Source organism: Emys orbicularis, chromosome 13, assembly GCF_028017835.1.
Source record: "Emys orbicularis isolate rEmyOrb1 chromosome 13, rEmyOrb1.hap1, whole genome shotgun sequence".
Taxonomy (NCBI): domain Eukaryota; kingdom Metazoa; phylum Chordata; order Testudines; family Emydidae; genus Emys; species Emys orbicularis.
The window spans coordinates 37,398,570-37,464,487 of record NC_088695.1 but is presented as its reverse complement, the minus strand read 5'-3'; the positions used below and the strand labels follow the sequence as shown (position 1 = coordinate 37,464,487).

The following is a 65,918-nucleotide window of genomic DNA, read 5'->3' as shown; positions in this document are numbered from 1 at the left end:
GCCACCCCTTCATCCCCAACTCAGCCCTAACCAGCCCCCCTTGATCCCCCTGTTCCTACCCCACCAGTCCCCCCTGTTCCTACCCCACAGCTCCCCCACCAGCCCCATCTTCGTCCCCCTCCAACCCAAACCAGCCATCCCTTTGTCCCCCCTGCTCCTACCTCCCCATTCCCCACTCTGTTCCTACCACCCCATCCCGATCTCAGCCCTAACCAGCCCCCCTTTGTCTCCCTGTTCCTAACCCACAGCTCCCCCCCGCCACCACTTCCTCCCCCTATTCCTGCCCCCGCAGCCACCCCTTCCTCTCACCATTCTTACCCCACATCTCCCCCATTCCTGACCATTCCTTTCACCCCATTCCCAGCCTTAACCTCAGCCACACACACCCTCCCCTGTTCCTACCCCCACTCTTGTAGCCGTCCCCATTCACACACAGTGAAAATGGACAAATAACTGAAAGAGCCTTTTTACAGCGTGAAGGTTGAGGCAGATTGTGGAGCAGGAGAGCTGGGTGCTGGGCTGAGCTTTAGAAGGGGGCTTTGGGATCGAATTAAGTCCCAATCTCTGAAACAACCCTGCTGGAGGTGTCTGTTCCCATGCGCTCTGTGTGCAGCACAGACTCTGTTGAACGGCAGCACAAAGGCAGCAGGCTCGTAGCTAGTATTGTATGGTGCCCATAATTCTGTGTGTGTGACATTGGTCAGGGTGTGATAAAGTTCCTGATTGAAAACACACAGATCAGTCTAGAGAAGGCAACTGCATTTTGTCCCAGGCACATGGGATGGACTTTCCACTCTCCTGTTTTTCAGGCAACTCTCACTTCCCCATCATTCAGTACTAAAACCCAAGCCGTTTCCTTAACAATAAGTGTTTCCAGGTATAATTAAATGACTGGAACATTCCCAAGAGGATATTGTGTCTCATTAATTTATACCCTCTAGGCCTGGACTTTCTAGTCAGGAAACCATCAAATAATATGGTACTTATAAAGTATGTACGCAGGCCCTTATCCTGCAAACACGCCTGTGAGTAGCTTAATTACCAGGGCAACTTTCCCTCTTGGCAGCAGCGAGTCAGTGAGTGCATTTTTCAAGCTCTGTTGGGAGGCCTGGCTGGTCACGTCCTTTTTATTAACTCCTCAGGTGGTATTCCTCTGGTATGCACAGTGTGTTTAATTAGTAATATCTACCTCTTAGTCCGTGCCTTTCAACCACAGATTTCAAAGTATTTCCCCAAGTTACAGATGGGGAAACTGAGGCACGGGGGGGGGGGAAATGACTTGGCTGAGGTCAAAGCTTGTCTCCCTCACCCACAGAAGCTGGTCCAATAAAAGATATTGCCTCACCCACCTTGTCTCGCTACTATCCTAGGACCAACATGGCTACAACACCACTGTACAGCTTTTATACAGTGCTTTTCATTGGTAGATCTCAAAGCACGTTACAAAGGAGGTCAGTACCATTGTCCGTATGGAAAAACTGAGGCACAGGCAGGTGATGTGACTTGCCCAAGGTTACCCCAGTGGACCAGTGGCAGAGCCAGGAACAGAATCTAGGTCTCGTATGTCCCAGTCAGTTGCTATGCATTAGGCCACACTGCCTCCCCACATAGCCCTGCTAAGCCCATGGAGCGTGTTATATCTGTTCTCCAAAGCTCACATTAGCTTCCAGCTGCAGTTCGAGGAGGGGACGTTGCGCTCCATATAGCTCACCATGGTTTGGGGCCTGTCTGGTTCCTCACAGACTCTTTGCCATGGCTGGGATCTGCTGGGCTGCTTTTGCCAACAGCACCGGGAGTGACAGAGCCTGATTTTCTTGACCTTCAGGGCAAAGCTCAGCTGTTTACTCAGAATGTTGCCTGTTGCGGGGGACTGCCTAGGAGAACTAAGGCAGTGCTTTGGGGACCAGTGTTTGTGTAGACAGTGTACTGAGCTTTTCATCATGGGCGCACTTTGATAAATCTATAAATAACGTTAAAAGGCCAATCCTACCAGGCCCGCCAGTAATTCCCACAGCCAAACAGCAGGTGGCACATTTGTAGCAACTGGCTAAACTAATGACATGTAATTATGCACTAGTGAAGAGGGAGAGATGGGCCTGCCTTGCTGAACTCTTAATTCCCACCTCTAGGGGGTTTTCTCAGCGCTCTTTTGGGCTCACAGGTCTCCTGCTTGGCCTTGGGCCAAAGGTGAAGTTGGAAAGTCTCACCTGCCAGGAAAGTGCATTAATAGCTGCCAGGTGTGCACAGCAAAGTGAAGGCAGCAGTTGCTTCTTTTGGTGCCCGGAAGAGCAAGGAGCTGGAGCGTCCATTGTGAGAAGCTGCGGGGAGGCAGCACCTGCTGCGTTGTCCTGGGTTTCATTTGCCAGTGAAGTCTCTTCTGCTTTCAAGTGAATTTAGCACTGGAGCCGCTCCAGCTTGTCATCAGTAAGAACAAGGTACATTTATACTGGGTCTTTCAGCTCGGTGGAGCCCAGCTCCAGCTTGTCAACAGTAAGAACAGATTTAAAAGTTTTATTAAAGTTGTTTAAAATTAAATACACACAAGTTAAGAGGGAAGGTCCTGTACATCTGGGGTCAGGCTCGAGTTATGAGGGGTTACAGGTATCAGTTACAAGGTTCACGAGATACATACATATCACATAACCAGCACAGACTGAGATTGAGGTGAGGGAGTTTTTAAAGCGTCAGTGGATAAGTGGGCTCGGGTACGCCACCCATGGAATGTATTAAGAGTCCAAGTCAGTATCGGTGTAGCAAATAAGTCCATGGGTGGGGTGCGTCAGGGAAGGAAGTGGGTTATTTCCCTGGTCAGTGGTCTCGGTTACTCGAGGTGGTACTGGCGGTGTCCCGTGATGTGTTCCATGTAGATGTCTCTGGACCACCTGATGGTGTCGGACACCATGAGCTGTCTCATGAAGGTACATTTATACCGGGTCTTTCAGCTCGGAGGATCCCAGCTCCAGCTTGTCAGCAGTAAGAACAAGGTACATTTATACCGGGTCTTTCAGCTCGGTGGATTCCAAAGTGCTTTGCAAGCGTCTGAACCACTCCACCCACCATTGAAAAGCTGCTCTCCACGGGCAGCTGCATTAACAGAGCACTTCAGCCTCATACTGCCACCTTGGGCAGGAAATGAAGAATAGGGTAGCCAGCTAAAATAGCAGAGGGAGTTGGCTCGGGCAGAAGGAAAGACCCCAAACCTGGACACTGGAGCTAATTCCCTCTCTCTTACTTAAAGTGCCATGTGATCTTTAATGCCCACGGTCTCTAGGACTACAGCTGCTAGTAGCTCCTTTTTACATCTCATTTGAAAGATGGCACCAGCTGCAGCATACCACTGCCGCAGCCCATGCTGGGAATCCGGTTTAGTGTTGTCTGAGAGAGACCAGCGCCACCAGCCAAGTTGCCAACGCCAGTTCCTGGAGCAGCCTGGTCTTACTAATCGTGTTTATTGCGCTAGTGCCTACGGGTCTGGCTAAGCTATCATGCTAGGCACTCTACAGGGTACTAGCCAGTCCCTGCCCCAATGAGCTCGCAATCAAAGAGACCAGACAGACACGGAGGGAGAGGTATCGCATCCAAGCGGAGTGACCAATGGGATGGCAGCAAACATTGTGGTTTTTGTTTGTTTGTTTTTGGTGGGGTTAGTTGGGAGGGAACGAGCTACATGGAAAGAAAAGGGAAGGGTGAGGGGAGCGAGGGCAGGGGTGGAATAAAGCAGAGGGGAAGAGATTGGTTGGAGCAATCGGCAGAGAAAGTCCAGTCGAAAGGTCTCTGGATGTCGGAAGGTCCCTCCCTGCTCTGGCTGGTTCTGCAGGTGCTCATAGTGGGGCTGGGGCCTGGATGGCTCCTTTCTGCAGTTTTTCCAAGGCCAAGTGGGGAGGGAGGTATCACATGGGTCCTAATGCCCCCAGAGTACATGGGTGAGTCTCCCCTGCAGAGTCCCAGGGATGTTGGGGTGAAGAGTGGCCCCATCTGGGCCCTATTTGATGCCCTGTTCCCAGTGCAGCAGGTCCCTACTCTGGCTGGTTCTGGCTCCTACCATCCCTCTCATTCCAGAGCTGACCAGAACCAAACACACTTTGCTGATGCAAGTTGATGAAAGCAAGGCTGCGGCCCTCTCTCCCCTGAATTCATGTACATAGCACAGGCAATAGCAGTGAAGGCTTCCCCTAGTTACTCTGCCAAGGTCTACACCCTTCTTGTGGGAGAAGATAAGTCACTCAATGCCCATTCAGTCCTAGCCCTCTTTGCTAGCGCAGCCAACAAAGGTAGCAAACGTACTAGCGATTTTAGTGACGTGGCCACTTCTCCCATTGGATCTCACCTGGGCCCACCTGGTCACGTTGTAGGACAACAGACAGATGTCGTCTAGTAATGAATTTTGGTCATGGCTGATCTTGGTTGCATGCCCGGAGTGACAGCAAGTCATCTAGCTAGTGCAATCATACAGAAAAGCCCTGTGTGTTGGAATAGTAGGTGGAACGCTGCTGGAGCACCAGGGCTCGTTCCCGAACCTTTAGGAAACTTACCAGGCTTTGGGTTTGTTGCTCCTGCTCTTCCCTGCTCGCTCCATAGCTAAAGCAGCAACACAGCCTTTGCTATGGCTGAGAGTCCACCAATGCCACTGCCTTCTGTCCACCCTATCCTCCCACTTCTAAAGGCTACAGCCCCAGGCTGTGCGTGATCACATCGCTGAGCCAGCCCCCGAGAGCGGCTGTGTGCTCATCTATGCCTCAAGACCGATCAGGCTGTTGTGCAACACCGACGCTGCTGGGCCAGGGCCGGAAGGCAGGGCTTTCCCCACCTCCGCCCCAGCAGAGACCTTTTCCGGTCCTGGTTTCTAGAGAAACACAAAGGATGAAATTCCAGTCTTTCAATAGATGGGATTCTGTGCTGTGTCCTGCCCAGTGCCTGAGGGTCACAGGATTAGGAGGAATGTGCCTCAGTGAAGAGGAGTGTGATGCTGGAAGGTGTTAATGGCAGCCATTAAGCTAGTCTTTGATTTATAAACATCACAGACATGGTTAAAGCCAATGGGGGCATCAACCAGCTAGCTCAGGCTCAATGGAATGAGCAATTAAGTCCTGGCTGCGGTGAGAGAGTGGGAGACACTTTAAGCTCCTGCCAGACAATTGTCTGCACCATGAAGCTTGAGTGGGGCTAAGAGTGTCCTGAGAGATTTCCCTGGGACTGGGTGCAAAGGCAGGAGCCAAGCTGCACGTGTGTTAGAGGAGAAACCCAGCAGAAAGGGAGAGCGGAAGGCATGAGAGAGCCCCAAGGGACAGAGCTCCTTGGGCACAGGACTGGCTGGCGGGAGGGGCGGACTTAGAAACTGAGAGCAAGAAAACTGCCTGCTGCTGTTTGTTCCCACTGTGCTCAGGCAAACAGGGCTCTGGGCACCTTCTTGGGACATGACCAAGATTGGATCAGAGAAATACTGGCTTTGTATTAATATAATCCATGTCTCCTGATGGAAGCAAGGCTTGGATACGGGCTAAGCACGTGGGCCGAAGCGGCAAGAGCAGATCCTGTTTGCTGGAGGAGAAGGGAGTAGGATGGGCAGACGCAGGGCCGGCTCCAGGCACCAGCAAAGAAAGCAGGTGCCTGGGGCGGCCAGTAGAAAGGGGCGGCACTCCGTCCGTTATTGGGGCGGCACGTCCGGGTGTGTGGAGGCAATTCGGCGGTGGGTCCTTCACTCCCTCGCTTCCTCTTCGGCAGCAGCTCAATGGCGGTTTTCTTTTCCTTCACCGCTTGGGGCGGCAAAAAAGCTGCAGCCAGCCCTGGGCAGACACACACAACACCCCACCCCTCACACTGTCTCTAAAGGAGTCACGCACAGGAGCCTCCTGCCCTCCGCACACCCTCAGCTCGTGTGTGCCTTCAGCTCCAATGGCAGAGCTGGGGCAGGGGTTAAGAGACATGAATTCAGGCCGTGCCATCTCGGGCACATGTGCATTCTTAAGCACTGCCTAGCACTTGGGGTTTGTGCTCCCACCACCAGCAAGATCGGTGCCCTGCACTGCCCAGCCTCCTTGGGGGCTCCGGGCAGCATCTCTGGAGACACATAGGGCTGGTGTGTGCGGCACCGGAGGTGGCTCTTGGCAGTGGAGGCAGCTGCGGTTTTTGTTCACTGAGGCACTCCCCTGGGCAGCTGGCCGGGGCACAGGGAGCCTGGGACTTTGCAGGTGGCCGATGAGTTCCCGACCCACCTTCCCTGGGGCAGGCTCTGGCTGAAGGGCCATGGCAGGTAGGGACAGAGAGATGGGTTTGTCAGAGCAGCCGCCAGCAAGAGTTGTTAGCCACACTGAGAGGCCACCAAAAAATGTGTTGTGAGAACCCCTGCCTCAGCTCCTGTTGTGCCATGCCTACCCCAGCCCTTCTTTTGGCCAGGGCCGGCCTCCCTACGGTCAGTTAACAGGGCATCACCTCTTCCTCTGTCTCCTTTCCCTCGCCCCCACTTCCACCATCACCCACTGATAACGCCTCCATCAGGCAGTGGAGTATCCCACTGGTGCCCGTCCATGGGGTGCTGCTAATCCAGTTAGCTCATCTCCCACCCCTCACCAGCCACCGGGGTAGCCCTAGCGTGACCAGACGTCCCAAATCCGATATTGGGGGGCTTTGTGTTACAGATGCAACTATACCCCCTCCCATGAAAAAAAGGGTCCAGAATTTTCACACTTGCTATCTGGTGACCCCAGGTAGCCCCAGCCCCTGACCCCTGCTCCCCTAGTCACTGAGTATCTCTGCTTCTGCCCTCAGTTGCACCCAGGACATTTCACCGACTCAAGGGAGCCTGGCGTGAGGAAGTTTCCCAGCCCCCAAGGCAGCTGTGTCATATCCTTTCCTCAGCGCCAGCTCAAGGAGTTGTGCGGTTGTTTTTAGGGCTTGTTCTCTTCATAGCTCTGGAGAAATTAATTATTGCTGCGGAAGAGAGGAAAAAACACTTGAAAAAGAGAAGTTGCAGCAGGATCAGCTCCGGATGCCTTCCAGCCTCTCTGTGATGTGACACGTCCCTCTTTGACTCAGCCTGAAACTGCTGAGGCCAGCTTGGAATTTCCTCCTGTGGGGTTAGCTCTATAAAAAGAAAAGATGCACCAAACAGCTGGAGAAGGTGAGGGAGAGGAGACAGCAGCGCTTCAGCCTGAGAGCTTTGTTGCTTCCCGCCAGGTGAGTGTATGCTGAGAACTGGGCTCTGACCCCCGGCGGGAGAGGGAGATGGTGCAGGGAGGACAGGAACCAGTGCACTCTCCTGGCGTTTGGTAGTCTCGGTGTGCTCACACAGCGGGGAAGCTGCTGGATGGGGAGGGGATCTGGAGATGGGTAACGGCACACACAGCCTTCCATTCTAGGCCCTGGGTTCAGATCCAGCTCAGAGGATTAGTGACCAAACGCTACTCCCGTATGGTGGCTGGCGGGAGGCCTATGTGGAAGGAGCGAGTGGGCTCTGTCCGGTGTCCACTTCAAAGGAAACAGCTTCACAACTGGCAATGACGGCTGCTGTTGAGTCCCTGATGGCGTGAAGATCTGGGTCCCGAACCCAGGCGGCTGCTGCATCCGCTCCACTGCTCAATAGCTCTGCTAGTGACTGGAGAACTGGGAGCCCTAAGGCCTTATGCTCCGCTAACGATCCCCCCGTCCCCAGAAGCTGAGTGAAGGATTGGGTCGGGTGCGCTAGTTAAGCCAGAGACAGAGCAAGTTGTCTGCAACTGGGAGAATTCCTAGCTGGCTGCTCCATCGGACCCTGCCTACGGTGCCTGACTCCTGAGCTCTGCCTTCCCAACTTGTCCCTGGTTCTCTGCCACGCTCCTGGTTCTTGCCTTCCCTGTCCCTGGACTCTGAATAGCCGAGCCCACCTCTGACCTTTGCCTTGCCTCCCGCCTCTGGCTCCTGCTCTGACTGCCCCAGTCGTGGTCAAGGGCCAGGGACTAGGTCCTAGAGGTGGGCAGAGAGCGGCCCATTGGGAAGATGCTATGGGAGGGCAGGCATTGCTGCTGCCCACTCTGTAGCTGGTCTGTAGGTAAAGAGAACTTCCATGTCTGGGTCTACCAGGCTGGCACTACAGCCACATAAACCCTGAGGTCCCCTTGCTGGAATACCTGAGCACAGATCACATGGCACCATCTCGTGGGAGAAGAACAGTGTGCCAGTGAGGGGGGGTTGCTAGATGTTGGCTTCAGATATAACTCACGCAAACTGGCACCATGTTAATGAGGCTCCTGGCAATGCCGCTCTGCTGCATAGATATGAAGGCCTGTTTGAGATGTCCCAGGCTACGGGGAGAGAAGTGTGTGTGGGGTGGGTAGCAGGTTTTACAGGTTGCTGGTTTGCTGATTGTAATCAATTATTGATGTATTTATTGCAGGGTAACACAATGGTTCCTCGTTTTCCTTCTTATCAATGCCTTGACGATCTTTTCTACTGTTTTGTTCCACCAATCACCAGGGGGTGTACTATCCTAGTAAGTATACAGCACGCTTCCATCAAACACGAGAACTGTGCCAAATGCACTGCGATGAAAGGGGCGCTGGGGAGCACTCCTCTCATGAGCTACCTCCTTCCCCACCACCGTGTTCACACTGTGAGAAGTGTGATTTCCTTTGATTGTTTGCACTGTTGGTGTCATCGTGTTCGGCCCAAGATATTCAAGAGACAAGGTGGGTGGGGGAATATCTTTTACTGGACCAACTTCTCAACAGTTTGTCTCTTTCACCAACAGAAATTGGTCCAGTGAAAGATTAAATTAGCTCACCTCCCTTCTCTCTGTTTCTTTTGATGGCAGGACTGTAGATCTGCCCTATCTTTGCTAGGATGTTATTGATCCTGAGTCATTACCATCCTGGGTTATACTCAGTCCCCTCTGTGTAACACCACCCAGGGCAATGAGTTCTGTGCGCCTACCACGGGAACGGTCTGACTTAGGAACTAGGGATAAAGGAGAAGTGCATCTCCGCATCCAACACCACTGTCACAGGTTCAGTGGGGGAGACTATTCAAATCTCCTTGCCCCACAGGTGAAGGGAGTGCATGCTGCACGTCAGCGCTCCCTGCTGGCCAAGAAATGCAGCAACAAGAGCAGGCTGGAAATGGCACATGTTCCACCTCCAGTTAAATGGGTGGAAACACCCACCAATAAATAGTGTTTATTTATTGGTGGGTGTCTCCACCCATATACATATCACACACTCACACGCACCGCTAGACCCAGAGCACTGCCAGTCCAAAGCTTCTGGGTTTGAAACAAAGTGTCATATTTGTTTTCTTTCAGATGAAAAGCATGAACCTCGGATATTTCATTCTGGGGATCTGCTTCCATGGGTAGAGCCCACCTTACAGCTGTGAGACTTAAGACCCCTGGGAAACAAACAAAGGATCCACTGACCCATCTCCTGCTCTCGCTGCTCCTCCCTGTGTGTGTGTTTCTGACATTGGACTGGGGAGAAAGAAGAGGTTAGACTATCCTTGCCCCCTAGCAGAGTGCTTGGGCATTGGGTAGGCCAGTTCCAACAGGCATTAGCTTTGCCCCATCAATCCCTGCAGTCAGAGCAAGAGACTGCACCTTACAACCAGCAGCGACTCCAGACTTCTACACATTCTGTAAGAAACGGGAACTGCGAGGGGCTCGCTCAGAGGCTCCCTCCTGTGACCAAATCCAGCAGTTCCGCTCGCTCTTCCACTGCAGAAATGCCTCAACTTTAACAGCAAAGAGAACTCGGGGTCCTTTCTGGAGCATGGTTTTCTCCACTCTACGTTTCTCTGTGTTCCAGATCCTGGGAGGAGTTCAAGGATGGCCCTAGCAGGGCTCTTTAGAAAGTGTTATGAATGCATACGGCTCTGCCACAGCACACGCCCGGCAAGCAGCAGGGAGAAGGGAAGGGAAGGTCAGTGGTGCAGGATCATCGTCATCGGTCGTCTATCTGATCTCCAGCTGGAGTGGTACATTGTGCACGGAGCGGAAGAGGCGCTTCGGCCCGCTGCCCCTCTGCTCAGTGTTTCATGGTTGGGAGGCGCCAAATAACTCCCGTAAAACCACCGTCCCGGGCACGCTCTGTCTCGTGCTTCCGACGGGATGGATCTTTTGGCATTTCTGTACCGTGTCTAATGAGCTTCCTTTCCAGGCAGAAATAAACGGTTGTGAGATCGAAGAGAGTTTCATGTCACTTCAAAACACCCAAGGGAGGGCTGGGAACAGAAACAGTCCTCTGACTCCATCCCTTCCATTCAGCTGCAGGGAACGGGGCCCTAATCCTCACACGTAGCTCAGCTCTTAACCCCCACTGAGTTCAATGGAGGTTAGGAGTCTAAATACTTGGGAGGCTCGGGCCCCGTTTGCTGTTCACGAGGACATCCCCTGAGCGCCGAGGAAGGGCAGATGGAGGCAGAACTTGGCTGGCTCTTCCTAAAGCCCTTTCTCCTGATTCAGATCCTCACTCTTTGGACAGTAGCAGGTCCAGGGCAGCATCATATCACCCAGGAAATCTAGTCCCACCTTCCTTCCGAGTGACGCAGCTACGCTGGGGTTTTCTTTGCCAGGGAATTGAAGCATAGGTGGCCTACAACAGCCTCAGGCCCTTATGGGGCAGAACCTTTTAAATATTTAAACATGAATCATTTGTATTTCTCTAGCCCCGCCCACCACGGGATCTCAAAGCACTTTGCAGCCCCCTGGAAGGTAGGGAAGTCTCATCATGAGACATACACAGATTTGAGAGTCCTGCAGAGGTCATATCAAAGGAGTGGCAGTCAGGAGTAGAACCTAGTCGTCTGGATGCCCCCTCCTTTGGTCTACCCTCCATCCTTCCTCCCCCCACTGTTCTGATTGTTTATGAAAAGATCTCAGTTGGAAAAAGAAGGGTTTTCTTTGTTTTAATTGACAGCATCACCAGGCTGACTTCAGGTAGCCAGCCGTATAACGGGGTGGTGGGGGCAGGGAACCAGCTCCCAGCTGCTGTTCTTGGCTTGGTGTGGATGGAGAGACACCAGACTGGCCGAGGTGGATCCATTTGTGCTTCTCTTCGATCCTCCACCTTTGTGTTCAGAACAGAAGTTGCTTCTCCATCTGCTCTCTCAACTTGTATTTCTGAATCTGGAGTTGGAGCATGGAGGAGAGAGAGTCAGAGGAGAGACAGCCAGGGGAAGCTAGTCCCCAGCGCCCCAGCACCCTGGTCCATGGGTTGTCCCTTACCTTCCCTGAGACGGTGAGTGGATATTTCTTCATGAACACTATGTACCGAGGGATCTTGAAGTGAGAGATCTGAAAAGAGAGAGCCAACAGCTACAGCCTGAAAGTAACAGCAGACAGGGCATCGTCTATCACCCCTGGTTACAAAGGGCAGCGTTATGGCAGTCACTGCTCATGTCAGGAATACATGGGACCGGTTTCAGGCCCAATCCCCAGCAGGTGTAGAGGACTTCACTGACTTCCATGGAACTGAGGCGATTTACACCAACTGGGGATCAGGCCCTTAATATGCGGAGTTACTGAGAAAAGCAAAGCAAACATGGGCACGGCCTGGGAATGGATGGGGAGATCCTACCTTCCCTTTGCAGAAGGCTTTAATTTCCTCCGCTGTGCATTCCTGCCCGGCCTTCACTCTGATGCAGGCACAGATCTCTTCTCCCATTCGCGGGTCCTTCACGCCAATCACCTGGTTTGGAGGGAGGGAGGAACACATCAGTTCTAGGAAGTGCTCTTCTCCCAAGAGTCATCTGGTCCCTTCCCTTCCCTAATGGATGCTCCTTATCCCTCCCTCGGGTCAGTGCTCTGTCCCCACCCTCGGCCCTCACTTTGTTTTCCTGGCTGAGGCACTGTGCTCCAGTCATTAGAAAAGTGGACTCAGAGCAAGGCCTTCTGGGTTCTATTCCCAGGCCTTGGGCAACCTTCTCTGTACCTCCATTTCCCTACGTGTAAAATGGGTTCCCTGCCTCAGAGGGACAGCTGTGAGGCTTAATTAATTGGAGTGCTTTGAGATCCTCAGATAAAAGGGGTCACAGAAGGGCAAAGCTTATTAGCTCTGTTCCCTACCCCCGTACACACTCCCCAACAAAACCCTATCATGGCTAAGGTTACAGGCCTACTCCGTACCGAGCTAGGAAGGTCAGATCATTCCACGTAGGAGCTGGATTTCCCCTAAGTGATTCCCCTCGAGTTTGGTTGCACAATTTCCCTGTCTCCCCTCCCACCATTCACCATCCCAAGCCAACATCCTGAAATTCCAGACACTCAGAGATTGTGCCGACTCCCAAGGCAGTGACCCAAAGCCCCGGAAAGTGCAACCCTTCCGTACTGGGGTTACTGCACTGAGATGCTGGAGCAAACGCAGCAATAATTAAAGAACTGGATTATTTATGGGTTAAACAACAACCGGTTGTGCAGCCAGCACACCCAGGTGTGGTTTGTCATGAGAACTGGATGATGTTCCCAGCAGATTGGGAGCAGCTGGCCAGAGCTGCATTCTACTTCTTACTGGCTAGACAATGGAACCCTCCGTGCAACTCCTCCCCGCAGTGACTCAGCACAGGAAGCGAGTCCATTCTGATTTCTAGGTTCATAATTTGTGGTTAATGATAATGTGCCCTTCTGTAAGGCCTTCCCTCGGCGGATTTCACAGCACTTTCCAGATGGCTGTGAGCTTAGAATGTGAGGAAAGGAAGAGTTACTCTCCTGCTTGGCAGACAGGAAATTGGAGCGCAGGGATTTTGCCCAAGCTTCCAATGAGGATGTGACAAAGACAGGAACCAAACTCAGGAGCTCTACTCTCACTCTTGGAATTTAAGCACAAAGTCATCCTCCCCCTGTATTCGAGATCGCCAGCTAGGTGAAAAGCTGAGCATGGATGAAAGCAAACAGGCTCCTGACAAATGTCCTGGATGGCAGCATGCCCGTTACCCCCACCCCACCATGCCTATCCATCCTGCTCACCTGCACCTCCTCAATCTTGGGGTGGGTGTGTAGAAACTGCTCGAGTTCTGCTGGGTAAATGTTCTCCCCTCCACGGATAATCATGTCCTTGCAACGACCTACAATTTTGCAGTAGCCGTGCTTGTCCAGGACAGCAATGTCCCTGAAACAACACCCGAGTCAACTCCATAGCCCTCGGTCCAGATCTCCCAGCTGGCTGGAGAATGGCTCATCCATCCAATCAGACCAGAGGAAGTCTTCCCACTGTCACGTTCAGAGCCTACAGCTCTTAATCCTGACCAGCAGGAGGTTAGACTTTCCACCATCCAGTTCGTAGAGGATGCACCAAGAGGAGACTCTCATGCAGGGATCAAAGGGTTCCCAATAACTCTTACTTCCAGGAACCTGCATCAGAACTCAGTCTAAACTGGAATTCCTTTCATTCCCCTCCCTTTCTCTACGTTCCCCACCCGCATCCGCACCTGGTTATTTCATGGGGACTGTGCAAAGATCCATCTAGCGCAAGGTCCTGTCTCCAGTAGTGGTTTGTACTAAATGCTATGGGCCAAATTCTGCCCAGGTGTAAACTGGTCCGACTCCACTGAAGTTCATGGATTTGGCCATGCTGCCACTAGGGCTGATTCTGGCCTGTTACTAGAAGTTCTTGCTTCCCACTCGGACACATCCATTCCCAGCCAATGCCATATACCTGCGCCCTCCCTCCAGAACAGAGGTAAAAGGGGAAAGAGCGGATTCTATGTAGTTCCCAAACTCACCCAGTCTTGTACCATCTGTCATCAGTGATCACTTCGTTGGTTTTGGCGGGGTCTTCCCAGTAGCCCAGCATGACGCAGTAGCCTCGAATCTGGAGTTCCCCAGGGCTGTTCAGAGCGGCAATCTCCCCGGTTTCAGGATCCTCAATCTTTGCCTGCAACACAAGAGAGCCAGGCTCTTCAGGCACAGTGCAAGCCCCATGCTGGCTGCAGCTCAAGGAGTGAGGAAGGGCAACAGCAGCGGTGCTCTGCTGGGGACTGTAAAGCTAGGGTAGGTGGGGAAGATAAAGTTCACCTCTGTGTGGGCTAAGATGCACCCCACCGTCTCAGTTCTCTGGGAGATGTTGTCCTGTGGGAATCCCATGAAGGTGACAGGGCTGTTCTCTGTGGTCCCATAGGCAACCTGCAAACACAAAGGTGGGAGGATATACATCAGGGACTCTGCTGGGAAACAGAAACAGCCAAGTTCTACTGCGAAGGTGGAGGAAACTAGCAGTCAGTACAGGGGAGGACATCGGGGATGCAGGAGTTCTTCACAAGTCATGGGTCACCAGGCAAACGCTCCCATCTTCAGGTGTACGTCAGGGCAGCTCCAGATATTACTACCACCGAAGACAGTACTGAAAAGCTCCCCCCAAGAGACAGGAGGACAAAGAACAATGAGACTGGACCCACCCGCCATGGTCCTGCTTCTGCTCCACCACGGCAAGCCTACCAATGTTCAAAACCTCCCTATCTCCCAAGACCTGCTGGAATGACAGTGACTCTCACAACTCACCTGCCTTTCATGCAGGATCGCAGATGCTGCCTCCCCACCCTCTGGTCTCACATGGTCTTTCCTGCCTCTGCTACTTCTCACAAAGCCCTGTTCTGTTTGCTCCCTGCTATCCCTGTCTGATCTGAGACTCCTGTCCCCAAGCTTCTCTCTCTGGTTGTGTCCCCATGACCATCCACTCTCGCTGTGCAGGATTCACCTTGAATCTGCCATGCAAAATAGTACACTTTGGACACCACTCCCTGGCACCTGGAAAGAGTGTGCCCTGAAAGAGTCCCAGGCCAGGCCCCTGTTGGTGACAACCACACTCTCAATCTGTCAGCACAAAGGTTTACTTCAATCCTTCTGTGCATGGACAGCAGCATCCCTGGCCCCCGAATCAAGGCATCAAGAGACAGCCTGGAACTCTCAGTGCAGCTGCATTTGCAAACATAAAGCATCCCAGTGGGGCAGACCCACCTTGCTATGACAAGGGCCCCTGGAAAGCTAACCTAGCTGTGGGTTCGGACACCCTTGTTGATCCCTTTCCTTCCATCAAGGAAAACTCCAGCTTTATTGTTCATCTCAACAGTTTGTACATTTGCAAGGTCAGAAGCTCCTATCACCAGGAATAAACTGTGAAAGGTACATCTGTGAAGCTTTGAATAACATTTGGCATTTCAGATCTTGTGGGTGGCTCTTGTGTCTCCGGCTACAGAGACCCCCTTAAATTATAGCATTGAGATGCGACAATGAGCTCCATATTGGAGCTTTACTGATTTCCTTTGGTGCTGTGCTCCTTAGTGGGTGGGCTACATATAGCGATTGATAAGCCTGCTACAGCCTTTGCGAACAGATCTAGGGCTTGGCTACACTTACGCGGTAGTTCGGCGGCTGGCAATCGAACTTCCGGGTTCAATTTATCGGGTCTTGTCTGGACGCGATAAATCAAACCCAGAAGTGCTCGCCGTCGACTCCGGTAATCCTGCTTGGCGAGAGCAGTACGCGGAGTCGATGGGGGAGCCTGCCTGCCGCGTCTGGACCGCGGTAAGTTCGAACTAAGGTACGTCGACTTCAGCTACGTTATTCACGTAGCTGAAGTTGCGTACCTTAGTTCGAATTGGGGGGTTAGTGTAGCCCAGGCTCCAGTCTTGGCAGTGGAGGATCATGGCGTTCGATCCAGCGGTCCCAGGTTTGATAGCTGCTGTTGACACCCCTCCCAAGGGCACGGTGTAGCTTCTGCACTGCATGGGTCTCCACACAGCACTCGCTCACCTTCCAGGCCACCATTTGCACAAGGAATTTGAGATGCCTTGTTTTGGGGAGGTCCAACTGGAGATGCCTTAAATGGGCCTGTGTTTTGGAGGGTAAGCGCTCAGCCTTCTGAAAATCAAGAGTTTTTAAGGTGACTCAGGTTGGGCACCCAACCACTAGTCGTTTTTGAACACTGTGTGCAGAGGTCAGTGTAACATCTGGGATGGATTCTCCAGGGGAAGCCTCTTCTTTAGGTGCAATGTGGAGGGGATTGTCTCCCAGACATTGCCCTGGCCATCCTGCTGAAAAGTGGTATCACTGCAGCCCAGAAACCCAATGGGAGCGACTGTGAACATCCCCTTTCCTGCCAGACCTAACCATGGTTTAACAGCCAGGAGGAAACCTGCAATGCTGAATGGTTAACAAGGACTTCTCTCCCAACCACTAGATGCGAGAGCTCTTTGGCTGGACCTGCACCCCATTTTACTAATGAGACATAAAACCAAGGTCTTCAACGCTTATTGAAAGCCCCACTGCACTCTCTGGTAAGGGCTGGGGTATTAGTCAAGAGTCCCGGCCAAATTCTGGGACACTACTTTCTGCCTCCCTAACCTCCCTGCAATTTCAACTGGATACAACAGAGCACCTGGCCCCAGTGCCAGGTGTCGCCGGGAGTGGAGTGCTGCCCCATTCCCCTCTACGTGTCTGGGAACCTGCTCTGTGTTCAAGCTCAGAGGCATGCGCGCTCCAAGCGCTCAGCTCGCCAGGCTCTAGCCCAGGGGTTCTCAAAGTGGGGGTCGGGACCCCTCGGGGGTCACGAGGTTATTACATGGGGGGTTGTGAGCTGTCAGCCTCCACCCCAACCCTGCTTTGCCTCCAGCATTTATAATGCTGTTAAATATATTTAAAAGTGTTTTTAATGTATATGGGGGGGTTGGACTCAGAGGCTTGCTACATGAAAGGGGTCACCAGTACAAAAGTTTGAGAACCACTGCTCTAGCCTACAGGCTTCAGAGCCTGCCCGAATGTATACACGACTGTTTTTAGCACTGTTGCGTGAGCCCCCAAGGCTGGAGTGTGTAGGCTCACTGCTGTGGGTTACTGCTCACTGCGTGGGTGCTCCCAGTAAGTCAGAGAGGTCGCTTTATTACCGCTGCTAGAAACCCAAGGTGTAAATCCCCTGGTCACAGTGCTTAAAGCTACCAAAGATAAACCAGCAGTTCTCAACTCAGCCCCTCGGGGCAATCAAGTGCCAGGGTACTAGGAGTCTCGGAGACCCCTCACACTGTCCCTCTGCCTTTAGGCTGCTGCCCTCTAATCTCCTGCTGTGGCTGCTGGCCAGGTACAGGGGTGTTTCTGTCCAGCTCTCAGCCTTCCCATCCCACCTGCCCGGCTGCCTGAGGCCAGACCTTGTCCCCACAGCCAGCTACCAGGCTGGTGTTCAGGGCCTGTTGCTTCTGTTCTCACCCAGCTTCCAGCTTGCCCCGGAACTTGGTCCCCTCTGACCTCAGGTAGCTCTTTCCTTGCCTGTACTCTGGGGATTATGGAGCCTTCTGCTGCAGACCAAGTAGGGAATAACACAGTGCCTGTTAATGAGCCAGCAGGTTCATTGCAATATCCTTTACTTTCTTTCCCAAACTGTTGTGGCGTGGTTGCTGTAGGCAGTCAAACCGCTGCTGTGTTCCACCCCAGAGGTGGCTGCATGTCATTGGTGGAAGAAATGATACTTGTATAAAAGACATATGTCAATTTAGGTTTGAAGACGTCCTTGGGGATTTATAGATTTTTCAATGCTAGAAGAGACTCCTAGGATAATCTAGTCTACCTCCTGCATAACCCAGGCCAGAGAACCTCACCCAATAATGTCTGCATCAAGCCCATAACTTCTGTTTGAGCTAGAGCATATCTAATCATGACTGAAAGTCTTCAAGCGATAGAGAAGTCACCTTGTCCCTAGGATCCTTTGCCTTGAAGGGAGCTATAGCGAATACAATAATATAGCTGATCGTAAACCCTGGTAGGGCTGCACGGGACCCATCAGCCTTCAGCAACCTGATCACCCCCTGGATTAGCTCAGAAATGCTAAGTGTCATTTTAAAATTACAGCTTCTCTGTGAATTCTGAGTCTTCGCCTAAACTGGGAATGAAAACTACTGTACCTTAGCAGAATAGTGCAGTGTTTTGTTTTAAACAGGGTTTACAAAGATTTCCAGCTAACACTGTATAAATATTGGCAAGTGTGGATCAGGCAACACTGTTTAAAAAATAATAAACCCTGCTCCAGTCTCAGCAGTGAACATTTGAGAGGCAGAGTGGTCCAGTGCATAGAACTGGGAGTCAGGATGCCTGGGTTCTTTTCCCGGCTGGGCAACATTGGGCACATCAAGTCACTTATTTGTGCCTCAGTTTGCCCATCTGTACAATGGGAATAAAAACACTCACTCCCTTTTGCCATCAAATGATGCTGATAGGTTGCAAGTACAGGGCCTGATTCATCATTGTGTTACTCAAAATGGAGTTCCATTGGGGTAGGACTGGAGTAGAGATCAGGGCCCTAGAGCACCAGGGGGGTCCTCAGATAACAGTACTCTGTAATTGCAACCTATTATTCTATTGGTTGGGGGCAAGTGGAGGGACAAAACCATTGTGCTCCCCCTGCTGGCTCTGCAGCAGTTACACAATAGTGCTGGGGCTGCACGACGATATCGGGACACCAACAGAACTCCAAAGACATGCTCGTTTCAGTTCCCTTAGCAACACAGGGAGAAACCACCATCTTGGCCCCAGAGAGAAGGGAGGAATTGGCTGGGAAAAGTAGTGATTTTCAGGCGGCAAAGAGGGTGTAACAAACAACAGAAAGTCAAATAACAAACCAAAGGAAGTGCTGAGGGCTCTCATGCTGGCTCTGCCAGTCCAGCCCCCTGTGACCCAGAGGATGGATTTCATTATCCTAAATCAATGCTGGATGTTTTGTCTAGCTCTGAAGATCTCAACTGAAGTCGATTCCAGATCCTCCCTTGGCAGCTAGCTCCAAACGGTCCTTAACTCATCATCCTTCTTGTCTCATTCAAATGTTCACTGGGGAGATGGAACCTAGCTCTGCTGGCCTCAGCACTGGGCAGAGCCGAGCTCTGCGGAGTTGCCCCTCCATCCCAAATTTTAAATCCAGGTCGATTTTACTGCCCCACAACGACTTCGGGATATGTTCCAACTTGCATTTCACTGTGATGTCGTTAGCTGACAGAGCGACACTGGCATCTCTATGCCGCAACATCAGGCAGCAAACAAGTTCGCCTTGTAGGACAATTCTCCAAAGGTGGCCATATTCCTGGAGATCCCACCCATCCAGATAGTCACAAGACAGTCCCAGTCTGAGCCGGCGTAAAGAATCCCCCAAATAGCCAATGCAATGTCCTCGCTGTGGCATAACCAGGTTGCCCCAGAGCAGCCGTTTCAAAACCAGCAACCAAACCAGCCTGGCAGACTCAACACAGGCGATTGCTGCTTTCCTGCATTGCTGAAAATCAACCTCCTGTTATTTTACAGTCAGGACAAACTGCTCTTGGTGGTTTGGAGTTCAAGCTGTTTCTCTTCTTTCCAGGCCAATTAGCATTCTTGAGGCTCGTAAGAATTTCTCCAGCCTGGCTAGAGTTTCAGAAACTCCCGCTCACTGGCCAGCAATGAGGCATGTGACAGTTACTTGGTATTTTATCGACACCTTGAAAAATGCCTTCACTATGCAACTAACCCATTGACCTGCCAGGGGGAGAGGACAACCCAGGGTGGGGGAAATACAACGCACAGTGAGGGAGAGAAAGCACAGAGAGACTGAGGAGGACAGAAAAGCCCAAGAGAAACCCCTTGGCTTGGAGGGTATCTGAAGGCTCCCAGCTGCTGGCATCCCACAAAGAAGTAAAACTGAGGACAAACTGGACAAAATCCTGCCCCTGCTGAAGTCCAGGGCAGCATTCCCATGGACTTCACCTACTGCAGGCGTCACTTTATTAGTCCAGTACCTTGACGATTAGACGCTCTATTAATAATCACTGTTCTGAATGCACTCGGCCCAGGGACCTCAGGAACAGAGCTGCCTGTATAGCCTGAAGGCCACCCACCATTCAGATCTATCTCTCCTTCCCCCTTCTGCACAGCTCAGCGAAGACGGCTGGGGGCGGGGAAGAGAAGACTTTGGTCCAGGACACCCAGTTAGATCCCTGCTCTCGAGAGCTTTAACCCCACTCCCATTCCTGGGGGCGTGTGGGTCACATTCAGGAATGGAAAGGGGAGGATTTTGGCCATCAGAGGCTAGAGGGGGTTGAGGGTTGTGGCAAGGGGACAATGGGGCACTCAGGGTGGGGAGAGCAGCACAGGAGAAGATATTCTATTCAGAAGTGGGAGACCCCCCCACAACATCTCTGAGGTCCAGGCTGACTAGCACGCAGGTGCATGGTGGGGTGAAGGATGGAGCGAGAGCTGGGTGGGGGGCTTCAGTGGGCGAGGCAGGGAGCATCAGGGAGCTGTGGAGAAGAGAAGCTGGAGAGGCGGCCGGGGATCAGAGAGGAAGGCAGCTGGGCGGGTGGAAGATGCCAGCAGGAAGCTGAACTGGCAGAGTGTGGGTGGATGGGGTGTGGGAAGGATGCTGCTTTGCCTACAGCCACCAAAAAGCAGCAGTCTCGTGGTGGCTGGCCACTAACTGCGGGGCGGGGAGCTCTCTGATAAGGAGCAGGCATTTGAGGGTGCCCGACACAGGCCCAGAGCCCTAGGCACTGCAATGAGGGGTGCCCAACGCAGACCCCGAGCCCTAGGCACTGCAGTGAGGGGTGCCCGACGCAGGCCCCAAGCCCTAGGCACTGCAGTGAGGGGTGCCCGACGCAGGCCCAGAGCCCTAGGCACTGCAGTGAGGGGTGCCCGACGCAGGCCCAGAGCCCTAGGCACTGCAATGAGGGGTGCCCGACGCAGGCCCCGAGCCCTAGGCACTGCAGTGAGGGGTGCCCGACGCAGACCCCGAGCCCTAGGCACTGCAGTGAGGGGTGCCCGACGCAGGCCCCGAGCCCTAGGCACTGCAGTGAGGGGTGGCCGACGCAGGCCCCGAGCCCTAGGCACTGCAGTGAGGGGTGGCCGACGCAGGCCCCGAGCCCTAGGCACTGCAGTGAGGGGTGCCCGACGCAGGCCCCGAGCCCTAGGCACTGCAGTGAGGGGTGCCCGACGCAGGCCCCGAGCCCTAGGCACTGCAGTGAGGGGTGCCCGACGCAGGCCCCGAGCCCTAGGCACTGCAGTGAGGGGTGCCCGACGCAGGCCCAGAGCCCTAGGCACTGCAATGAGGGGTGCCCGACGCAGACCCCGAGCCCTGGGCACTGCAGTGAGGGGTGCCCGACGCAGGCCCCGAGCCCTAGGCACTGCAGTGAGGGGTGCCCGACGCAGGCCCAGAGCCCTAGGCACTGCAGTGAGGGGTGCCCGACGCAGGCCCAGAGCCCTAGGCACTGCAGTGAGGGGTGCCCGACGCAGGCCCAGAGCCCTAGGCACTGCAGTGAGGGGTGCCCGACGCAGGCCCAGAGCCCTAGGCACTGCAGTGAGGGGTGCCCGACGCAGGCCCAGAACCCTAGGCACTGCAGTGAGGGGTGTCTGGCTTTGGGTTCTAGATGTGGTGGTGGCGGGCGCCCACAAATACCCCAGACAAACACCCTGCTGGATTCTGAACCTGTGAGTGCTGAAGGCCCCTGGAGCCGAAGCTCAATCATCACTAAGGGCGAGGTTCTTCCCCAGGCTGGCGGAGGGCTCCGCAGCACCGGGGTCACTAAGCAGAATTCTGGCTGATGGAGCCAGAACTGCCCCAAGGAGCTCCCAGACAGCACACGCTGTACTGCTCTGCAGCAGGTGCACCATACGCCCTGCTCCATCGCTTGCCCATTCTCCTGGCCTTTGCAGAGGGGAGGGGAAGCCATAGCCCTGCTCTCTCTCGCCACTGTGCAGGGGTGTAAAGTGGGGGAGGAACCCCCTGTGCATCAACACAGAGGCTGGCAAGAATCTGGCCCTATGCTATTCCCTCCAGTTAGAGACAGAGGGCCTTGCCTCACATCCCTCTTACACCAGAGTAATCCTACTGGTGTCAGCAGAGTTATTCCTGATTTACACCAGCGTGAACACAGACTCAGAGCCGAATTCACACAGGGGACACTGGCTTACGGGACAATGAGCTCTTTTAGTGTGGGATGTTTCAAGTGCACCAAGTTCTATGCAGGAAGACACGCTAATAAAAATAAAGCGTGGGGGGGAGGGGACACAACTGTCTCCTTGAGCTAAAACAAGACACCAGAACAGCCCTGCCCTGAGACACCAGAGAAAAACCTTAAATCTATATTTACCATGTTTTTAAAAGCTGTGTATTTACTGGCTTAGCCCACAAAGGCCTCTGTGGAGAAGCAGAGGAGAGTCACACATTCGTCAATTACTAGGCACCGGATTCACGCTCTTTGTAGAACAGCAAATGTTTGCAGAACTGTTAAGCAATTAAGCAAGAGGGGAGTGCGGGTTCTGAGTTGTCCCAGCAGTGCCAGTCCTGGGGGGTCTCCGAGGGCCAGGGGTGAACAGGGACCCCAGCAAAAGGAACACTAAACACTAGACCCGTTGTCACCACCACACCACATGCCACCCATGAGACACTGGCATGCACCAGGCAAGCTGTGAACTTCGGTGGCTCATTGCCCGTTTGCTGCCCAGTCCTTACTCATCCCCGGTCAAGGGCTGTGAAATTCAATGAGTAAATACCAGCTCCTGCCTGCCTGGCTGCAAGACACTCAAATACAAACAGCTGGGAGCCCATGGGCCCCTCCCAGCAGCTGGGCACGGTGCCAGCTTGCGCAGGACGCCAACCTGCTCCCAGTCTCCCGCAGGAATCTGCTCACTGAAGCAGGGGAGTAAAAAACATTAGCAGAAAGAATTTTCCTTTTATTAAACTTTTATATGCATTGAAGTGGAACGTGAGACCAGACTGTTCCCCTGACGGCAGTGTCCAGGCCCTGTCCCGCAGTAGGTGTGTTCCGACTGGAAGGCACACGGCATCCATTTAACCTCTGCTGGGCCAAAGGGGCTGTATGAGGTGTGCCCAGCACCGCGAGACCCTCCCTGGGGAGGAAATAAATCTTGCCACCCAGCCCCCTTGCATCTGCATTACTGCCTGGCCCATTGCGTTCAGGGCCTCACTATGCTAGGCCAGTGCCAAGCCTCTGAGTGCAACCCCCCTTATACATTAAAAACACTTTTTAATATATTTAACACCATTATAAATGCTGGAGGCAAAGCACGGTTTGGGGTGATGGCTGACAGCTCGCGACCCCCGAGGGGTCCTGACCCCCAGTTTGAGAACCCCTGTGCTAGGTGCTGTACACATACAGAAGGAGAGGCAGTCCCTGCCTCAAAGTGCGTACAATCTAAAGAGACAAGACGGACACTGGGTATGTCTACACTGCAAAGAGAAGTGGGTGTTCTTAACTCGGGTTAAAACAGCAGCGAAGACACAGTGACTCGGCCCTGAACTCAGGTTAGCAGCTCGAGTCCAAACCTACAGAGCTACTAACCTGAGTTAAACGACGAGCTGCCAGGTCTTCGCTGATATTTTAACCCAAGTTAACTAACCTGAGTTAAGAACACGCCTTCGTTTGCAGTGCACACACCCACGGGGTGGGAGAAAGGACGGACTAGCCCAATGGTACAGATGGGGAACTGAGGCACAGGGAGAATGAATGTCTTGCCCGAGGTCACACAGGGAGTCTGTGGCAGAGCCAGGATCCAAACCCGGGTCTCCTGAGTCCCAGTCCAGTGCCTGAACCCCATAATTATTTATTTCCATCTACGCATTCAACCCCTGCTCTGGGCGCCTCTCACGAGACATTAAAAAATATAAAGCACATAAATAGCCTGCTGGATTTGCAGCTATCCCCATCCCATCCAAAGTACCCCATCCCCCCCACAAACACTGTCATCACCCCCTCCCAGAAGATAGTGGAAACAGATGGCGCTTTGCAGTGTCCCCTAGACTGAGCAACAGAGATTCAGGCTCATTGGGACAGGGATGTGAGCACATTCCAAAGCAGGGGCCCCACATGAAGAACACCCCCCCAGCGGCTCAAACGCAGCACCTCAAACTCCCCTGGAAGTGAGTGCAGGAGGGGTGCGGCGGGGGTTGGGGTGCAGGGAGGGGTGAAAGAGCAGGGAGCACAGCTACTGCAGTCGTGCTCCTGATGAGATAGTGCCTCTGAGTAAGCAGGCTGCTGCACTCCGTGCTAGTGTCCGTTTCTGAAAGGACTGACGGTGCAGCTCCATGCACTGCGGGAATCTAATCTTGCAGTGACAAAGGCCTGGAGGATGGTAGCAGAGTGAGCGTCCAAAGAACAGCTGCAATCTCTTGGCCAGATGGAGATGGAAAAACGCTATTCTGGCAACTGCTGCTACCTGGTCATCTAACAGCAGCTGGAGGTCTGATCAGACTCCAGCTGGCAAACCTGAGATGCACACTCTTTGCCCAAGGGCCATAGATACGCTCTTGGCTCTAGCGTCTCAGCCCGTGCTCTTTCACTCTCCTAGTTAACTAATTCCTTGCCTAGTGGTGTCAGACAGATGTCTGGCCAATGGCTACCCACTGGCCTTCATCCGGGGACAAAGGTTCCCATCATGATGCACATGCAGCGAATTTTGGAATTTCTTCCTGTTCCTTCACACCATCGTATAGGGCTGGGTCAGAGTCATGCAACACGTGCATCATTTCAACTGGGGTTTGTGACGGGGCTATTGATGCTTTTGATGACTATCCTCGTGAACAGTCAAGCTCACTGTCAGGAAAAGCCCAAAAGCAGCCAGTCCGTACCAATACGCCGAGCTGGCACCGCTCTGAGCCTACTGTCTCGTTCTATAAACCCTCAGCTTTCATCTGAAAACATCTCTAGCTGTTGTGGTTGTGAAGAGACCCTCCAAAATGTTAGGGATGCAGGGATAAGGCTGCAGGAAGCCTGGAGCACCAGCTCCGAAAGGTGTGAGCTGCCCCATTCATCTGAGGGAGGGGTTAACCCAGAGGTCCATTTAAGTGTCACCACTGTTAACTATTTTATCACTGGTGTGGGAAAGGAGAGGGAGGGTGACAGCTGCATGATTTAACTGTGGGCAACGCCTCATTTTGGTGCAGATAGCACCATTTGGGAGGTAGCACCCCTTTATTTCTTCCCAGCTAGGGAGCAACCAGGCTCCAGGAGCCTAGCAGAACCCAGGGGATATGCTCAAGCCCCACTGAGGGGGGAGTCATACTCAATGAGCCCACTGGAGCCCACAGAGCTGCTGGAGCCAGAACATTTCAAACAAACAAGCCTGAGTGGTCTAACAAAGCCACCCAAAAGCAGCGGGATGGGTGGGTGTAGAGAGCAGCGTGGGGGCAGGGTTTGCATCATCACGGTGGGCATGGGGGCAGGGTTTGCATCTTTGCATCATCACGCATGGTTCCCCCCCCCCCCACCAAAATGCGCAGGAAAAATAGCAGCCCCATAGCTAAGCGGAAAAACCACGGGCCACAAGTGGGTAAAACACCCCACCCCATCTTTAAAGGGTAAACCCAAGACTCCCTTACTTTGAACCACTTGGCAACCCACAGATGACACATATGGGAGGAGCTTATTTTATGGGTGGAGTTTGGAAGACTATCGCAAACTTTATTCTCAGTCTGACCCCTGCTGGCAGGCATGTACATGGAAACCAAACTGTTCGTTAACATTGTTTGTGGGGAAGTGGGGGAAAGTGAATGTTGAAAGGTATAATGCCAACTATTTACACAGGAAACCTAAGTCTGAGAGCTACGTTTATCCAAACAAGGAACAGAGATATACCATGTGACCTAGGTGTCCAAACAAAACAGCTGCATTTCAAATGCTGACAATGAACTGTTCACACACAAGATACAACTCAGGTATTATTTACAGAAATTCTTCAGTAAATAACTTGGAGTAAGTCTGAGAAAGCCACAATCTGTTCACAGATAGAGAAATATGAAATTTTTGGAATTGCTTTACTAATCATTCCCGTGCTCTATGGGGGTTCTCACAGCACAATGGAGCTCCCAGCCTGCACTGGGCCAGCTCAGTGGAAAGCCTGGGAAAGAATTTCTGGGGTGCCACTTCTTTAGTTGCTCCAGAGTCCTGATCAGCAATCTCAGAGAGACATTAAATCCGGTGGACAAGGTGGGTGAGGTAATATCTTTTATTGGACCAACATCTGTTGCCTCACCCATCTTGTCTCTGTAATATCCTGGGACCACCATGGCTACAACAACACTGCATTAAACTAGGTGTCAGAGTGGTCAATGCACTCGCCTTTCAGTTCTGGAGACCCTGGTTCCAATTCTTATTAGGCCACAAACAAACACGTTTTGTGGCATCCGTTTCACAGATGTTTGACCACAGAACAGCTAGCTCGAAAACCCAGGGTTCCTCTATTGTTCCATCTCAGGAGGCAAGTCAGTGAGAACTCCTCACATACTGAGGATGGAGAAGAGGATCCAGGCTTTGAATGGCAGCATGTCAGGACTGAGGAGTACTGGAAGAGCTGCCTGGCAAGGTTTGCACCAGATTGTCTATATTACATCTCCATTCAGCCAATGTTAGCTGTCTCTAAGGTTCAAGAAAAACAAAGTTCACCCCCAAAATGAAAACATAAAGTAAACAGCGTCATTAAAATGTACATCTGCAAAACAGCGGCTTGAATGCTGTCAGCCAGTTTGCATAACACCCTCTGGAGCATGCTCAGGAGGGATGGCTAATTCCACATCTCAACAATGGAAAAACCCAGAGATCCCTGTGAATAAGCCAGTCTCTGTGTCCTAAGTCAGCCCTTGGATTTCCTCCCTTTCTTGAGACTGTCTCGCCTCCATAAACACTCCGTCGGGGCTTTGTAGCCAACTTCAGAGGTGGAAGCCTCAACAAGCTCCCAGTTATGTGCTCGGCTCTCAGTTGTTTGCTACAGCCAGGAACTGGCTAGAAACCAGCTCAAAATGTTCCATTTACCACCTCCACACCACAATTCCTCCCCTGATCTCTCCCTCTCACACTCAGAAAGGGAGAGAAACCTAGAGATCCTACCTTCCTCTCTTAATTCCCCTCCAAGGGGACAAGGGGCACCCTCCGGATCTTTAATTCACCTCCTTGTTACTATTCTTTGTAACCCCTTAACCTGACCAAAGCACCCAGCCCCACTTCCTGTGATGCCATTAGCCTGATGTGACATGAGCCCCTTCACCACAGTCCGAGCCATCATGTCCTCCCCTCTCCCCCACCTCTGTCTCAGAAGCCCCAGGTGCTACCTGAAAACCACACCGCACCTTAGCCACTGATCCCCAGGGTATCACATCAGCGGGGTCACAACCCCCTTATTCCATTCTGGCTACAGTTCTCCCTACCGGGGCATCAGCCAGTCTCTGCCCCCACCACATCATGGAGGTCTCAACCGTTGCCCCATCACCAAACGGCAGGGTGTGGTAGTGCCCCAGCCACTGTCCCCCGCAGCTCACTCAGACAGAATCTTTCCCCATTACCATATCCCCATGGGGCTAGCTCCCCTTCAGTCCCAGGCTGGTCAGACTGCGACTAGCTCAGGAGGAACTAGGCTTCTCCCCACCTCATCTTTCTCTGACCATGACACATTCTGAAGTCCTCATCCATTATTAGCATTACAGAAGCACCCACAATACACTCGGTGCTGTCCACACACGGAACCTACCCCCAACTGCTCCCAATCTCACTCAATCCTCGCCCAGGAAATAAGCGGGAGATGGACAGAATAAGGATGCCAGGGTTTGCCCTTATATAACAACAGGTAAAGGTACCCCCCTGTCTTTAAAGCCTCTGAAAATAGTTCAAGATTCCACCCATGTTAAAATGTCACCAATAAACACTTGGAAAACATCAGTACAGGAGAGATGGGCCCTGTACCAGTTAGCCTGGCACTGAAGGGGGACAGGTTTTGTGTTCCTGTCGATGGTGGTGTGCACTCCTATCCCTGGACTTGGTTCTCCACCTCTGAGTCACCGAGGGTTTTATCGGGGAGCGAAGAGATCCCCCCAAAAGGCAGATGCGCACAATGTTTTCTCTGCCCATTTACCTCCCTGTCCCATGGGGAAAACTGCTCCAGCCTGGTGTCTGCAGCAGAGCAGTGGAGGTTTGAAGAAGCCCAAAGGGGTTAAAGTCACACTGAGCTCCCAAAGTCAGTCGCTTCCAAGTCAGAGTCTGGCTGCTGCCTGCGGTTTGTGGGAAGGGATTTCGTTTTTTAATCACAGCATTATAAATAGGGCTGTGTTCAGTTTGCTGCAGACTCTCACTCTGCTCGTCTCCCTCCTCCTCCTGCCACTGTTGCTGCTCTTCCCTCCCACACGGATCCCAGTGCTGGCCATGGACCGGTCAGCCGTCTTCCTCAGCCTCCTCAGCTTGCTGGTGTGCCTCCTCCCCATCCTCCAGGCATGCCCCTCGAACTGCCACTGCCACGGGGGAGAGCTCCAGCACGTCATCTGCGACAACGTCGGGCTGAGGAAGATCCCCAAGGTGTCCGAGCAAACACGGCTCCTCAACCTGCAGAGGAACAACTTCCCCGTCCTGCCGACCAACGCCTTCAGGGAGATGAAAGGGCTTGTGTCCCTCCACCTCCAGCATTCCCAGATCAAGGAGATCTCCAGCGGCGCCTTCCGGGGGCTGAAGCAGCTCGTCTACCTTTACCTGTCCAATAACGATATCAGCGTCATAAAGATGGGCGCCTTCGACGACCTGTCGGAGCTCACTTACCTATACATGGACCACAACAAGATCTCGGACCTGCCCAAGGGGCTCCTCTCCCCGCTCATTAACCTCTTCATCCTGCAGCTGGGCAGCAACAAGATCCGAGAGCTGAGATCGGGGGCCTTCAGCGGTGCTAAGGACCTGCGCTGGCTCTACCTCTCTGACAACTCCCTCTCCTCTGTCCAGCCCGGGGCCCTGGACGACGTGGAAAACCTCGCTGTCTTCCATTTGGATAAGAACCAGCTGAGCACCTACCCAGTGGCTGCCATGAGCAAGCTGAGGGTAGTGGAGGACCTGAAGCTTTCTCACAACCCCATGAAGGTTATTCCTGACTATGCCTTCCAGTCCTTCGGGCGCTACATGGAGACACTCAGTCTGGACAACATGGGCCTGGAAAAGGTAGGCTCCTCTCCACCCTCCCTCCCCTTTCAAATCGAAACGTAGGGCCTGGTTCTCTTCTCACTTACAGTGTTGTCACGCTTCTGTCCTGATCCACGCGGGTGTGAGGGAAAAGGAGAATCAGGGTCACAGTTAAGGCAGAAGGGTGAAGGGTTCACTAGCAATAAAAAAAGGCACCTGAATCTTTGAACATCCAGGTGATGAATAAAAACGAGAGGACCCCCTGCTCTTGTGATATGGGAATCTAAGCTCTCCTGGGCTCATGCGCCCATCGGAAGGGTGGTGGGGTCCAGCTCCAGCAGTTGGTTGCACCGCTCCAATGGGAAATGTATTCTGGTGCTCTAAAATAAATAAGTGAAGAGCTCCCAGCCTTGGGAGGTGGGGTGAGGGAAAGGAGAGGCAAGGGGCTGCTCCGGGCTCAAACGGGCAGGGCACAGCGGACTGGTAGAACTTAACTGCCCTGTCTCCTAAGCTGCAGCCTGGATACCTGCTGTCGGTTCGAAGTGTGTGTGGGGGGGAGATTCCTCCAGAGGCGTTATGAATAGCAGCAGTTTCTTCCTAGTGCAGTGCAGACAGGTACCCAGGGCACACATGTCCACCTTCTACCCCCCTTTTTTTTTTTAACTTCCAACTTTACACTCTATAAAGAAAGGTTTGTCTATTGATGAGCTCTCAAGAGAAACTCTTGCAGCCTTTTACAAAGAAGCCCTGTTTCTACCCAGAGAGCAGGAGGGACATTCAGGTAACCCAGCAAAATACCCCTCTTCTTCTCATGGAAAAAGTCAGGACCACGGGTAGGAGCATCACGCTGGGGAGCTACTTGCAACAGGACCCCTGGAATACCAGGCAGGGGTGCGAGTAAAGGAGCACATCCAGTTCAGGAAGGACAGCCCCTCAAAGCAGCAGTGTCCCACAGTGCTTTGTTGGGATGCAACAGGATGATGCAAGAGCAGCTCCCAGCATCCCAGGATGCCATGCCAAGAAGCACAGGGATGGAGCATATCCAGGGAAATAGGATAGCACCTCACAGCAAGGTAGTACCCCATCATGTGGTGCAGAGGGATGGAGAACATCCCAGTGAAAACGATGAGTGCCTTGTAGCAACACAGAGCCAGCAGCATACTGTGCTGGGGGTGTGCAGAGCATCTGCGTTCAGAAGGACACAACCCAACAGCAGCAGAGAGCTGCCAAATGGTGGTGGGAATTAGAGCACATCCACGTTTCAAAGGCAATACAGCATCCCAGAATGCCAGGCTAGGACGCTGGAATTTATCCAGGTTGAGAATGGCAGTATGGATAGCAGCACAGCATCCCTTCGTCAATATCTCAGCTCGAGATTACAGTCCCCATAAGGATTGGTGTAATCAAGCTCATTCACCTGGAAATTATCTGCTGACACATCTATGGAAGGACTCCATAGATGACGAGCATGTCATCCTTCAGTGATGCTGCCATGTCACTACTGGGGGCATCAACTCAGATTCTATCTGGTCTCATGGTGCATCAATCAAAAGATACAGGTTACATGTCATACTAGATGGGGAGACACCAGAGACAAGATGAGATTTAACTAGTCCAAGATGTTGGGATGCTCTACAGATGCAAGTGCTCTTTATACCGTCAAGGATTAGCTGAACAAACTGGAAGGCTATGAATTCAGTCTAGCTATGCAGTGACCTTGTTAATCTGGAGAACAGTATTTTGGGTATAAGAATGGAATTTGACAACAAACAGATGTGGAGTCAGTTCTTTCATCTGTTTGATCAATAGGTTGCTAGCTAGAGATGAAGGGTTTAGTCACTGCTGACTTACATGCGTGCGTTGCCTGAAGTCCATAGAGTTATGTTCATTCTCACAGTGGTGATCTTGCTCAATGGATCGATGGTAGTTCTTTGTTATGCATATTATCTCGTGCTGCACTGCTGTTTTAATAAGGTTGTCTCGGTATAATTCTGCACACTGACTGTCCGTCATCTTTCATACTTTTTGACATCATTTTAACAACATTCCAATATAAAAAACTACCTCTGAGATCATCTCACATCTCCTGTAGCTTCTTTCAGATTGGAGGGATCCAACCACATGTTACTGGTAGACAAGCTACACAGAGGAACCGTTTCATCCACCAATGCAGTCCCTTCTGGGGTAGAACACAGCAGCTCTTCAACAGTGCACACGCCACTTCCTTTGTATGCAAAAGTGGAAAAGTATACCAGATCCAACCTAAATTGCAGGAGTTTAGCTAGGCAGAGCAGAATTATACAAATTAGCCAAGACATGAGGGTTAACACTCCTAGCTTTGCAAAAAAGTGCTCTGGACTCTTTAATGACCTACTAGTGGTCAGTAATAGACAGGAACTTTATTTGAGGTCTCATATGAAATATGGCACTTCCTGCAGCCAAGTGCCCTCATAACAAAGTCTGGACCATTTGATTAGTACTACCGAGAGAGGCGTGCCACCAGATGATCATTCCTATTTCTCTATGAACACGGTCCGCCATGGTTGCTCCAGGGTTTTCATTTTTTCCACTCTAAAGGTATGTCTACACTGCAGTCAGAGGAGCGACTGCACCCATGTGTAGACACACCCGAGCTAGCTTTGATCTAGCTAACGTGAATAACAGTAGCAGGGAAGCCGTAGCAACACATGCTGTATGAGCCCACCTGGGACCCTGGGTAATTATTTGAGCAGCTAGCCCATGCTGCTATGGCTTGATTGCTATTGGTTTTTGAGCTAGTTAGATCAAAGCTAGCTTGGGTACGTCTACACGGGCTGCAGCCACACGTCTGATTGCAGCCTAGACGCACCCAAATTAGTTTTCTCCTCACACTTGCCAGAAGCCTTGTATCCATGTGATCCATATGTATGTATGTGAGTCTCCCTAGACACAATGGCCATCTGATGGCGGTATTTAAAGTATGCAATGGTGATAATATCTGGGTTGCAGCCACACACACCCCCAAATACCATTCTCAGCTCCTCTTCTCTGACAGGGTTGGATTCTTCTGTGTGGTTTCACAATTCTATAGCCATTAGCCACTCGGATGTGCGAAATTCTTCCAGATGAGAATCCCTGTCACTGTTGCAATTAACATCACCATTGTCACACCAGAAAAGAAGGAGATCTTAAACAATTTTGCAACTCTAGTATTGGAAAGTCCTCTCTCATGCAAGGAAACAAAGAGACCGGACTCTTCTCCGAAGCTTTAACCAAAGATATTATGATAGCCATTTCTAACAGGGCTCAGGACCATATTAGCTATGTGCCACACAAAAAAAAGAACAATAAACATCTTGCATCTACATAATAACCTTCATCTTGGAGGACCCCAAAGTGCTTGAAGCTCGGGGATAAAGCACAGCAGCTGTTTAACAGCACACAAACAATTGGAACAGGAAGTGAAATAGAATGCCATATTAGATTGAAACCGCAGGGGGAATTTAGGTGGTCAGAACAGAATTACCCAAACTGGAATTTGGCCAGGACACTGGCGTCAAACACCCCTGCTGCACAAAGCACCAGAAGTGGTCAGGACCTTGGTTTCACATCTCATCAGAGACAGCACTGGCAGCAGCATAGCAGAACCCGCTGGGATTTATTCAGTGCTAAACCATAGGGGACTGTCCCCTGCTGACTTCCCAACACTACTTGCTGCAGGACTTGGAGGTCTCGTATACAAGCACTAATCCAACCCGACACTGCTTGGCTTGTGAGATCTCACAGGTTTGCAGCCCGAGATGGCATAGCTGCAGGAGCTGGGACTCACGCTGAGGGGACGTGTCTGGGGAGTGATCAGTGAGACATGAAAATACACAGATGGGTATTTGACAGAGGGCTTTCTGGTGGACCCATGGAGATAACAAATCTGTTTTCTCCCCTCCTCAGGGTTCTGAAAAGAACAGGAAAGTGGGAAGAAAACAGGTTTGTTATTGCTAAGAGAAGCATCCATGCAGTCAACAGTTTCCTCTGTAACTAATGGGCTCCAGGGAAGTTTGCGCAGATGGGTTTGCATTTTACACAAATTCTTCCAAACTAAGTAGGATTGGGGTGGGGAGAAGGGGAGACGGCTAACAGGAGGTGCACAATTGCCAGTTTTATCTCTCCAGCACACCGCATTTTATTCTCAGGTGCGTGAAGGGGGCTATATTTTAAAGCCTGCCCATAGGCCATAAACACACAGACTTGCAAACAACCCATCAGGGAGGGGAGGGAGAGAGAGAGAGAGAGAGGTGAGGAGACCAAAGCACTGGACGCCTGCCCTGCTGCATCTACAGTGCTCTGAAGCCAAGTGTAACTTTCCACTCAGAGTCCACAGGGCACTGCCAAAGCCTACAGGCCCTTCAGACTCCACAAACACTCCCTCCAGCAACAGTTCCATGAGCGGGAACGCAACAGGCCCTGGAAAGGTTTGTACCCAGGGAATGTCTCGGCTCATTTAGAGAGGAGGAGCATGCTTTAGAAACAAATGGGACTGGCCAGACCTCAGCTTTTCTTTGGGCTATATGGAGGCGCCTGGGGAAGGCAAGGAGCAAATGGGGAGGGGCTTGGGCTTTAGCCACCCTGAGGTGGGAGGAACTAAAATTCATCACTCAAGAAGGAAAACACCTTCCATGCTTCTGCCTCCTGAATCCCTCCAGGGGGCCATGGAGGAGATTCCTTGCTCCTTACCCTCTCCCACTCTCTCCAGCCCCACTGCTGTCACTAAGAGCCATGAACACAGGCGGCCTGGAAAAGAAGGGAACGGAGAACATCCCACACTTGCCCGAGGCACAGCAATCAGCATCTCCCCTTGTGCTTTAGTTTTCAGATAAAGCATTTGCTGGAGTGACCACACTGAAGACTGTTCACATCGAGAACAACAGACTTAACCAGCTACCTGGGAACTTCCCGTTCAGCAGCCTGGAGAACCTCACCCTGTCCAACAACCCTTGGCTCTGCTCCTGTCAGCTAGCAGCTCTGCGCAAGTAAGAGACACTCACTTCTGCCTCTCTCCTACCCAATCTGGTGCCCACTGACCAGGCACAGAGGAAGGTTCCCGTTAGTTGTGCCAGGGGGCCCCACTGACCAGGCACAGGGGGAAGGTCCCAGTTAGTTGTGCATGGTGAGGAGGAAGAGGCGACCAATAACCTGACACTTGGTCAGTAATGCAGTTTCCGGTCTCCTCTGGCAACTCTGCCCAGGTGAGCAGTCATCTGTCCTCTTCTGAAGTTTAGGGGTTTTCTGTTTGCTCTTCCCCAGGTGGTTGGAGTCCAGCCGCTCCCGCCCGGATGCGGTTTGTGCCTCACCATCTCAGTACCGAGGGCAGCAGATAAGAGACACCGCCGCGCTCCGCAGCTGCAAACTCCCCACCAGGAGGCCCAGGAAAGGAAACCGCCATTAAACAGGTAAGAAACTTTTCACAACCACACCCTGTCGTTCTTCGTTCTCCTTCCGTCTCACACAGACTGAAGCCAAGTCCTGGTCCCGCTGAAGTCAACGGGAGTTTTACCATGGACTTCACTGAGACTCAGGATCGCTTCCAAAACAGTTAATCCATTTACCTGCCCTGACCTAAATGTATAGGTCATAAAGGCAGATGGGATCATTTTAATCATCTAGTCTGACCTCCTGTATAACAGTCCAGAGAACTCTCCTGGGCTAATTCCTGATGGAACTAGAGAAAATCTTTTAGAAAAACCTCCAACCTTGATTTAAAACATTTCCAGTGATGGAGAATCTCCCATAACCATGTTCCAATGGTTAATTACCAACATTGTTAACAAATTGGGCCTCATTTCTAGTCTGAATTTGACAAGCTTCAACTTCCAGCCATAGGATCTTGTTGTATCTTTCAGAGTAGCAGCCGTGTTAGTCTGTATCCGCAAAAAGAACAGGAGTACTTGTGGCACCTTAGAGACTAACGAATTTATTTGAGCACGAAAGCTTATGCTCAAATAAACTCGTTAGTCTCTAAGGTGCCACAAGTACTCCTGTTCGTGTTGTATCTTTGTGAGCTAGATTGAAGAGCCCTTTACTGCCAAAGTTTTGTCCCCCATGCAGGTACTTACAGACAGATCAAGTCACCCCTTAATCTTCCCTCTGGTAAGATAAATAGAATACATGCCTTAGTCTCTCGCTACAGTAGAACCTTAGAGTTACGAACACCTCAGGAATGGAGATTGTTCATAACCACTGGAGCTGCGTAGTGTAGGTCGACTTACCGCGGTAGTGTAGACATAGCCACAGACTTACTATAACCTCCTTACTCCCACTCCATATTCCTTTTATACATACAAAGATCACTGTAGCTCTTTTGGCTACAGCATCACACTGGCTTTTGGCTACAGCATATGTTCAGCTGATTATCCACTATGACCCCCAAGTTCTTTTCAGAGACACTGCTCTCCAGGATAGAGTCCCCCATCCTGTAAGTGTGGCCTACATTCTTTGTTCCTAGATGTATGACCTTATGTTTGGCCACATTAAAACACGTATCGTTTGCTTGCACCCCGCTTACCAACCAATGCAGAGTGCTCTGTATCAGTGACCTGTCCTTCATTATTTACCACTCCCCCAATCTGTGTGCAATCATCTGCAAACATAAAATTATTGCTGATGACGTTTTCTTCCAGCTCATTGATAAAAACGTTAGCATAGGGCCAAGAACTGATCCCTGCAGAATCCCACTACAAACACACCCACTTGAAAATTATTTCCCCATTTATACTTACATTTTGAGATCTATTATTTGGCCAGTTTTTAATCTATTGTGTGCCATATTAATTTTGTATCCTTCTAGGGTTTTTTTAATCAAATGTCATGCGGTACACCAATTCACATGCCTTACAAAAGTTTTAAGTCTATTACATCAATACCATGACTTCTATCAACCAAACTTGTGATCTCAAAAAAGATATCAAGTTAGTTTGATGGGATCTATTTTCCATAAATCCATAATTCCATTGATTGGCATTAATTACCCTCCTTTAATTCTTTATTGATCAAGTCCCATACTGCCATTCCATTACTTTGCTTTGGATTGATGTCAAACTGATGGGCCTAGAATTACCCAGGTCATCCTGTTTACCCTTTTTAAATATTGGCACAACTTTAGTTTTCTTCCAATCCTCTGGAACTTCCCCTGTGTTCCAAGACTTACTGTTAATCAACATACATGGTCTAGAGAGCACCGCAACCAGCTGTCTGAGAACTCTTGGATGAAAGTTATCTGGACCAGCTGATTCCAAAATGTCTAGCTTTAGTAGCTGCTTTTTAACATTCTCCCAAATTACTGTTGGAATGGAAATTGTTTCATCATCTATATCATCTAGCTTTTCCCCAAATGTGGAACGAATATTTGTTGAACACTTCTGTCTTTTCTGCATTATCACTGACAATTTATCATTTCCATTTAGTAACAGGCCAATCTCTCTGCTAGGATTCTTTTGCTCCTAATATACTTAAATTCCTTAACTCTGCTGGCCATAGAGTTTGCCTTCTGTCCTTTTGCTTGCCTTATCAATTTTCTACAATTCCTATCTTTTGATTTATATTCATAACTATCAACTTCAATTTTCTTCCATTTGGCTTGGGTGTACAGAATTATTTTATAGCTGCTTTCATTTCCCCTCTAAGCCAGGCTAGTTTTTTAACTAGTGTAGCTTTCTTTATTGAATGTGGCTTTTGGGGTATCTTGTAAAATGGTCTCAAACAATTCCTAATCATCATTCACATTCTTCTGTTCAAATTCTCTCTCTCAGCTGATTTGGCTCATAATTGTTTTATGAAACTGGTCCTTTTGAAGAACCAAGTATACGGGTTTGGACTTTATTCTATTTGCATATAACAAATGTGAACAAATCATGATCATTTGTGCCTAAGCTACCATTAATTTTTAGTTACATGATCAAGTCCTCTTCGTCTGTCAAGACGAGGTCGAATATAGAACTCACCCCGGTTGGATGCAACACTTTTTGAGGCAGAAAATTGTCAACGGTAATATTTAGAAATTCTGAGGACATTTTAGTTCTGTCAGATCTCCAACAGGTCATCAGATTGAGGACCCCCTCGATAATGCAGTTTCCCCACCATATACAATACAGATAAGTGCTTAAGGAGCCTTTGTTTTCTTCATCCATGGATAAAGAGATGGCGAAAACAAAGTTGTATGTCCTGAGTGCCAGAGGAGATACCAGCTCTTCTACCCCTTCCCAGAGTGATGCTATTTCTCCTGGATGGCTGGCAGATGTTATTGATTACAGATGGAAATACCAGCCATTCCAGGCAGGGCTGGTAGACTTCCGCACTGGAAGTGGAAACTTTACTTTTCTAAACCACAGTGCTTAATTTAGTGTATGTAGGAGACTCTCCCTTCTCGGGCAGGAAGAGGAGAAAGCCAAACCCCCATTCCAGAGCCCTCCTCCAGGAGGGAGGAATAACAAAACAATGACGACGATGATAATACTTTGCCTTGAGATCCTCACATGGAGGGTGCTCTAGAAAAGCAATTTCCGAACATCAGTGAACTGATTCTCACAACTCGTGAGTCGGAGAATTTATCCCTGTTGTACAGATGTGAAAACTAAATACCTTCAAACTAGGCACATAGATCCATTCTAAGGCACCTAAGTAAGTGACCTGATCTTTACAAGTGTCAAATACCTTCAGCTTCCCCTGCTTGCACTGAGAGTTGTGGGTGCTCAGCACCTCTGAGAGGCAAGTCACTTATTGAGATGCCCATATATGCTGATTTAAGGTGTAATCTCTATGAATGACTTGTGCCTTTTAGGTGCCCAAATTGAAACATTTTAAGGGGGTCTGATTTTCAGAGGGAAGGTGCTCTGAGAATCAGGTGTCTTTGCAGTGTCTCAGCCCGGGCACCCAAAATCACTTGTTGCTTTTGAAAATCTAGGCCTCAGGTGTCTGTGTTCAGGCAGCCAAGTTTAAAATTTTAGGTAAGTTACTTAAGAGTCGCACAGCAAAATAGTGGAAGAGTCAAGATTACAGAACCCATCAGCCTGGTGTCCAGTGGAAACTGGGTTTTTTTGGCACCTCTGAAAAGGAGATCAGGTGTCTCCTGACTCACAGTTATGTATGCCATTCATGAGACCATGAAAAAGCCTCAAGTCCCTGGTTCTGCTTGAAAAACCTTTAAACGTAGATTTCTTTTCTCCCTCCCCAACCCTAACAGGCCCTGGTATGGCTTGTCCAGGTGACTGGCCGCTTCAACCAATCAGAAAACTACTGACTCCATCCAAGTCCACCCGTAAGCTTCTACCATCTGTCAAGAGACATTTCTGATGTATCTGATCACCTCCAGCCTCCTCACAATCCTCGCCTATCTGCTGACTGCAGGATGGAATCCAACTTTTCAATCTTTTCCAACATCTATGTATTTTAAAAGAGGCATTTTTTTTAAACTAAACTATGCATGACAATGCTAAGACAAGCTAACCTAGATCCTGCCAGTAAAACACAGTCATCTTCCCAGAGGCAATCTAAATGTTCCCTGGTGTTTGTTTCCATCCTTCTCCTTCCAGTGGGATGCAAGTGAATAGAAAGCCATAAGGGTTCCTCCCTCCCCCAGCCCCCGACTGCTCCAGCAGGAAAGCCATCCCATCTCAACTCACGCAGACAGAAACCTCCTCCTACCTGAGGAGGTGATCCCTGCAGGTCAGGGCAGAGGACCACAGGTGAAGCAATGTCCAGGGTTCAGTGGACCTGGAGAGTGAGTTTCCCTTACAGTCCAGCAGGGGGTGATCTCTCTAGGTCAGGCTGAGGTCTGCTAGTGTTGGGGAACCTCAACACTGAAATAGCTTGGAGATTGGATTCTCTTCTCACCTCGCAGGAAGGTGGTCTCACAAAGTACCTACACATGCAGGGGAGAGGTTTGCACCATATCGCCTATATCTGGGGAGTGATCTTGCTCTCCAGTCCTCCTCCTCCTCCTCTCCCCGCCCCTAACCCAGAAAGCCTAGCGGGAGAACAAGATGACTGTGGTTTATCGTCATGGATTTTACAATACCACAATTTCAACTTAACTGCATTTTTTTATCTAAAGATTTATATAAATATATATAAATATATATATATTTATTCCTCTGTAACTGAGTGTAAATGACTCTTAGGAGGATGAAAACTCCTCTTACTCTTATATAGAAAACAAATTGTATATTTTCTTATGTACATCTTCTGTATAAAGCTCTCGCTGCAAAGATGAATTCAGCAGGTTTCCAAGTTTCTGCCTGAGGCCTGGTGACTCATGCTGCAAACTGGGTGTGAGTCCAGCTACACAGCTCAATCCAGACCCTAGTCCCCCCCTTATCCTGCTTGCAGGTTCAGAACAAAGTCGTTTTGAAGAAAAGGGTTTTATTATTAGCCCTACCACTGTGCAGGAAGAGGTGACTCACACGTTCCAAGTATTGGCCACCTTGTAATAATGGTGGGGAACATCTTGGGAAGGCCAAATATAGGGCTGCTGTAAAGTAAATGGCTGCCACTCCATTGAAGTTCATGGAGTTAGGCCCTAGCTGAGTTTGTCCCCTGGTGTTTTAAACTCAGCCCTAACAGCTTCACACAAGAAGCAAAGCCGCAGAGCTCCCTTGAGACATGGCCCCATTCCAGAGCAGTTGTCCCACACTCCCTTTGTGCTGCTCCGTTCCAGAGCATACAGCAGGGCCTACAAAACTCTTGGTGCCTGCATGTTCTGAAGCTGACAGCAATAAGAGCAGAAATCTGACGCCTAGTCCCATGTGGTTAACCCACCACATTGGTTTGTTTCCTTGGCCTTCACAGGCAGCTTGTTACTTCCTTTAAAGCAAAACAACCAGGCTGTGCACACTCGCTCACCTTCAAGTACTCCCAGATCTGTTTTTCAAAAAGATAACGAGGGTGGGATCTGGGGCCGACTACACAGAAAGAGACAGTGCTCCACTATGCTAAACATACTGCAAAATGCATCAGCTAAAGCTCACGGGACCCACTGAATGACAGATGGGACCAGGCTGGACGTTCAGAACAACCCGTTGTTCATGCACAGGAATGAGAGTACACATGCATGCTTAGTGAAAGCGCCCCAGCCCCAGCTTACCTGCTGCCTCCCTGTTTCAGGCTTCCTGCGAACATTTGATTCGCGGGAAGCAGGGGAGGGGGAGGAGCAGGGGGCGGAGCGTTCAGGGGAGGGGGCAGAGTTGGGGTGGGGACTTTGGGGAAGGGGCGGGGGCGGGGCCCCGTGGAGTGTCCTCCTTTTTTTAAATTAAATTATGGTAACCCTAGGCACTGTGTGTGTGTGAGAATACATAAGAAGGGCTGCAGTGCGCATGGTGCTGGATCTGACCCTCCACACGCTCAGGTTCAAGGCGTGTGCGCGAATCATGCAGGAGATTGAACATGGGAGCGCCATCCATGCTGGTGAAGGGAATCAGCTGATTCAGCAGCAAAACACAACACCGTTCTGAGTCAGCCAGGTGTCTTCCTCAGTGTTTATACTTGAGTATTCAGAGACAGCACGTGCAATACGGAAAAGAGAATTGGTTGCTGCAACCAGAAAATAAACAGAGACATGTCCCAGCCTGGGGTACGACCCAATGTGGTCACGCTGGGTGCAATGCTCTCCCTTCTCACCGTAGCTGTCCTTGTAGTTTGCTGTGTCCCTCCCAAGACGTGTTGGGCCTCTGATCCCCAGCCCAGTTACTCTACCCTGTACCCCCTTGGAAGACCGGAAGGCATGAGGCCTCTGCATCCCATCACACATGGACACATTCATTCAGGGAGCCTCCAGTTCCGTCGCTCTGTACACATGCTCAGGTTCCCGGTTCCCAATGGATGGTGGGGGAGGGGGACAACCCAGGCAGCCCAGGCCCAAGCATGGAAAGCGACTCACCACAGTATCCCGCATATTCATCTTGGTCATAATCTTCTTCATGATCTCAGGGGGCACAGGGGACCCTGCAATGACTCCTGGAAGAGAGAAGGCAAGAGGACTACGTTGGAGACTCTCCTTCCCCAGGAAATCCCACCGAAAGGGGTCGGTACAGTTAGATCTAACGGCTGACAAAACCTTTGGGAGGCACTAGGTCCTGTCTACATGCTTTACCATTTCCCTAGCTATGAGTACTAATTATTCCCAAAGCAGAGCCCCAACCTGGCAACAAGAGCTGTGCATTTCCCGGCCTGGGTTGGGGGGTTGGCCTCGTTTACTTGTTAGGAGAGTTAATTCTACAGCGCAGATTCACTCCAGGCTGAAGCCCGGCAAAAAGATTCATTCAGCTCAGGAACAAACACACCATGGCAGGGTGAGCTTCCCCATGCAACCCCAGCCCTGTCAACATGCCTCTGTCCTGACCTGGAGGGACCACCTCCATGTGGGAGAGGGAAGGTCAACAGAACCTATTTCAATGGTGGGACAGCGAAGGGTAGAACACACCCTTCAGGATCAGACTGACATTGCACAAGCTGAGACATTACAATGGCAATTTTCAGTGTAATCAACAGACTTGACAGGGTCAGGTCCCTTCCTCAGATAACAGGGAGTTTCAGATGCGCTACCCAGGTACTTCTAATTCACCCATCACAGTAGTCTCTGAGTGCTAACGCTGCCACAAACTCTACACCACTCCTTGCTTCAGCTGTTGCTATAGGACATTTCTATTATTGATGCTTTGGGAGGGAAAGGAAAATTCCAATACAAATGAGCTGCACATCAGCTACCTAAAAATACGGGTAGCAATTCTAAACAAGCAGGGAATTTTACATGTAGGAAATTCACACTCCCATTGCAGCATTGCCCATTGCACCCTGGGGAAAGTGTACAAAGTACAGTACACCAGATGGCTGCTGCCACATGTTGGTGGATGGAGGTATGGAAGTCCAGCAAGTACAATCCTTCCAGCATACCCCATCCCCTCTCTGCTTCCATAAGACACAACAGCTGGATAACGTCCCCCTAAATCTTCAAGTCATCAGGCCATTGCTCTGAAGAGAGGAGAAGGGTGCTAGAAACATGGAAATCATGAGCAGAAGATCGTCAAGTAGGAAAGCACACCATCAAATTAACAGGTCGATGGAAAGAGCTTGCAACACGAATTTTTCTTCCTCACTAGTGATTTGCTTGCACAGCCTAGCCCATGAGCATCTGCCTGTCCAGCTGGCTTCCTCGAGGAGACCCAGGGGAGGCCAGTTACCGTGGGTCCTGCTGTACTTACCTCCCCGGAGAGACGAGAGGTCATAGCTGTCGAAGTCGGGCTGGGAGAGCATGTCTATGAACATGGTCGGAGTGCCGAGTAAAAGGGAGCATCTTGAAGGGACGGGAGAGAAAAAGCCAAGCTGCAGAATCAGAGCCTGTGGCAGTAAAGCCTATGTACCCCGCTCCCCACTGCGCCTGGGTCAGGCCTTTGAGCCCGCCGGGCAGGCCTGGGAATAATGGATTTATCATGCAGCAGCAACACCTTTGCTTTACAGACTACACCCAGACAGCACCTTGGAAATGCAGCCAGCGCTGGGGTGGAGGGGATGGTGGAGGGAGAAGGCGGTTGGTTATGTATAGACACACACCAGTCACTAATCCAAACAAGGAGAGGCCATGCCTTCCAGCCAAGAATCAGCAGTGACCAGGGCAACTTGGGATGGGCAGTGGGGCATTTCACAAGTTCCTGGGCACGACAGGGCCAGGACTCAGACAAACAAGAGACTATGCCTCTGCCACAGCGGGGAGGCCAGAGGCCAGGGGCAGGAGCTGCCTGACAGCAGAGCTGAACTAAGTGACCCCTCCAGGTGACATTCAAGGGCCCGTGAGCCTCACTTCTCTTGAGCCACGGTTTCCAGCGCAGCTTTCCCCTCAAAGCTCAAGGACGAGAAGATAGCGGAGGAGCCATGCACAGCCATCACCATACTGCCTCCAACGGAGCCCAGGCAGTGGTAGAGGGGTACAGGGAGGGCAACCCGGGATTCCTAGGATCAAGCCAGCAATGAGGAAATAGCCCTTCTGGTCTATCTGAACCATTCTGATGCCTGGAGTACATGGGCCTACACAGGGTTCTCCCTGAACCAGTTACACCTCTAGGGTATGAATACGAGATATGGGGGCTGGATAGCAGGGGGAAGGAACTGCCTGAATTGTCATTGTGCCTCAAACCCAGCCTTGTGGGAGTGCCCTCTGCTGGTACCACGGCAGCACAACATTGCTTCATACGCCGTCCTTAGGGCTCCTCATAACAGCACTCAGCTCCCCTCACCCACAACTTGGGGGGTCTTTCGCTGCGTCTTGCTGGGGAGTCATCCGCCTTCTCCACATGCTCAGTCCCACTACGGCTGGAGCACAGCCCATCCCCCGCCGACTGAGGAGACTCACCTGCTGATCAATTCCCAGCCTCAACCCAATCAGGTTTGCATTATTCACAATGTTTCTATGAGAGAGGGTGGCCCCTTTGGGGCTTCCAGTCGTGCCCTGAAAGACAGAGAGCGTTTCGAGATCCTCTGGTACGACTGTCCTTTCAGAGGGGCAGGTGCACAGATTCTCTGTGGTGATCCCTCCCCTCCCCACCCCGCAGATTTCTGCTCTACTCTTGTCCTCTAGTCTCCCTCCAGACACGGCAGCCTCTGATCCAACAGCCCCACAAATGATATGACACAGACCAACTGCTGCTGGGATCAGAGCTCCATGGCACACAGGCCCCCCCATCTCATCCCTGCTGTCAGCTCCTGGGAAGGGGCAAGCCATGGGAGTGGTGGAGAAAAGGGGAAAATCCTAGATGACCTCCTAAATCCTATTCTGAAAGGGCCAGGGAAGATGGGACAGTATCCACCCCAAGTGACCAGGTGTCAAAGGGAGTAGCCTGCTTAGCACTGGCCACAGGGGTCGCCGGATCTGGTGTCCGTTGCAAGGCAGAGCAGCGTGCGGTACCTACAGAAGTGAACTGGATGTTGATTGGCTCGTTGCAGGACAGAGTCTGCTGGACCTCTCGTAACTGCTTCATATGGCTGCTGTCCCCAGCCTGCATCACCTCGCTCATCTGGAACGCACCAGGCAGCTTGGAGTCTAAGGTGATTACAACTGATAGGTCTGGCAGCCTGAGACAAAGAAAAATACTGTCAGGAACAGCAGAGTCAGGAGGACAGACTGCCTTGGTGCTTGTGTGCTGCTCGGGGTTAACTCCTGGGATGGGCCCAAGGACCCCTGTATCACCTGGACACAGGAAGCAGGAGCTGATTAAGGCAGCTCACATAGGATAATGCCATAGAATCATAGACTATTAGGGTTGGAAGGGACCTCAGGAGGTCATCTAGTCCAACCCCCTGCTCAAAGCAGGACCAAGCCCCAGACAGATTTTTGCCCCAGATCCCTAAATGGCCCCCTCAAGGATTGAACTCACAATCCTGGGTTTAGCAGGCCAATGCTCAAACCACTGAGCTATCCCTCCCCCCTCTTCTTCCTTTCTCCTCTTTGGAACACAGGTTACGTGGGAGGAGCTGTGTGTAACACAGGGCACTCAGCTCCAGCCCAGGTAGGTCTAAGCGAGATCTCCTCTGTTTGCTGGGGAAGGATAATGGCTGATTCCTAACTGGAACAGGGTGCGGGTCCCAGTTGTTATCAGCTAGTGATCTGCGGTCTATTTGGTGCTCAGATAACAGGGTGATGGGTGCCACAGGGTATAAAAGCCTAGACAGAGATATTTGCGTGGGACCTCTTTTCCCCTGGGATTATCCACCAGGTTCAGTAGTAGGTTTGTCACCCTGCAAGCGTGAGGACCCAGTGCAGGGCACAGCCCTGGGGGACCACAAGAGGATCTCTGGTGTTTCTCACTCACCTCTTGCTCTTTATTCCCCCTGGACTGGATTTCTCTAGCTCAGGACAAGTTTGCTTCAGGATCTCATAGTATCTCTGGGTTTTAAACTGAGTGGGGAACACCAGGGCCTTACAGCCAACCTGTGTGGGGAGAGAGAGGGAAGTCAGGCTGGGGTGACACCCGCTGCCCAGGGCGTAATGAACAGTCCCTGGAAACCTGACAGCCGGGCACTTGCATTCACTGCTGATGGAAAACCACCACACACACCCCGAGAAACCAAAAGGCAGGAGTTAAACCCTACTTGTTCGGCTATGAGTATGTGTTACAACGGCCCCTGTCTAGACTGAGCTTTCAAACCATGTTAGCCCCATCCTAGAAGGAACCTCCTGTAAGACAGCTTCGAAGCTGGGGCTGGGGACAGCTCCTCACCACACCAGGAGACATTTAAGGAGTCCAAACCTCCTTGTGCCTTGCTGCCCCCATGAGCAACCCCGTTTCCCAGCAGAATGGTGCCCCCCAGATCCCAGGCTCAAACCCACCTGCAGCGTTGGGTTTAATGTTCAGCATTCTAACACTTCTCTGCCCAGAGCAGACATCCCTGGTGTAGGCAGGTGCAACTCCACAGACTTCAGCAGGGCTGCACCTGTTTACACCAGGCCTGAATTTGGCCCAAAGCACATCAATTGTATGTTCCATTTAAGATACCATTTCTGACTCTGATGCTGGCAGGAACAGCCTTCCTGAAGGCGACACTGCCACTGGGGGAGTCAGCGTCAGATTGAAAGCCAGTTTACATCCCATTTTAGTATTGGGTTGACAGAGCTTAGAAATGGTTCTGTTTACCCACCCGGGACCTGATTCCCCTCTCACTTCCACTGCTTTTACTCTCCTGTAGCTCCACTGACGTCAGCGGTGCTGCTCTTGATTGACACAGATGTATATGCGAGAGGAGGCTCAAACCTGTACAGCCACATTGTCAAAGCAGGGAGCAGCGGATGTGCCCAGGAGAATGCAGCGGCACTGCTGTCGCACACCGATTTGCATGTGCAGCTGTGGGTTTCTGTGGCTTCCTGGGCCCTTCGCATTTTGCTGAAACTCTGCCGTTCCTTTTCCGATTAGCACGAAAACAGGACAAATGCTACCTGTCGCCCCAACCCCAACCTCACCACATCAAGAGGAGGCCAAGACATGCCAGTTTTAACCAAGACATTATTTGCAAGGACTCTGTGATTTGCAATGGGAGAGAGCAACAATTGCTTTCACTTTCAGAAAGGTCACGTCAAATCCACCGGAGACCTCATCTGTACAAGGAAGTTTGGGGCTTTGTAGGTCTACACAGCAAAGCAAAACCCAGGGCTGGCCCACGCCAGCCGACTCAGGCTGGTGGGGCTGTTTCATTGTGGTGTAGACTGCCTGAGCTCTGGGACCCCCCCTCTCCACAGGGTCCTAGAGCCTGGGCTCCAGCCTAGGCCTGGAAGTCTACAAAGCAATGAAACATCCCCACAGCCTGAGCAGGCCAGCCATGGGTGTCTAGTTGCTGTGTAGACATAGCTTTTAACTTCAGGAACACCATGATCAGGGTCCATTTATCAGGGCAAGACAGTTCAAGCCACAATACTAATCTGAAAACTCCAAAGCACCTTGTCTGTAAAGGTAGTTATGTGAGGAGAGGAGATGCTGCAGGAGGGTCCCTCTTAACAGACATGGCAATGGTTAGCAGTAGATCTTTCTGTAAAGGACCTGCACTGGGAAGGCCATGATCAGTTTGTATTTACAAAGCTCTGGAAACCTGGTGCAGGGAAATGATTGAAGGGAGGAGCAGGTTGGAAAATGGCTATTTATTATTGTGTGCTGGAAGGAATTATTCGGCAGTGGCAGGAAAAGGATGAGGCTGCTGGTGGGTTCTGTGGTGAATCTATTTCGATAGTCCAAGCCCATGAGGGAAGGGTTTTTGTTTTGCAGACTTCCGTTAACAAACAACAGCAATCTAAGGAGAGACAAGGCGCTGGCAGGAGATGAGGACAGGCAGATAGCCTTAATGTCAAAGCTACAATACCATAAATACCAGGGAACCATTTCTCCTGCCACAGATACAAGCGACTCCCACTGAAATCAAGAGGGCATGTTCTGCTCCTGGCCACCCCTTTGTAAATCCAGACAGATTCCACTGACCTTAATGGAGTCGTTCTGAATTTACACCAGTGTAAACGAGAGCAGAATCTGACCCAAAGAGACCAAGGGGAAAAAAACAACCAAGTCCTGGAGGAGGAAAGGGAAGCTACTGTTGCCCCTACAGAGCTAATCAGAATGGAAAGCACAAAGCAAGCCAGGAGCGGCGCAGGCACATTATACAAACAAAAGCTGCAGTGGCGCTATGAAAACCCTCTGGTGCCAACACTCAGAGCTAACACAGGCCCCAGAATCCAAGCTCTAGAGACCACCTTTCATTTCTCCCTAAACGCAGCCATCTGTTCCCACCACCCCTCTGCTCAGGGTGGGCACTAAGGAAACTTCGGGGCAGGAACAGACAGCCGTTTGCTAGGGAAAGTTCTGTCTGACTCTGAAAAGGGGAAGCCACGTTGGTGAGTTTAACACACCAGATTTAACAGGATGACAACTTGGGCAATCAAACTGCAGCGCAGGGGCTGACCGTCCAGGGACTGAGGTGGGAGAAAGATCGCCCAGTGCTGCTGTAAATTCTCCATTTCAATCTCCTGATGGCATAGGGAGTGAGCTGGGAAAATCCAGACTGCCATTTTGGTTCCGCCTCCTATTGTACTTGGGTTATAGATTCCCAAACTGAACAAGTTAAAACAGGAGCGCAATCCAGGAAGGATTAATTTTATTCATAAAAGATTCAATAGCTTTAATCCCTCATTATTGGGGATTAGAAACCAGAACTTCCCCTGCATGCTATCACACAGAGCTGAGGAAGAGTCCCGTGCAGCTCTGGAACCAAGGCAGGCATGTGGGGCTTGAAGCACAGCAGCATGTGTCACGTGGGAACAGAACATAAAACATACGGACACATGTGTAAGAGCCAAGCCAGACTGAGCAGAGCACTGGAAAATACACGGTTGGGGGCAAACCTGCAGTGATGGAGGAGACTGGCACCTCCAGAGGATTTTCCCCTCTCTGGTTTCAAGGGGTTAAATCCTGGCCCCACTGCAGTCAATGGGAGTTCTGCCATTGACTTCAATGGAGCCAGGATTTCACCCTGTGATTCTATCATATCTAACCACTGCCCGTACACACAGAACTAACAGCCCAGCAAGGCTCAAACAAGGGAAGTTATTAACTGCTCCTGCAGTTATTGACAGGGGCCTACTGACGGGGCAGAGTCAGTGGGATCAGCAGCTGCTCTGTGGTTTTGCACTGGCAGCAGCCCAAGAGCACAGACTGGTGGTGTTAGCTCCTGAATTAGAACTGGCTCTCGGAGGACTGCTGCCCGGTCAGCCTGCAGTCACCCCAGCACACAGCTTCTGAATGATCTGTAGCTCCCAAGGTGAGTAGAACCGATCCTATGCTGGACCCTCGGCACCAGAGTGGTTTCCTCAGCACCTAGTCTAGAACTGACGGCTGGAGACAGAGGAGAGGGGACGCAGGAGTCTCTTTGTGATAATGGAGGAGATTTACTTCTAGGCATTCACACTCCATAGGGCCAATTGCTGTACCGTGGGGCCCCCTGCATACGTGGCCACGTGGCCCCCACCAGCCCTGTTCACGCAGGCTGCCCCAGAAAGACGTTTTTCTGCTGCCTGCATTTCCCAAGTGCCCTCCGTGATCAGAAGTTCTTCTGCCGGTGCAGTTCCCATGGTTACCCTCTGCCTTTAACATCTCCATGTTTCAAAGTGTTTGTGGGCAGAATCAAGTGGCATTACCCGTAAGTGGCCTACAGTACCTTCTTGATCACAAACTCCAGCTCCTGGGCCTGATATGCAGGGTTCACAGACACCTAGAATGGGGAAGAGACAGGAGAATTAATCAAGGCTCTGAAAAAGCCTCAAAGACCCCATCTTCTAACTATTTACTCTAAGAGAAAGGTGCTTTGGAGGAAAAAAAAAAACTCAATGAAAACACACTTGCAGCTTCTTCCTTGTATAGGACAACCAGGATTAGGATAACAACCTAAATTTCATGTTAACCCGGGAAGCCCATTTATTCCCATTTTTACATATAGGGCCTGGAAGTAAAATGACTTGCACAAGGTCAAATGACAAGTCAATAGCAAAACTGGAAAAAAAATCCAGGCCCCCTGATTCCTAGCCCGTGCTCAGCCCACTACACCATAGTAATTCACATTTCTAGGGACAATCAGAATCCTTTCTGGGTAACACGAAGAGTGAAAATTTCACTATCGCACATAGCACACCATAGAAGAGTTTTGGCCACCAATGCTGAGCTGAGCCATCAAATTTAGACTTTTGGTAGGCCACTAAGCTAAACCCATCTATTTCCCCTTTCTAACTTTATATCTGTTGAGTGACACCACAGCGGGTGATGCTGTACAAAACTTCCAGGAAGACACACTGCAGGCCTTGCCCCAAGGACCTTATGATGTAAACAAGACAAAGCCCTAATGGTACTATCAGGTGATGGCTGAATCTCAAGGGGGCAGACAGCTTAGTATATATATATTTTTAATGGTCACTTTCTGCAAAGGATTTTCATCCAGAGGCACCATGGAAAGTATTAAGGAGGATTTTAAGGGTTGGTTCTTTGGGGGCACCAGGACTATATATAAAAATATGTAGCCCCCCTATACATTCCCTTATGTCATCAATAGTTGTAAATTATGTCCCAGGGAAGCTGGTCTCCCACTGCCCTCTCATCAGCTTGGCGTTTTGCTTTCTGGGTAATGGAGGGTCAGACTAATGATGACTGCACGGACCTTGCATGACATCTACTCCCACTCTTCACTTCAGTTCCCTAACCCAGCACATTATTCAACTTCTTCAAGATCTCCAGACTTCCCCTTTGTCTCCTCCTCGCCCTAAAAAACCCAGGCGCCCAGACAGACAAGTCTCCTTACCAGGATGATTCCTGCCTGGGCTGTTGCAAATTGCATTAGAACCCACTCATACTTGTTGGGGCCCCACATGCCCAGCCGGTCTCCCTTCTTCAGGCCAATAGCCAGAAGTCCAGCTGCTGCCTGGTCCACCTGCAAAACACATACGACGCCAGATAGGGAGACAGGTCACCTCGCAGGGCACATCAAGGCATTTCAGTCTCCCACGTGCTAACTTGAAGGCAGCTGAGCTTCATTTTAGCCCCCAGTTAAGGATATGGAAATCAAGCGTTATGCAGCACTACTGCACAATCCGACAGCTTATTGCTTGGCGCTGTTCGTTCTATAAACAGCAGTGCCTAGCGGACTTACAAAGAACAGATCACCCCCACTTATCCAGTGACTGATGGCACGAGAGGCGCAAACTCAGAACGTGCGTACAAAGGCAGCTGGGATTCTGGTACATCAGGCATGTATAGGCAACGTCATTCCTGTGCAGTCAAGGCCTATGCACTCTTTAACTCCTACATAGGCCCTCAAAATAGGACTTATATGGTGCTGCTGGATCCATGTACAGGGTGAATTTTAATCATACAGGCCTTATTGCTTACTTCTCAAATAATTTGGATTAAGAACGCAATTTAATGAGAAGTCTGACCCGTCTCATTTTTGAACCCTATCCACATGAGTCAAAACCTAGGCATTATATTAAGATCCTCATTTATCTTGCATAACGGCAAATGCATTCAAGGTGGGGTTGGACATACACAGTCCAACGTCCTCAGTAACTTTTCATTAACTTTCTGACATTCTCTCCTTCTAGTGTTTCCAGATTAACTAGATTTAAGTCCATATAACTGCTTATAAAATCTCTTTGTAGGTTTAAGAAATGAGTATTTTCCAGGCAAGTCAGTAAATATTTTAAAAATTAGTGAGTTCTGCAAATAGAGTTTATTCTTGTAAATTAACAAAACTCTAGCAAATCTACAAAAAGCAATACGTGAACACCTTGGATTATCAAGGCCATCCATCACATCTAGGATCATAGGGCAAATCTAGTGGAAATTCCCTTTCCCTCCCATTTACAGATGGAATATTGTATGCATATTCAGAATGCCAATTCATACATATTATTATAAACAGGGCCAAGTCCTGCAGTCTTTACTCAGGCAAAACTCTGACTGATTTTAATGAGAGTTTTACTTGCGTAATGACTAGGCAGCTACAGGTGCTTAGTACCTCTGAAAATCAAGTCACACTGATGCCAATGGGATTTGGATTAGACTTCAGGACTTGCCCCAAGATAAATCAGATAGAGAGAGAACCACTTCCTAAGTGCAGTAATGCAATCTAGGACGTGCATTTACTGCATTACGCATGAGTACTTCCTCTGCGCACTGCCCTCTCCCTTTGCTCTCAGGCCTTACAGAGCAGCCCATGAAGTAAGTATGCACACACCCACCTTATCACACAACATCAGATGATAAATCAACATGCGGCTTTGCTATGTATTCAGAGCCAGGATCAGAATCCAAACCAAACAAGCCCAACCTCTGTTTTCAATCCAGGGACAAAATCACTTTTTTTCATTTCTCCAATCGATTGATCAAGCCACCCACTCATACTGGGATTCATTGCAAATTCTCAAGGGTGGTGAGCTAAAGGACTGGATTCTGTAACAGGCAAGTCGGCCACTCACTTCTTGTATGAATTGGGCAAACGTTTTCCGAACCCCATCTCGACAGAACACTAGGGCCTCGCGGTCCGGAAACCGATGGGCTGTCTCCTCCAGGCACTGACCCACAGTTTTGGTGAGCAGTGGAATAGCGGTGGCCCCTTGGATGTAGCTGTTGGTTGCTATCGGTGTGACGGGGGCCGCATTTATGTGCAGGGCACTGTAAAAGAAAAGACGAGGATCAGCAACAGCTGGGAGACAGACAGTCACCAGTAAGCAGGGCCGGCTCCAGGCACCAGCCGAGCAAGCTGGCGCTTGGGCGGCAGCTTGTAGGAGGCGGCATTCCGCCCAATCCTAGGGCGGCTTGGCGTTTTTTGTTGTTGTTGTTGTTGTTCCGCTCCGGCCGCCCTGTATGGGGCAGCGGCGCGGAGGACGGGAGCATCCTGCAGCAAGCCCGGCAGAGCAGCCCGCGTCCTTCCCTCCCAGCCAACGCTGGGGGCACGGCGGGAGGGGCCGCGTGGCAGCACCCCGCTGAAGCCCTGGCCGTCCCCCCTTCTCTCTCTCCCCCCGCTCCCTCCGCTAGCCGGGGCACATCTGCAGGGCAGGGAGTCCCCCTGCACCCTGACTCCGGCCGCGCCGCAGGGTTTTTTTTTATTTTTTATTTTTTGCTTTGCTGTTCTGGCCACCGCGGTTTTTGGTTTTTTTTTGCTTCGGGTGGCCAGAAAGCCAGAGCCGGCCCTGCCAGTAAGGTCTCCCTTGTGATACTCAACTCACGCAGCACTCCCTAGGCTACTGTCCTTCCTTCTTTTTGCATCTAAAGAAGTGAGGTTTTTTACCCACGAAAGCTTATGCCCAAATAAATCTGTTAGTCTTTAAGGTGCCACCGGACTCCTCGTTGTTTCTGGGGATACAGACTAACATGGCTACCCCCGATACTTTCCTTCTGTTGGGGCCATCTTATACTCACATTGGCTTTACTGCACTATAATGTAGATACAAAGGATTACAGGTCATGGGACTCTCAATCCCAACAAGACAGAGGTCTAGTCACTAGAGTATTTTTGGATATATGTAGCGCACACACCTGCTAGGTGTGGTGTTCTGTCCCATCTAGTGGCACCGAGACCACTTAGAGAGAGATTAATGAGTCTGTTCTACAGCCTTAGCTAACTGCCAGTTGGCTTTTAGCTCATGCAGTAAAAACTCATGCACTAAGCTCCAGAGGCCTGAGGATCGATCCCACCGACGACCGGGGTCTGTTGGTGTTACATATAGTACAACAGGGCTACTAGAGCGCTGGACCACAACCATCTATCTGTGGTACTTATATAGCCCTCATTAACATAGTATCTGAGAACCTCACACTCTAATGTGTTTGTCCTCCCAACCTCTTTGTGAGGTAGGGAAGTGCTGTGTGTGACAGACATGGCAAATTATTGAATTAAGTGTATGTATCATTGTGGGCCAGGGATTGTATGTACTTCCCTGGGGGAGGGGCACCACAGCCCCTCCAGGAACTAAGAACAGTGTGTGCAGTGGGAGGTGATTAGGCAAATTCACTCAGATTGTAACACCTGCAAAAGGTCCCACCACCCGGAGAGGTTCACATATACTGATTCAAACCGGATTCTCTAGAGACCACCGGACAACGAAAAGATTCTTGGAACAATAAGCTACGTTTAAACTGACTCCAGGCCTGCTTCTGGATCCAGCAAACAGACAGCACCTTCTGTCCAATCCTTTCTGGGACAGGTTGGAAGGACTTGACCTATTCCTGGGGGCACTTGTTCTGAGCTAACAGCTGTTATGAACTTGTGACCACAGGAAAAAAACCCTGGTGGGGTCTGAAAGACTGGTCACCTGCCAGAACCCTTGTTGGGGTTGGGGTGATCTCTTCTTAGCTTATCAGAACGTGTGCGGGTTCTTTCATTGTTTGTAATGCTTTCTATGTGCTGTTTTCACCTTAACAATCGATGCACTTGCTTAGAAAGGGCTGCGTGGTAACTTATACAGTGGGCAATGATGCTGTTTATAGCCTCCGAGGAGAAGGCAAAGCAGACCTGCTGAGGCAGTCTGACTTGCTGGGGAATTCACAGGGTAGGCAGGGGACTGTGCAGCCTGGAAAAACCCTGGTCTGGAGGGAGAGAGGCGTGTGTCTCCGCCTGAGAGGTGATGGCACAGAGCCAGAAGCCTGAGCATGAGTGTCCTAGGTGGACCATAGAGGGGGAATACAGGTGCAGTGGCCCTGTTTTGTGACACTATTCCCATTTTACAGATGGGAAACTGAGGCCCAGGGAGGCTAAGTGACTTGCCCAAGATCACACAAGCAGTCTGTGGCATAGCAAAGATCTGAACTCAAGTCTCAAGTTCCAGGTGCGCATCCTAACCATTGGACCATCCTTTTCCATGTGTCCTCTCAGCCATCCCTGCCAGTCTGGTACCAGCAGAAAAAAACCTTGCATTGTATTTGGCTAGGAAGACATTACAAGTGTATGGCAGGTTCATCTTGTGCTTTCAGATCCCTGGAATGTGAGCATCAGAGAGCCACGTGCTGACCTTCCCATGCGTTACTCTGGGCAGGAGGGAGGAATGAGGACACTAACCTCTTGTGTGAATGTTTCTACCAGGCTTCAGCTCACTCCCTTGTGCATTTGCCACATAGGGCCTGATTTTCAGAGCTGCTGAGCCCCACTACACCCCCTAACTTTATCTGGGATAGTGTGTGTTCAGCATCCCAGATCTCAGCCTCATTTACCAGAGTGCAGACAAGTATCTTTGCTCTCCAGTCTACCTGAAAGAATGAAGTACCTGAGTGAGCAGAAGGAAAGAGAAGGTAGAGAGGCTGCTAACTGTGTGTGCAAGGGGGGGCGGGGGGAAAGAAAGCATCAGAACAGAGTTACATTTTCAATCTTTCCTGGCAAACAAGGAAACCTTTAAAACAAGCAGTCTGAGAGGTTAAATTCCCCAGACATTTGAAACCAAGACACCAGCATAAGTTGGCAAGCTGACGCAGCCTCAGCATAACTCAGGCACAAGCAGTTTTCCTCAAGAGATAACACACCAAATCGTCAGCTAATGCACCTGGGAGTAGTTCCATTCCAGTGAACAGAGCTGTACTGATTTACACCAGCTGAGGGTCTGACAATGTTTATAGCCTGAATTAACACAAGTTAACCTAGGCTAAAGAGTAACAGAAAACTCCTCCTCCTGGGCTTCAGCCCAGTCCTAGTCAGGATATACAAGCTCCACTGCCTGTCTCTCAAGCAGCTAAGTTTTACTCCTTCCTCTGAGCACCTGTGGAAGAGGAGGGCACGTTCGCCCGGGAGAAGGCAGTGTCCCTGCCATCTGTCACAGTCAACACAGAACAAGAGTTTTGAAAACCAGCTGTGCTCTGTATGTACACAAGGAATGCGGGTGCCCAGGTGGGCCAGCAGGAGCTTGGAACCGGTCTCTGGATAGTTTTTGAGGCAATAAAGATACTTTCCACCCTCCAGAGACAGAGGGGAGAGGGATGGGTCAAAGTTACAGGGGAAAGGTTCTTCTCCCCATCCCCTTACAAGTAAACATCACGGTAGATGGTGTCCTCCCTAGCCTACCAAAAAAGTACCTGGATATTACAGCAATTGGTGCTATAAAAGTGTCTAAGATGGACACATACCCTACCCTCAAGTTCCTCCTTGCTTGCTAGGTCCCTGTTACAGCAAACTTCCCTCTAGTAAAAACCCCTGGACCCAGTTTCCCACAGAGCCAATCAATGCAGCTCCTTCAGCCAAAAGCAAAAGCGGGTTTTATGTCGCCTCCATTTCTGACTGCCCATCTTTACAGAGCCTGATTTTCAGAGTTGAGGGATATCTAATCTGCCATCAGAGGTGTTACCACAGCACGCATAGACATATGCAAGCTAGCTCTGACTTCACTAGCTCAAACCAAGCATCTAGCTCTTGCTGCTGCTATTAATACATACCCAGGGTCCCAGGCAAGTTTGTGCAGCCCCTGCTCCCACAGCTTCACTGCTACTGTTATTGGAGCTAGCTAGCCTGGGTACATCCATCAGTGTGCATGCACAACTCCAGCTGAACCGACGGGAGCTGGGAGCACTCAGCACCACTGAAAATCAGGTCCTTGGTGTCTCAAGTACAAAGACAGAAGCATCCAAAAATTAAGAGGACACACTTGAAAAAGGTAGCGATAGGCCTAGGAGGGACCTCCCGGCAGCGAGACTCCCTTACTTAACCCATCCCAGCTCCAGAGGATGATCCACTTCCAGCCACAGTGTGCCTAGCTCTGCTTGCTTAGAGCTTGAAATCCAAACGGTGGTTTCCCACAGGGCAGGACGCTGTGCTAGTCCTAACTCATTGGACCAGCCCTAATGTTCTCTGCGCTGCAGATATTTCGTTTGATACGCAACCTCTCTTGAAACACTGCCGTGCGCTTTGGACAGCTAATGGCCTCTGCTTTCTCCTGTGCGAAGCAGAGAGAAGATGAATCACTACTGAGTTGCCTGTAATGAAAAGGTGGAAATTGCCCTGAAGTTCTGGAACAAAAACCAAGAGTTTGTAGGAAAATCCCTTATGTTGGATTAAATATAAGGAGTAAAAGCAGATAAAAGAGAGACAAAGAGGGTTAAAATAAAGCCAGATAAAGACATAGCATCTGTCTCTCAAGAGGATTCAAAGGACAGAAGGTTTTAATTAGGCAGATTAAAAACTTTGTGGGGGAAGATCAAACAAAGTGAGGCCACAATAAAGTGGCAATCTCACATTATGATCTGTGTATATAACACCACAGATGTGGACAAGCTCAGGGAGAGGAGTGTCAGGCCCTAAAGGGCGTATAGTCTTGTAGCTAGGAACAACGAAGAGCAGGAGTTGCTGATCTTCTCAGCAGAAAGCTCAGGAGGGAAGGCAGAGCCAAAGCAGCTGGCTGTAAAGGCAGAGAGGAATGCTGCTGCAAGCGTATGGGGTAGCATGAAATTGAAAGCAGGGGAACAGGAGGGCGTGGAGGAGGAATATAGGATGGGAGGCCCAGCTGTAGGAGGAAACAAGAACCTAAGCAGTAGCAGGCTGCAGAGAGCACTAAAGGGGAGAATGAGGAGTTGAACTTGATACTGAAGAAGAGAGGAAATGGTTCTTGGAGAGGGGGAGGGCAACAGGGCCAAAGCACTGAAACAAGAAGTACTTGCGATTATTTTAACCCTTCCGGTGTAGTACACACCACTGACGACCAGAACACCTTATCTGATCAAAGGGTTACAATGCCACCATCAAGCTGTAACCCTTACAGGTCCTTTGAGCCAACTCCGCAGCCCTTCTTCCCAACCCACCACTAACCAGCACACAACCACTGCAGTTCTTCTGGGCTGGCCAGCCCAGCTGCACAGGGCTTGCGATCTTCACTTGGCCACCCCAGCTAGCCTGATTGCTCCGTTCCTCCTTTCCCATCTCCTGCTTTGCCTCCCACCCCACCTACCCAATCCTGGCCCACCCTGTTCCTGAATGAAAGAAAAATCAGGAGAGAAGGGGTTAATAAATAGCCATTGAGTTCATCAGCTTATGGGACTGCGGGGCGCATGTACAGATTCCTTGTAAAACGTAAGGAGACTAATGTCTCTAATGAGACGACTACTTCTTCTTCTAGAGGAAAATAGATCAGACGGAGCTCAGATTTCCATCATTCGAATCGTGGGGCATCGCAAAAGCAATATTCTGCCCAGTATTTGTCTTTGACTGGCTCAGACGTGTTCTCCTGCCTCTGGAAAAAAAGAAAACCACCGCCCCCCAGCCCATTTCTATCCTAAAACATAGAGGGGCAAGTTCTGGCTTCTGATATGCTCATATTACTCAGTACAGCTGACTTTTACGCCCGGGACATAATGAGGGGAGCATGGCAGGTGTGAGGGAGTGAGAGAGAGAGAAGGGAGCAAATGGGAGGGGATAAAGACAGGCCAACGTTAGTACTAACTTTTATTGTTTGGAAACTGCGAGGCAGGGCATGTAAATAAACTCGGAGTGAGAGAAAAACAAAGTGAGCTGCAGGAGAGAGGCGGTTTTATAGGGAGCTTTTATTTCCTAGAAAAATTCTCCCTGAGCCAAGGAAGCCAGGGTGCCCCTCTTCAGATAAACAGGAGAAACTGCTACAATATTTCATGGCTAGACCACTGCTTCAACTAAAGAGCAGATCAGTGGCTGCTCAAAAGTCTTTATCCCCGGCCCCCTGCTCAGCAGCCTCAAGTAAATAGTCCAGCTGCTAGGAGCAGAGCGGTCTTAGCATTAGCACTGTTATTAGGCAGAGAAAGGACTGAACGGACTGAACTCCATCCATCTAGGCACTTTTATGGCCCACACTCACTTTAGCAGACGTCCCTCCAGGCCAGGCTGGAGGAACACGGGGAGGCAGTGTAGAGAAGCTTGCATTGAGGTGTTCAGTTGATACAGGACTTTAGTCTCAAAAACCAAACCTTAGTCCCACCCCTGTGGTAAAGGGCAACGTGATCATGGGCTTTAGTGGGAGCAGAACTTGATCCTAACAGGTAACGGCTTCATTTTCTTCTTGACCTCAGCTATTCTGGGAGTGCCAGCTTCTTGCCTAAGCATGGCATTCACTTTCAGAGATTTAGATGGAAAGGAGAGACTGGCGTGATCAGGCAGCCACTGCTTAACAGGTTATACAAGAGTCCCCTGCTGAGCACCCGCAACTCCGTTGAAGACACTGGGAGTTGAGGCTCAGCACCTCATAGGATCAGGCCTGAAGAATGCATGAAGCCACCAGCATTCCATCTCCTTTGCAGTTTCCATAGGGACTGGGTCTGAGGGAACAGCTCTTAACTGGGTGGGAGGAGGGGGAATGGCCTGGCACATATTCCGGCATCATGTGGCTCACAAGAAACAAAGGGAAGCTGAAGAAAGGAGAGGTGAGGAAACACACCCAATCCAGTCCCTCCTGCTGAGCCACACCCCACAAAAGTGTCCACCTGCCCTCAAGCGGTTAGTCTATCTTCTTTTAAACATCGTTCATGCTGGCACTGCCCCATCATTTGGTGCACTGCCTCCTTCAGGAGGGGTTAGAAAGTTGGGGCTTTATGTTCTTACCCTTCTTTTCGCTTTCACCGTTTCTTCAGTCCAGCCCCAATTTACAGATAAGGAAACTGAGGGTGCAGAGGGGGTTTAGCCAACATTTTCAAAAAAGTGGCTACTGATCTTAGGTGCCCAACTCAAGACACCTCAAGTCCGATTCTCAGAAGGGCCAAGCATCCACATCTCAAACTTAAACTCAGCAACCCTGAAATTAAGGCCCAAGCTATCGTGAGTTGGGCACCCAAAAACTGAAGCAGTCCAAATCACTATCACTTTTCCCAACAGTGGCCCACAAGGTGTCAGAGTCACACCAGGGATCAGGAACCAGGACTTCCTGAATCTTTGCTTACCACTAGAGGACACATCTATCTTAATCCAGCTGCTCACAAGCACTGCATGTTTAATCTCTCTGTGCCTGCTGGCTAAAGCTGAAATGAAAGCAGTAGGAAAGAAAAGGAGGGGGGGAAGACTCCATTTTGTTTTTATGCCTTATACAGAATCCTCTGTATAAAAAAAACACAGCATCCTGGTAGCTCTCATAATGCATGAGATCCTGACATTGAAAGAGACAAAACAAACGTGGTAAGTTAGCAGACGGTTTTCCTGGTAGCTCCCAGCCTCCCTAAAAATGACCAAGAAGGATTATACATACAGATCTTCCCCAACAGCTTGCGGTCGAGAAGAGAAAGACAATCTGCCCACTAGAAAGAGACAAAAGGGATTTTTACCCAACTCATGTATCCATCTTTCTCCAGAGAACGGAACTTTCCTCACAGCACAAGGGAAGAGAGGACCCCAAGGTGGTAATGTTTGTTATTTTATCATTGTAGCATGTTCATTCCTTCTCCCTCCACTCTCCCCATAAGACTGGATAGGAAACCCTCTAGTCCAAATACAGACCTGTGCGAGCAACTGTACCACCACAGATTTCAGCGTAGGCTGAATCTGGCCCTCCCTTTTTCAATTGTTGCACAGAGCTTGGATGTTCAGGACAGACAAGGATCCTCAGAAAGTAATGGCAACTTTTATAACATTACGGCTATAGAGTTAGAAAACTGAAAGCGTAGAGGGCGTGGAGGAGGTAAATAGCTCTCGGAGAGTAAACTGAACCTTGTTTAAGTGATGAAAAATCAATAAAGAGAACGATCGCTCTTGAGCATGGGTCACTCTATAAAATGTTTATTGCCAAGGAGGCAGCATGCATTTGGGTCACTGATTGATCTTTTCCACAATTCTGGTCTGAAAAAGGTTGGGCATCACTGGTTTTGTTACCCGGGGTTCTTTCAACCCAAAGCTCTTGGTAACGTTTACTCTGTGCGCGGTGGTGTCAGGAAATAAATCAGGGGAGACAAGGCCGTCCGACCGATAGATGGCTGGCACAAACAGGACAACACAAGAGTGCTGTGACAGACCCAGACCAGTGGGGTACAGGAGTCTGGTAGAGGGCAAATATACTGGTCACTGGATGAGTAGTTTTCTGTTCTCTGAGTGACCAAAGCAGGGGCTGCACTAGAGTAATCAGGAACCTGCTAGAACCAGTTAAGGCAGGCAGGCTAATTAGGACACCTGGAGCCAATTAAGAAGAAGCTGCTAGAATCAATTAAGGCAGGCTAATCAGGGCACCTGGGTTTCAAAAGGAGCTCACTTCAGTTTGTGGTGCAAGTGTGAGGAGCTGGGTGCAAGAGGCTGAGAGTGAGAGGGTGTGCTGCTGGAGGACTGAGGAGCACAAGCGTTATCAGACACCAGGAGGAAGGTCCTGTAGTGAGAATAAGGAAGGTGTTTGGAGGAGGCCATGGGGAAGTAGCCCAGGGAGTTGTAGCTGTCATAGGAGGCACTATAGACAGCTGCAGTCCACAGGGCCCTGGGCTGGAACCCGGAGTAGAGGGCGGGCCCGGGTTCCCCCCAAACCTCCCAATTGACCTGGACTATGGGTTCTCCCAGAGGGGAAAGGTCTCTGGGCTGTTCCCCAACCCACATGTTGAATCTCTGAGGCAAGAAAATCCACCAATAAGCGCAGGACCCACCAAGATAGAGTGGAACATTGTCACAGTGCTTTCACTTAAAGCTAAACTTTACTTAGTCTCAAGCACTTACACACATCCGCAACAGGTTAGTAAAACACCCCCAACCCTCGATAACTACCAAAGCTGAGTGTGGCTTTCGAGTGGCACCGTGACAGGCTTCAGCTGGCCAGGCTTCCCTCTGCCGGGGGGGACCCGAGGATGCGTCCAGAGGGAGGTTTCTGAAGAGCCCCTCCTGAGAAGTCCAATTGCCTCAAACGTTACCCCTTATTTATACATTAGTAATACAATGACATTTCCCTTAAGGGAAACTTGCTAAGCAAGCAGGGTTAAAAGGTCAAACATCTTATGATCGTCAATTAACCAGAGAGGTTTTTTTTTTTTTTTTTTTTTTTTTTTTAAAAGAGTGTTTATGCCTTTGGGCCCTGACAAACATTCCCACGGACACATATAAACAGCCTTCTTGTTTTTCTAAAATACATGCATCAGCAATTTCAATACTCTTAGCAGGAAAGGCGCGGGGTCAAGCTGCCCTGTCTGTGGTACCCGAAACCACCCCCCTCCTGTCTGGTTACACTGAGGCCGCTGCATGACCAATTCACAATCTGCTGATTTGGCTACTTTGAGAAATAAGCAAGAATGGTTCAGTCTGGCCTGCTAACTTAACTACTGTTAGCACAAGCGATTGTGGTTTAGGCACTTTACTGGTTTGCCAAAATCTCCCCGAACAGTTTAAGGACTGAGTATGGGACTGGGGACTAGCAACTCCTGAGACCTAGTCCTGGCTCTGATACCAAGTTACTATGTGGCCCTGAACTAGACAGTCTAGTTTTTCCATCTCGGAAATTGGGACAGTATTTAGTCACCTACCTCATCGGCATTTCTGGGGATGGACTGGTTAACATCTGAAGACGTAAAAACACTATAAGTGTAGTGAATAGGAAGGACAACCTCGGGGCTGAAGATTGACAGCCAGAAAGTCAGGGTTCTGTTCCCAGCATTGCCCCGACCCACAAATTGCTTTGTGATCTCAGAAGTGTCGTTTTTCACATCTGTAAAATGGGAACAATACTACTTGCCTACCTCTTAGGGGGCTGTATGGATCACAAAGAGCTTAGGACATGCTTTGAGATTATAGGATGGAAGGAACCAACATGCAAAGCATTAATTATCACTAATGCCACACTGAAATTACACACTCAGTCTCTACACCCTCTGGGCAATGGTGAGTGCACCACGCAGCCTGAAAGAACATTTCCACAGGGAAGAGGTGAAAAGAAAGGCACCAGTTTTGGCAGGAAGTGCTACGATCACCTTCCCCTGGCCTTTGTCAGGGCAGGACACAGGAGTTGACAGACAGCAGGTCTGATCCGCTATGGCCGTTTCCTGTCGGATGTGTGAAGCAAAGGAATCTGAGAGCCAGGAGAGCAGAGTGGGCTGCCAAATGAAAGCACTCTCCCCAAGAGCACATACATTGCCTTAGCAACAGATTCTGGTGCCAAAACAGTCTCTGGTGTCAGATAAGGAGACAACCACAACAGTGCGTCCTGCAAAGAGGAGGCCCTTGCTGCGGGTCAGAACAGACTCTGCTGTCAGCACACAGCACAGATGTATCAGAGACTTAGGGATGTTTGTTCGATGTCTGCACCAAGTAAAGCAAAGGCCCCACCTCCCTCCTCCTCCTGCAGGAGCAGGGCAGCTAAATCCGAAAGTTCTCCTCCCTGGTGGGGACAGGCGGAAAGCATGGCACATACACAGGCACTCTTGGAGATGACGAGGAGCTGCACGTATTTATCTTTGCACAGCCTCAGCCACCTCTCTACACTTGTTGATTCAAGACAAGTAGCTTTCTCTCTCAACCTCTAATATTTTCCCCTATAGAAATTAGCACAGAAAGGGAACAGGACTTGGTGCAGTGTGCATGGGCCCTTGGGAAGCAATGCATTTACATCACCCTCCGCCCCCGCCATGTGAAGGACACGAGAGGACTCTGGCTACCCAACCACAAAGGTCATTATTCCCCTGTCTGGCATCCTCCCCTCTGCCTGTCTGGGTAGCTCCTGAAGGCCAAACGCACAATGGGGAAAGCTCATGGACTCCTCCCCAACCCAGCTGCCACCTGCTCTGGGGAGACTCCTTCCACCCTCACCATAGCAGCTCATGACTAAGGCGCTAATGTACCTAAATTGCAATTTTTGGCAGGGTGGGGATGGGAAGGAAAATTCGCCCCATTCTGCTGTTTCCTCATATCTTCCCCACTCTTAAAGACAGACATTTTAGACATACCCATCTTGAGTTTTACTCCCCAGAAACTAGTTTTGAACTAGGGGATTTTTAAACCAAGAATGGATATTCTTCTTAAAGATATTCTCCAGTTCAAATAGGAATTAATTTAGGGCACTCCTATGGCCTGTGTTATACAAGTGATCAGACTCTGGGATCCTAGTGGTCCCTTCTGGCTTTATAATCTATGCATCTAGGACTTGGAAGTTTCCTGAGCTTTAATGGAGCCTTTGCATTCTGAATTCTGGTAGAATTTTGGCTTAAAGTTTCCACTGCCCCCTCCCTTCCCCACAACAAATCTGCTCTGAAGAGTTTCAGTAAAACACCCAGAACCTTGAACCCAAACCCACCCTTATCATCACAGTCCTGGGTTGGCTTCCAGACCACAAGGGGCCTATCTCCCCATGCAGAGGCAGCTGTAATTTCATGAGAACAGTTTGTCAGGTTTCGTTGCCGTTGAAGGCACTGGTCAACCTCAGCCTGGTCTCTGAGCCACAGACGAACACCTCCCTCCTGGCCCCATCTCTTGTTATAAAAGAACAGGTAGAAATTATACAGTGAAAAAGAAAATGTATTTCCTCCCATTTGCTGCTGGGATGAACCTTAATTTCAACTGCACTGCTGGGAATTCACCTGAGTTCGTGAAAAAGCCACTCCCTTCCTGTAGGGCAGGTGGGATTTGAAAGCTCCATGACCGTAGCTACCTGCCCTTTCCCACCACCTGTCCCAGAACCAGCTTTAAGACTAAGCAAGACAAAGAACAATTTCCAGCTCCATAATACAGTAGCTTCATTTCCCAGCCAACTGCACAGGATTAACTCACCACCCAATGCTCCCTCCACTTTTGACCCATAAAGCTCGGGGATCCACACACTGTAAGGTAACTTCTGTCTAGGTCCCATGCTGCACCCCCAGGGGGCTCCTGTTGAATAGCAGGGAGCAGCAACAGAGTCAAGCAAAATCAACTGCTGGGATCAGTAACACAGAACGAGCTGGAGGAGCCACTTGAGAGAGGTTTTCACATGATCGTCATCAAGAATACACAATGGGGAAGGAAGATTGGATCTGGCGCAGGAGACTGCACTGAGATGCCCTTGCTCCCTGTGAATCCCCCTGCACCCAAAGTCACAAGCCAGTGCTTAAAGGGATCTGAAAAAAGTGTGGGGGTGGGGAGGAGGGTCTGAGGGTAGCAGGTTTTGTAAAGCAGAACGTAAAGTGGGCCCCTCACAGACCCAACTCAATTAAAAAAAAAAAAAAAAGCCAGGTCTGTGACCCCTTACAAGCTCCCCTTCCCCACTTTAAGCACGGCCTCCAGCCCCTCCATGGGGCTCCCAAGTTGTAGAGAACTGCCCAAGGGACTGAGCACCACACACTGCTCTGGGGATACAGGGTGAGTTGGAGCAGTGTTTCTCAGGGTGCCGGTCCCTGAGCTCTCCCTGACACAGCTTAGGAAGGCAGCAAGCCGGTCCCTGGTATCAAAAAGGTTGAGGGATGAGGGCTGAAATACAGAGCAGGAGAACTTGGGCAGCAAATTAGCTGTTCTTCGCACCCCTCCCCTGGCATCTGTCCCCTCTTCCTACTACCCCAATTGGCGCTTGCCCCCCACCTACCTCCAAACTGCCCTTCTCCCGGCAACCTGCCCAACTGCATCACCCCCCTGCACCTGCCCGCTGCCCTTCCCAAACCACCCGCCTTGCAGGGCATCTTCTTCACTGCTCTCCGTGCCCAAGCTGCCCGGCTCCCTGCCACTGCTCAGAACACCCCCAACTGCCACCCCTCCTGTCCCCCATGAGCCCCCCTCGGGCACCTGCCTCCCCCAGCTAGGCCTCACCGACCCCTCCCCTCCCTCCATCCCTGGGCCTCTGCCCCCCGGCTTTACCTGAGCCGCTGAGCGTCCCGGAGTCCAGGGCGCTTCCCAAGCGCAGCCAGCACCTCCCGAGCCCCCAGCTTCAGCCAGGCTGCGCTAGCCATGGCGGGGTAGGGGGCGCTGCGCCCTAGAGCCCAGCCTCAAGCCAGCCACCGGCGAGCACTGGCAGCGCTGCAGCCCGAGAGTGAGTTTGGGGAGAGAGGACGGGAGGAGGCGGGTAATGCTCCGAGTGCGGAACAGACAACAGCTTCGCCCGGCGAGGGGCGGAGCAGGCGCCAGGGTGCGCGCAGGAAAGATTCTGTGTTAGAGGAACTTCTGCAGGCGGGGTCCCTCCCTCCCCCGCGAGCTCCAACAGAGCCCTACGCTGCCCCTGCCACTTCTGCAGGCGGGGTCCCTCCTCCACGAGCTCCCAAACCCCCAGCGAGCTCCAACAAAGCCCTACGCTGCCCCTGCCACTTCTGCAGGCGGGGTCCCTCCTCCACGAGCTCCCAAACCCCCAGCGATCTCCAACAGAGCCCTACGCTGCCCCTGCCACTTCTGCAGGCGGGGTCCCTCCTCCACGAGCTCCCAAACCCCCCAGCGAGCTCCAACAGAGCCCTACGCTGCCCCTGCCACTTCTGCAGGCGGGGTCCCTCCTCCACGAGCTCCCAAACCCCCCAGCGAGCTCCAACAACGCCCTACGCTGCCCCTGCCACTTCTGCAGGCGGGGTCCCTCCTCCACGAGCTCCCAAACCCCCCAGCGAGCTCCAACAGAGCCCTACGCTGCCCCTGCCACTTCTGCAGGCGGGATCCCTCCTCCACGAGCTCCCAAACCCCCCAGCGAGCTCCAACAGAGCCCTACGCTGCCCCTGCCACTTCTGCAGGCGGGATCCCTCCTCCACGAGCTCCCAAACCCCCCAGCGAGCTCCAACAGAGCCCTACGCTGCCCTTGCCACTTCTGCAGGCGGGGTCCCTCCCAGAGGTGAAAGTAAGCCAGTACGGGCAGAAAATGGAGCATTCTCTCCCTCTCCTCCTCCTCCTCCTGGCTCCAGCAATATTGAGGGTCCGGTGACCTGGCTCCATGAATGTTCAGGGCCGGGTCTCCCCCCAGCCCCACCTGCTGCCCCCCGCGCCTTCCCTGAGTGTGGGCTGGCCCCCCTTTGCTGCCCCGTGCACCTCCCTGGGTCCGGGAGCACAGCGTGTTCCTGTCTCTCCCCTGAAGCTCCATGCTGCCTGCCTGCATTAACTGCCCCCAGTCCTAGTGCCCCCCTCCATTTGCCAGGGCAGGCTGCCCTTTCCCCTCAGACCCTTTCATTTTCCGGTGGGACCCTCCACCAGTACAGCCGCCCCCCCTGCCCACAGTC

The 65,918-nt window shown here is 50.9% G+C and overlaps 2 protein-coding genes and 1 long non-coding RNA gene across 3 annotated transcripts; 2 read left to right on the top strand and 1 right to left on the bottom strand.

The window, feature by feature from the left end:
- The first annotated feature begins 7,031 nt into the window (after positions 1-7,031).
- On the top strand, positions 7,032-10,137 carry LOC135888375 (uncharacterized). Its single transcript, XR_010561841.1, has 3 exons — positions 7,032-7,173; positions 8,369-8,464; positions 9,272-10,137. It is a non-coding gene; the product is annotated as an uncharacterized LOC135888375 (long non-coding RNA).
- Positions 10,138-10,856: 719 nt separating this feature from the next.
- On the bottom strand, positions 10,857-64,733 carry ACSF2 (acyl-CoA synthetase family member 2). Its single transcript, XM_065415653.1, has 16 exons — positions 64,588-64,733; positions 51,356-51,551; positions 49,681-49,809; positions 48,550-48,603; positions 44,670-44,788; positions 43,770-43,932; positions 43,214-43,309; positions 42,665-42,813; positions 42,069-42,160; positions 40,748-40,824; positions 13,973-14,080; positions 13,681-13,832; positions 12,926-13,067; positions 11,541-11,651; positions 11,189-11,257; positions 10,857-11,089 (listed from the first exon to the last, which is right to left on the bottom strand). The coding sequence occupies exons 1-16, from the start codon at positions 64,677-64,679 to the stop codon at positions 11,039-11,041; spliced, it is 1,800 nt and encodes a 599-aa protein (XP_065271725.1). The 5' UTR covers positions 64,680-64,733; the 3' UTR covers positions 10,857-11,038.
- CHAD (chondroadherin) lies at positions 28,105-34,267 on the top strand. Its single transcript, XM_065416287.1, has 3 exons — positions 28,105-28,884; positions 33,688-33,851; positions 34,126-34,267. The coding sequence occupies exons 1-3, from the start codon at positions 28,105-28,107 to the stop codon at positions 34,265-34,267; spliced, it is 1,086 nt and encodes a 361-aa protein (XP_065272359.1).
- Positions 64,734-65,918: the final 1,185 nt, after the last annotated feature.

What these genes read in the sequence shown, in the direction of transcription:
- CHAD (XM_065416287.1), top strand. Translation starts at nt 28,105, where the DNA reads ATGGACCGGTCAGCCGTCTTCCTCAGCCTCCTCAGCTTGCTGGTGTGC. An exon ending in ACAACATGGGCCTGGAAAAG is followed by an intron (nt 28,885 to 33,687) that starts GTAGGCTCCTCT and finishes CTTGTGCTTTAG; the next exon opens with TTTTCAGATAAAGCATTTGC. An exon ending in CAGCTAGCAGCTCTGCGCAA is followed by an intron (nt 33,852 to 34,125) that starts GTAAGAGACACT and finishes GCTCTTCCCCAG; the next exon opens with GTGGTTGGAGTCCAGCCGCT.
- ACSF2 (XM_065415653.1), bottom strand. Translation starts at nt 64,679, where the DNA reads ATGGCTAGCGCAGCCTGGCTGAAGCTGGGGGCTCGGGAGGTGCTGGCT. An exon ending in CGGGACGCTCAGCGGCTCAG is followed by an intron (nt 51,552 to 64,587) that starts GTAAAGCCGGGG and finishes TTTCTTTTACAG; the next exon opens with TGCCCTGCACATAAATGCGG. An exon ending in GCATCTTAGCCCACACAGAG is followed by an intron (nt 13,833 to 13,972) that starts GTGAACTTTATC and finishes CTTGTGTTGCAG; the next exon opens with GCAAAGATTGAGGATCCTGA.